Source organism: Coffea eugenioides, chromosome 5 (assembly GCF_003713205.1).
Source record: "Coffea eugenioides isolate CCC68of chromosome 5, Ceug_1.0, whole genome shotgun sequence".
Lineage (NCBI taxonomy): Eukaryota > Viridiplantae > Streptophyta > Magnoliopsida > Gentianales > Rubiaceae > Coffea > Coffea eugenioides.
This window is the reverse complement of record NC_040039.1, coordinates 35,230,130-35,302,218: the sequence shown is the minus strand read 5'-3', so window position 1 is coordinate 35,302,218 and position 72,089 is coordinate 35,230,130. Positions and strand designations below refer to the sequence as shown.

Genomic DNA, 72,089 nt, shown 5'->3' with positions numbered 1-72,089 from the left:
AACATTATATTTTTCTACAAAAATTCCAGAAAATTGCAATCCAGATAGGACAACTAGGGACGACTAGACGGTTGAACACACTATGAAAGCATCCGTACTTAGCACATATTGCAAAAGTTTACTTCTACATTCTTACAACTTTCATTAAATACTTTTGCATATTCTAGAAATTAAATGGGAAAATAAAAAAAATTCGCAATTAGAGGGACTGATCCTAAAAGGCCCAATGAATTCCAAATAGCAATTATTCAAAGCACTTCTTTTTTATACTATTTCAAAAAATTAAGTACTCAATAGAATGAATATAGAAAATGTACGATTTCCAATCCTACGAAAAAGGGGTACTCAATATAAAATGATTAAATAGAATTCTGTATTCAATCTTATAGACACACATAGAATTAATTTTTTGGGAAGTTGTATTCGATTAAAGTTGTGTGTATGGTTTGAAGGGGGATCTTTCATATCTTTCAAGATCCGCTCTACAAAATGAGGTAAAAAGACAAAATAAGTTATTTTGGCCCTTATAAAAAGAAAACTGAGTTTTAAACCCCTCATGCCACATCAAGTGCTACAGAGGAAAAAACAACCAAATCCAATCTAATTATCGTAATCAATTAATTAACATAGTGGTCAACCATATTCTATTACACGACCGAAAAAAAAATCCTTGGCATATAAAATTATACATCGAGCTCCATGTATGCTATTCGGGTCAAAGTGAAAGTTGCTTCATCTAGCATTGTGACACTTGTATTGCTCTTCTAGTCTACCAAAATCCCTAGAAACTAGGTGCATTGGTGTTCTCCTGCACAAGCCCGGAAACGAGAAAAATGAGATGACAACGAGTCATGGACGACTACATCGTTCTCAGCACGAGGAATCAAATGGCCATAATGTTGCAACTCAACATTGAATGCGATAATGGGAAAAATGCACTTTTCATGACCATTGATTAGGGTGTTGAACAATTTCATTCCTGATGTTTTAGTTAAAATACATTTCATTCTCATCATTTTATAGTTTTGATCAATTTCATCCCTAAAGTTTCATGCAAACAGATTTCATTCTCATAATTTTATAAATTGGACTAATTAAAAACAATTGATGGATTGTCAAACAATTTGAATAGAATATCATCATATGACCATAGGATGCCCGTCAGTAAAACACAAAAAATATTGGATCAATAAAAACCTCAAAAATTATTTTTTAATTCACTTTCTTATTTTTTTTAAAAGAAATTTTCAGCCATCGTTACTTTGGTTTTAATCACAAATTGAACAAAAAAATTGAGAGGAAACGAAGTCGTGGAGAAGAAACAATCCCATTATAGCCAATTGGAAAAAATTTTCAAACAATTCCATTGCAATCAATTGGAAAAAAAATAATAACGTGAAAAAAGAATTGTCCAGTATTCTTCTCTATTCCGGATATTGTTCAGTTGCGGTTATGAAAGGAACCATCATAGTAAAGTTAACCATTCAAATTAGATTGACCTGATTGGACTTGATCTGGACCACAACCCTTTACTTGGCAACCGGATACCTTTATGGTGGGAACCTGCCTATGGTAGGAATGGTGGCAGGGAGCGACACGTGTTGGGGGCAAAACGGTCCAAACGGAGACGTTAAAGTGATGGTGAGCGCGTGGAGAGGAAATGAAGCAGACAGCGTGCGGAATGAAGCAAACAAAGCACACAGAGTTCCGTACTATCGTCCTGGGTTGGGACAGGATGTCTTATTGCAGGTTAGAAGGAGAGGCATTTATTGTATTTGCAAATGTACCCATTACCGCAGCAAAAATGCTGCAAATGCCTTGGACAAAAAATGTGCGTAAAGAAGGTTCAGAAATTTGAAGAAAGAAAAAATGATTAGCGCACAGCAGTTATGAAAAAAAACTTATGCGAAGCAGTTTTTTTTTGTTATTTGAAATAGCAGAAAAGTGTTGTATTCATGATTAAAATTGAGTACGTTACTTAGTGTGGAGTTTTAATATACTTGGATAAATACTCGATCGTATGTGAATAAATTAGTTTTTTTACACAAAAAATTTATGCATATATAAATTTTTTGTGTAAAAGTTTTATAGGAAAGTAACCGAAGAATTTTGTCCGCGCCGCAGAAAAAATGGACAAGTCAAAAAACTTGGTCTGAAAGGGAAAGATACAGGTTAATAGCATTATTGTTTAAAGTTCTGAACAAAGAGATATATTTATGCTGGTTAAATGGCGGTACTTTGACATTTAGTAAAGGAAAATCATAGAAAGCAGTCCATTTACGGAAAAAAAGTGTCGGTAATAAAAATACCAGCTCTCAACGGCTTTGTTATCAGACCTCCAAAGAATCAGCAAAGTCCCAATAGTTGAGATACTAATTTTTTGCAATTTATGCGGAATTAAATTGTTTGTTGCAATGTAAACATATTAATGAAAATTAGTGATTGGAAAGCACTTAAGTCAAAAGGATTTGTGTAAAAGGGAAAGGAAATGCCGAAATGTACAGGGCTTGTATTTCACGATCGAAGGACTAGAGTGCTGTTTTTGAAAAGTACCCAGAAAAGTATGTAAGCCAAGCGGAACCGAATGTTTGTTAATTAAAATACCAAACCTTTGATTGTGTTTGAAATGTTATCCATTGGCATGGTAAAGTACCAAGTTTGCATGAAACACCTCATCTCTAAAACCGCTTTTGGACGTTTAAAAAATGTAAATGGTGGATTAAGCAAAATAAACCGGTTTTACAATAAAACACTTGCTCTTTATGGCTTTCCCGCATTATAGGAACAAAGTACCCAATTTTTGCATAAAAAAAAGTAGGTTTTGGATAAAATGAAAAAAAAAACCCGTTTGCAATAACACAGCAGCTATTGACGGCTTTCTTCCGTAATACGAACAAAGTACCCGTATTTGCATAACCCGCTTTATTTAGGAAATTAAATGAAATTATTCCATTTTGTCGTAAAACACCATCTCTTTATGGCTTTGCACTAGTATAAGAACAGAGTACGCTTTGTTTGCATAACGGCTGGTTATTTATCCGGAAAAAAAAACCAGCCTGTTTTTCAATAAAACAGTAGCTGTTGATGGCTTTCGTCCGTTAATGGAACACAGTGTCCGTGTTTCGACATACCATATTGTTTTTGGGATAAAAATATAATAAATCCATTTTGTCGTAAAACACTAGCTTTTTATGGCTTATCCAGCATTATAAGAATAGAGTAGCCTTTTAATTTTTTTTGCATAACACAATTTATTTATCGGATAAAAAAAAATTAACACCGGTGTTCAGTCGAACACTAGCTTTTTACGACTTTGCTCCATTATAAGAACAGAGAACCCCGTTTTCCATTTGAAAATGTATGTGGCGGAGAAAGTAAAATAAACCGATTTCGAATAAAACAGTAACTGTTTATAGCTTATAAGAACTGAGTACCCGTTGTAGGGGTGGAAAATTTTGTTGACGGGAACAAAATTTTAATCAGGTTTGCAATAAAACACCCTGTATTTACGGCATTCGTGCAATAAATTTTGTGAATTGTAGTAAGTATATTTCAATTTCTAAATTTGAATTATGTATTTTAATATGTATATTTGAATTATATTTTAATATATTTCAATTTGTATATTTCAATGATGTATTTGAATAGGTATATTTCAATTATGTATATTATATATATTATATCAATGTGAATATATTTAGTTCAATTATGTATAATATTATATATATTATATGAATTGAAATAAATAATATATATTTATATAAATACATTTATTTATATATAAATTAATAAATATATTTACTAAATTTTGTTTCATAATATATATTAATATGTATATTATGCATAAATTAAATTCAATATTAATGTGTATTATATATTTTATACATTTGTAATATTATATATTTATACATACAGATTACAAATTTTTTATTTTATTTGTAGTATATTTTTATATATTTATAATATATTTGCATAAATATTAGATAATATAATATATAATATATTACACATTTATATAAATGTACATTTATACATAATATATAAATATTTATGTATATTTATAATAGACATTTATATTATGTATAATATCTAATATAATACATTTATACATTTACATTAATATACAAAAAATTAATTTTACCTTTATACATAATATTAATGCATGTATACATTTATATTAATTATATTAATACATTTGTACATAATATTAATATATATTTATAATATATTAATTTATACATTTTTATAATATTGATTTATAATTTATATGTTTTTAATAATATACACTTATACATGTAAATGTACATTTATATTATGTATTATATACATTTATACATTTATATTAATATACATAATATTAATTGTACATTTATACATAATATTAACACGAATATAACACCTCTTTATGGCTTTATCTATTACAACAACATACTATCCATTTTCCCATAAATAAATTTATTTATTGGATAAAATAGAAATAAAACCGTTTTCCAATAATACACTGGGTATTTCTTTGAAATACCCATTTATTGGAAAATGGGTATAGTTTTATTTTATGTAATCAATAAATTTGTTTATGGAAAAAATGGGTGTTAAGGTGCTGGTATTTCGTGGGATAACGATGCCTTAGCATATCAATGGATATCAGTTAAAACACATTCACATATTGGGTATTTTAAATAATCAAAATTGGTTCCATTTTAATTACATGTTTTTTACGGTGTTTTTCACAAACATCACTGCAGTATTTTGAACGTCAAATACAGGTACATTACATATCTGATATTCTTTCCCCTAACACACCAATCAAATTGACTTTTGTGCTTTGTCTTACAAAATGGGTTTTTTTTATTTCATCCATTAAATAACTTTTTTTATGTAAAAAAAAAGTACTCTGTTCTTGTAATAGATAAAAGCCATAAAAAGCTGCTGTTTTATGGGAAAATGGGTACTCTGTTCTTGTAATACATAAAAACCATAAAGAACTGGTGTTTTATTGGATGACGGATTTTTTTATTCCGATACATTATTTTGTTTGTGGCAAAAGAGCTGTTCAAGAACTGCTATTTCACCAAAAATATTATTTTACGAAACCATTGGATAACAGTTCAAATACTTTCCCAAATTTGGTATTTTAAATAATGAATATTGTGATTTGAAATACCAAGTCTGTGAATGTGTTTCAACTGTTATTCATTGATATCGTAAAGTATCATTTTTTCATCAAATTTCATCTCTTTAAAACCCATTATTCCGAATACAACTTCTTTAACCCGATTAAATTTTAATGTACTTGTTTTCGAATACAACCCCACCTCTTTATGGCTTTATCTATTACAACAACATACTATCCATTTTCCCATAAACAAATTTATTTATTGGATAAAATAGAAATAAAACCGTTTTCCAATAATACACTGGGTATTTCAAAGAAATACCCATTTATTGGAAAATGGGTATAGTTTTATTTTATGTCATCAATAAATTTGTTTATGGAAAAAATGGGTGTTAAGGTGCTGGTATTTCGTGGGATAACGATGCTTTAGCATATCAATGGATATCAGTTAAAACACATTCACATATTGGGTATTTTAAATAATCAAAATTGGTTCCATTTTAATTACATGTTTTTTACGGTGTTTTTCACAAACATCACTGCAGTATTTTGAACGTCAAATACAGGTACATTACATATCTGCTATTCTTTCCCCTAACACACCAATCAAATTGACTTTTGTGCTTTGTCTTACACATTTTTCATTTCTTTTTTTGTCGAAATTCAAAAAGAATTTTAAAACTTATATAAACCGAATAAATTACCACATTAATTATTGCCACTTTCCTCATACATCGGACGCCTGATAACAAAGCGGTGAAGAGCTGGCATTTTTATTAATGAAAACTTTGCCTTCAAATTTATGACTTTGCTTCATTATATGATTAAAGTACCCTGCTTTTTGGTATTGCCCACCAATTCATGTTTTGTGACGGTGAATTCAAAATTTTTTAACATCGTATTTTCATTAATCAGTCTTTTTTCCGTACTGTCTTCAAATTTAATGAAAAATTTAGTTCCACGGTGTTTGGGAGCAAATTCTAAACTACATGTGCATAATCATAAATATTTTTGTAATTGCTTAGTATATTTATGTCATGGGTATTTGTTGTTGGTATGTTATTATTAATTTTATTACAAAACTATAGTTTCACAATTTTTAAAAATGTATTAAAGCAGTGGGGAAACACTGCACATTAAACGCAGCAATTGGAGGGGAAAAAGGCCTGCATCCGCATACGTCTTGTTTTGTTTATCTGCACGGGTGTTACCACTGCAAGATAACAGACCGTCAACTCCTCATTTTACAAATACACCTGTTACGGGTCTGCCTACGTTACGATTGCTCAAAGGTTTCCTACCATAAAGGTAGTGTTTGGAGCCGTTGTCTCGAAACTACACCCTCCGTCCCACATTTACTGTTCAAATTTGTTTTTCGCACGGTCTAAGAAAAAGCAGTTAATTTTGTTCGAACAATCAATTTAAGTAACTTTTTTCCTAAAATACCATCACATTAATTACATTACAACTTTATGGAAACTTCAATTAATGGTAAAAAAAGAATCAACTCTCATTATATAAAGTGGGTATATAGTAACAACAACTTACATTTAATAAGGCTATTTTACGAAAATTTAAATACAACTAAAATTTTCAATTCAATTGAAAAATGTACTAGAATTTGGGACAGACGCAAGAGCAAAATTGGACTATCAAAGTACGATGGAGGGAGTAGTACGGATACCTCTCCTCTGCTTTTCCTTCTTCCAAGTTATTATCCCGCTCGCATGCGTGGTTTACATTTATTATTTGTTCAAACTTCGGTTCGTTCTTTACGCATAATTTTTTGCCCAAGGCCTTGGCAGCATTTTCCCCTTGCTAACGGGTAGATTTGCAAATGTATAAATGAGCAGTGGTTCTGAGTTGCAATTACACTGCCCCGGCCCACCAAACTGCGTTGGAAAACGCAAACGGCTGTACGAACCTCTGCTGTTAACTTGCAGCAGCGGACAACATGTTAACGTTGCATCTCCACGCGCGATTCCACGGCTAAACGTCTCCGTCTGCAATCCATCCACCTGCAACACGTGTCGGCCTCTGGAGGCCTTCCTACCATAGGCACGGTCAACCCGTTCCCACCATAAAGGTATCCCTTGGCAACCACAGAAGGCCCAGATCCACTTGTAGAGAGAGACTAGTACATAACAAGGTTTGAAACCTCTGCAGTTGCCAATACCAATTGGACCATACATAGGTACCAACACAAACAGATATTATAAAAATAAATGTAAGCACTAAGATAATAAAGTGTCAAAGTATACCATCTGAACCATCAAAACTTATGAAATCTGAACCAACACTTATACAAAAGTTGTAGGAAGGCACTAAGTTTGTTAGGTTACTTGAAGGCACTAAGTTGTAGGAAGGCGCAAAGGAAACTAGTTTATTTCATATAAAAAAAGAAACTTATATAAAAGAAATTAAGCCTATTTTCTAATAAATAATTTCTCCCTAGAGCATTTGTTAGGTTCATGATCAAAGAACTATTTTCCACATTAATTTGAGAGATGGAGAAAGAGCCGTTAATATGTAAGTAAAGGGTCAAAACCTAACAGTTTAAGTTTTTTTTTATCAACATTGGATTTATGATTTACATATTGAATCTCTTTGGTGGGTTAATTACTTGAAGTAGTAGTTAAAGAATTTTCTATTTATATGAATTTAGGAATTAAGAGTTATTTCTTATTCTATATAAGATTAGGAATTAGCAATTATTTCCTGTTATTACTTGGATATTGGTTAAAAGATGCAACTTATAAATATGTGAGGTCTCTGTCTAGCATACTACAAAGTAGCATACAAGGGGTGTCTTATACATGGGGTGAGAGACAATACTTAGGAGATGAGAAATAGTATGGAAGGATTGGAATTGAGTTCAAGTTATATTCTTGTATATAATTTTTCTCTCAAAATAAAGGGTTGATAGTAGATTCAAATTATATTCTTGTATAGAATTTTCTTCTCATAATAAAGAATGACTTGTTTTTCTAGACATAGATTCAATGATGGAGGCAAACAATGTTAAATCTTATGTGTCGTTTATCTTTATAAGGATAGGTTACAATACAATTTACGTAGGCATCTATCTCTTGCATGCATTATAGAAGGACGGATTGCAATACAATTTATGTACGCATTTCCTTGCTAGAGAGAACCAAAGTTACTCTTTTCTTGTTATCCGTTCAAACCATCTCGGTTTACATATTCAACTCTAGTTTTTTCTAAGTTTTCATTTGCATCAATTCTACTACAGATCGCAGGCACACCAAGGCGCAGAAATCCTCATGTACGGTATCGTTTAGTACATGAATATGTTTACACAAACGTAATTATTATATGTATAAAAAATCATACGAAGAGGTTTGTGTTGTACCAGAAACTCTTTCAATTCAAGGTTTTTGTTTTTTTTTTTAAAGTGCACATTGTTTCAGAAAGTTCAGGTTTTGAGTTCTTTGAAGTCAGTATTTGCAGCATTTTTATGCGATACAAAATTGATTGGTTCAAAACCTCTTACGGTGGCTGCTGTGGTACTCATTAAGCAGTTTGTTGTAGTGGCTACTGTGGTACTAATCTGCGGTTTTGTTTGATTGTCGTACTTTATTGTATGACTTGGCTTTACACTAGTAGAATTTTGTTTTCCACTAAATTTTATCCATGAAAATTAATACATGTGTGTGTCTATATATATATATATGTATAGAGTAAATCTTATACATATATCGTCAGGGACGGAGCCAGAAATTTATTTTTGGGGGGCTGAAGTGTATTAAAAATTTTTTTTTGTGACGAAATAAATATATTTAATAAGTAAAATTTAGAATCAATAATTATAAAAATAATAAAAACATATAATTATACATACCCAAAAATTTGTTATTGATTAACACTTGAAGTATTGGTAGTTGTTGCACTCGAATCACGGGAATCATATTCAACTCACAAAAATTGTTGACTTCATCTAAAATTATTTGCCATCCCTCTTCCCTAAAGTCTTGCAATTGAGATTTCATAGTATCAATCAAACTCATGGCTTGGACAATATTTTGATCCCTTCGTTGCATGTCAATTTCATTGTCAAAGTGGCCAATGTTGCAAACAATAGCATTGTTCTTCATCTTCTTCATGTGGCTAACCATGATGATGTCTTTGTTACCGGTGGTGGTGACAAAAATATCAGCTTCGGAGACAACATCTTCCAGGGTCAAAACTTGGAAGCCTTCCATGAGGGCCTGAAGAGCACAAATTGGATCAATCTCAGTCACGATGACACGAGCACCAGCTTGCTTCAAGGCAGCAGCACAGCCCTTTCCAACATCTCCGTAACCACAAACAACTCCAACCTTTCCGGCAATCATCACATCAGTGGCTCTCAGTATAGGGGGTTTTCCGGCGGCTTGGGGGGGGGCTTAAGCCCCCACCAGCCCCCCCTTAAATCCGTGGCTGTATATCGTGATAGTATATTTACTATCACGATTGAATATATGACACATGTAAAATTTGAGTTTCAAATTTAAATTCGTATTATATGTCATGTATCTAATGGTAAAAGTATATACACTGTCAGTGAATAGAAAATTAATTCATATACATATATGAAAGCAATAACTTATATAAATCTGTACCAAGTCCTGTACAAAATACAACAATCAGACACGGCTGAACCAACATTTTTCTTAATCGTACCGTCTCAATCCGACAATCCCGCCAATGAGTTGAATTATAGGTCTTTATAAGTTGCATGTATTTGTTTTCCCTTGCGTTGTTTCTCTGTCATCCAATTTGACCTTTATTGCTTTCAGTTTCTTTTTTTTTTTTTTTTTTTTACATGGTGAATGTTTGATATCTGCTCTTTTCTTTCATGTTTTTGTAAAACAATTATTTCTTTGCTATTTGCAACGAAGATATTCAAAAGTTTTTGCATTTTTGGTCAGCCAGTCATCCATATGTAAACTTTAATTATATATATATGTATATATATATACATATATCCATATGTAAACTTTAATTATATATATATACATATATCAGAGCCTATACTACTGATAACTTTGTCTGGAAATATAGTCGTCATGCATAGTTAATCTTTCTCAAAAGATTAGACCTATTCTTATAACATCCTTACTATCTTTATTATAATCAGTTTAGAAACATAGTTATCCTCCATGGATCCCGAAGGATTCCATGCCAAAGGGAAGAGGATTATAAGGATATTTTTTTAATTATTTATTTGTCTAATTATTTATTTACTTGTCTTTGCTTATGGCTTCTTTTTACAAAACAAATTCTAACTTTCTCAAATCCTTCTTAAACACCAAACCAGTAGACGACCTTCAAATTCGAATTGCTCGGATTGAACAATCAATTCTCATTCAAAAAAAAAAAACTAGAAAACAAACCTCCTGAATTCCAGATCGACAAACAAAAACTTATATCTGAATTCTTTGCAAATCACAATCAGTTTAAAAGAAAACAATTTTTTGAAAAATATCATGGAGAAGCCAAAAAAAAACATACAAGAAGGCTTTTATGACTTCTTGAGAAAAACAAAGCAACACATCCAATTCTTTGACTGGTATGAATCCAAATAATCCAGAGATCTATATCAGAATCTGTAGATCTAAACCAAACTATATAACCTGTATCTTCTATGTCAAAAACTATAAACACTCAAGCTTCCACACCAAAATTCATAGATCCATTCGCAAGTCTATCTCAAACAACTCATATACTAGAATTCTCTTATAAATCCTCAACAGAATCCGTAGATCCACCAAAATCAACCCATATATCAGAATCCCTAGATCTTTTGATTATAAAACCATATCAGAATCCCTAGATCCAATAAAATCAATCCATGCATCCACACGAAAATTTATAAACCTACCAAATCCTCAAGAATCCTTGAAAAGCAAACTAATAGATCTACCAGATTCACTTGTAGATCTATCAAACCCAGTAGAACTATCAAATCAAGAGTATATCGATACTTCAAAAACACCTCTGCATAAACCCTTCCAAGAACACCTCCGCATCAAACCCACTTTTCAAACCTCATGAAATACCAACCAAATTCCATAAAGATCCCCAAATCAAACCTTTAATCCAACTAGAAAAGCGAATAGCCAAAATAGAACAATCCTTTTCTACCCCAACATCCAAACAAGGATCAAACAACCAAGGATCCGCAAGTGTTATATATGTATCTATCAGGGAAAGAATGGAACTTAAAAAGTAAAAAGGAAAGCAGAATTTGAACTCAAGATCTTTAATTCTTATGAAAGCTCAAAACTCTTCTTCTACAACTCTTTGATTCTGTTTGTAGCTCTTTCACCCTTTTGTTTTCACACATATAAGGCCATAGAATTGTCCATCCTTTGCAACTTTCTCGTCGTGTTTATTTGCTATTGCACTATAAGCACGAAATTAAATATTCACTAAATCTGTTCTATGCTAAGTTTTCTAGTGGCTTTATGCCACGAGTTTATTTCCTTTGTTGTCTCTTCTCATTGCTTTTTATTACTCTTTAAGACCTTAAGCAAATTCTTTCACCCTTAACAACATCACATTTGGTTTAGGTGACAACATTTAAATGCCGTGGTATAGCCGTTGGAGTGGTACTCAATCATGTTCTGATTGATGGAACATCCTTCATACATTTCATGAACTCTTGGGCTGAAGTTGCAAGAGGCATGCCTTTGTCAGTTCTGCCTCATCTGGATCGATCTATATTATCTCCAAGGCTGCCTCCAATCGTCAATATTACTCATGATGAATACATAAAACAAGAAAAGAAGAGGCTTGCTTTTCCACCTTCTCTGAATGGAAAAGTCATGCACAAGTCCTTTTGCTTTTATAAAAACACCCTCTGCAGGCTAAGACTTTTAGCTATGGAAGTTAAAGATATCAGTACAACTCCAACGAATTTTGAACTAATCTCAGCATTATTGTGGATCAATTGGACTAAGGCCTTTAAAATCAAACCAGAAGCGACAACTCGAATTCTCACTGCTGTTGACGGTAGACCTAAGTCCAAGCCACCATTACCAAACTGCTATTTTGGAAATGGCATTGCTTGGTCATGTGCCCATTCCAAGGCAGGAGAATTAGCTCAAAAACCATTTTCATTTGCAGTAAAATTTGTACACGATGCCACAAAAGCAGTGACAGAAGACTACATCAAATCAGCCATAGACCATTATGAAGTGGCAAGACAACAACTTGAGTTTCAAGACACATTTTGGATCTCTAAATGGAGTAGGCTCCCTTTTAACGAAATTAAATTTGGGTGGGGAGATCCACAAGAAGTTGCTCCTGCTTCACTTGTGGACAACCTAGTTGTGTGCGTATCCCAAGGAAAGGATATTGAAAACATAGTTGTCTCATTGAGCTTACCATCAGTTGTAATGGAAAGGTTTGAAGGGTTTATGAAAGAAGAGCTGGAGTAAGTACATTGGCATTGCTGTTTGCTACCAGAATAAGGTCATTATATTCTTGAATTGAGATGGCCATGAAGAAGTTACTTAGACAGCATGTGCTGTAAATTAGTAGAACTATCAAGTGTGCTACATTATAGCCCAGAAGACATGGTATTAGAGTATTAATTTTCAGTTTTTTGTGTTTGATAGTATTGGATTGGATTTTCAAATATGTACTAGCTATTCTATTCTATTTGTTTCCTTGGTCTTTTGATGGACTTTCTCCTCCTGTTTTCTAATAGGTAATTCTTGGGTAAATGATAATATTAGTCCTTTCCCCAATTTTAGTCCCCTCTACTTTTGATGTGACCACCTAATCCTTTTCCTATGAAAATTTTTCAGGAAACAGGGTTTATCTAAGTTTATCCTTCGTGCACTTCATGTAAATCTAACTAATTTATGCACCTTAATGAATAACTAAAAAAATTTCTTTAAATGTAATAATTTACATAATACAAACAACTTCTTCCTACTTTGTACTCGTCATTAAAATCACGTACACCATTTTTTGCAATTTGTAAACAAATTCTAATTTTTCCTTATCCAAACAACAGGGAACAACACACACACACACACACTACCTAAGGGAAATTCTAATGACATTTTCTCCATGTGGTACTAGATCTCTAAGGGTAACCGTGTAATGGTCTATCATCAAGGCATATAAAAAACTTTTCTTTTTTCTTCCAAACGATTGTTCAAGGCCAGGTGAGTTTCAAGTCCATTAATGAGTTGGAACTTGACAGTCAAATTATCAATCAGGCTTAGTTAACAAATTGTCAATACAGAACTATTTTGGCTAAATCACAAATTGATGAACCAAATAGGAATGAGATCCAAAGTCAGGGAACAGAACTTCAAATTGCAACTTACATTAGTCAATGTAAACGAGCTCAAATCAAGGTAGGATAATTATCAAAAACAGAAACCATTTTCCTTTGTAATAGATGAGTATTAACTTGAGTTGCAGATCAACACACTTTGAGAATACTCAAAGATGGAGAAGGTTTCTCCTTCCAGAAATCAACTTTAAGTGGGACGAGCCACGAAAAGTAAAAACCTAATGGTGTCCCTATACCAAGAAATGGTGGTGAGAATTAAAATAGCAGCATCATTGTACCTATTACCTACCACCCTAGCAATGAAAAGCTTTCAAGAGATAATGCAAATGGAGCTGAACAAACCTCACTGTATATTTATACAAACTTTTGAATGCATTGTCCTCATATGTCCTGTTAATTTGTAATTTTTCCAACCACAAGGTAACATTCTCTTGCACACTAGAAGGAATACCATACATGTTAATTTCAAGCTCATACCGCCATGCGAAATTATATATGTTAAGGTACAGGGCAACGTCTCTAAGTTATAGTTCAACAGTATACTTGAACATTCGTTACAGATATTCAGCTGAACAGCTTATTTCTCTTCCTCGAAGGGATCTTACAGCACAAATGTGAAGAAACATGAAGCAAAAGAACAATAAACAACAAAATAACATTAAAACTAGCATGCTTTTCCTGGTCAGCTCTCCCAGTATACTACTTTCAATTCCCATTCTAGCTATTTCATTAATGAGACAATGAGTAGAAGCATGAATAGAATCAGGTCATATTGTTACCCAATTGACAGCTTGTAATCCCTTTACATCCGCAATGAATGGGCTAAAACTAAGAAGGGAATGTAGCTGAACAAAAATGAAGATTATGACAATGTTTACTAGGTGTGTCTGAGAAACATCCCACTGTGGCTAATTATCTGATATCTCTGCAAAACTGAATCAATAATTTCCATCATCAAGCGTGTCTGTCCAAAAATTTCTCTATCAAGACTGAAAATGCAGCAAAGCCAGCACAACCAGCACAGGCCGCTTTTGGACCACCTAAACAATATAGAATGGCTCATTCAGTTTACACAAGTGAAAAAACAAAGAACACCATAGTAATAGCATATTCAGCGAAATTTCAACAGAAAAGAATTTTTTTTTGGTTTAATTCAATTTAGCACTAAATTAAGCATTTAGATTAAGCTAAAGAATGACTACCAATATTGAACTGTCTTGCCAGACTGCAGGCAATATGTATAGAAATCCTTGCAACATATTTCTTTTCCTCAGTGGTACTACAAGCATAGCACAATGGAATGCATAGGCTGCAATAATCGCAGCCAATTCTTTTGATCCATATAGCCATTGGGATAACATTCAGAAATCCCATTGCATCTTAATTTTCTTAACTACATACTAAAAGCATGACAATAAGCACTGAATTCTTTATCACAAGAAGGATAAGAGCCATCCACAAATCAATAGACATGAATTTTGGACGTATGCTTAACTTCTACAGGAAATACATATTATAGATGAACTCAAAGGCTTATCCTCAAAGAAGAATATAAACATTGGTAGAATAACCAGCTATTTCATCTGATCTAATATCTCCTTAGCAGATGGTGTCCTAATCTATGGTCTGAGCAAAACAATGGAAAAGCTTATTGAGGGAATAAAAAGTGGCATATACTATTATAATAAAAAGTGGCATAGACTATTATAATACTTCCTCATAAGCAATTCAAATTTGGGGGTCATTAATCAAGAATCATGGTCAAAGTCCTTAAAACAGAAAACAGATTCTTTAAACAAAACTGGAGATCCAAAACTTTTGTTTTAACCTATTGAATTGAAAAACAAAGATATGCACTATTAACAAGGTATTCAGTGGCCCAAATTAACTTGATTCACAACTCTTTCAAGTCACTACTTCACATGGTTTAAATCAAATACTTTCAGCTCAGGCCCACCAAGGGAACCTCAGAGAACCAAAGCAAAAGAAAATGAAGATGAAAAATGTAAGAAACATGTTGCCAAATATGAATGCTCTGGTAGTCTCAGTGGAAGTCAGAAAAAGTCGTTGATGAATGCCCTTTCTGCCAGCCAATCAACGTTGCATCATCATATAAAAAATTTAAACATTCTGGTCACACTAGTTTCTCTGATCAACTCTACTAGATGATCATGTGTGATGCCCCACACTTAGTATCCGATTGAGAGATAAACATGTTAGGTCACATACACTCTTCAATGGGAGCAACTTAAGCCACCGCAAATGTTACTTTATCAGATCATAACACCATGTTCCATTAAAGATCAATAAACATAATATCGGCCATTTTAACCCACACACAGTAAGCTAGTAACCAGATAAAGACCTTCCATTTAACTATTTCTTCCCTAATAAATAAGAGTGAAACTGATGTAAAGATCCTAAGGTTCGCAGAAAAACTTATCAAGCAACTCAAAATTTAATTTGATGCATTTCAATCTTTAAGCTTTATTCACATACTGCATTAGCTCTATTAAGAAACTTACTTATTAATCTAGAAACAAAACTACAAACTAATTATTCATAGGAACTCCTACAAAGGGAAAAATTAGACCCTCAACTACTATTACCCACAGAAACAAATTACATGCATTACAACCATCAGCTAGCAGCAACATGTCTCCGGGATATGCAAGCGCTGCCTAATTATACTGATCAATTACTTATATATGGTTAACAAGAACAAGTTCTTCTCATTTTCCACAGACAAAAGGTTGGTTAGCCCTAAGACTAATTTGAAACATCTACAAAAGTTTGAGGAAAAGTTCACTACATCAAACGTTAAGGAGTAAAACAAGTTATCTAAGTTAGCGAGCACTGGAGTCATTCTCCTAATGATGTCTTCACAAACAAAAAAGAGTCCAAGTTTAGGAGATCAGCATCAGCTATTACCTCGGGCAGATATCGTGCCACCAGTTACACAGCCTGCAACAACTGTATTAGTAGTGTCATGCTTTGCACGGGCCTTCAAAGAAGCACAAAGTTTCCATTAGCCTCAAATGAAGAATTTCACGAGCAGAATGAATTCACATGAAGTTTCAAGAATAGCAAAAGAAGTTCCAAAGGAAAATCTAACAAACTTGGAATGAGGTCCCAAACAGCTAGAGAATAGCAAAAGAAGTTCAACAGCAAAATTTAATCAGCTTGGAATGAGACACCAAACAGATAGAAGCACAGAAGATCCCAAGCATTGAGGTTTTAGTTACATGTTATGCCCAAAGCGTCTAATACAGTAAAAATGCACCAAAGGCAAATGGAAAAACACAAAAATTAAAAAAAAAAAAAATCAAAACTAACATTACTTTGCAACCTTTATACATGACTGTCACTGTGCCTCTTTCCATCTGTATCTGCCTATATAAAGTCCCTTTCAATCACCACAGCTGACTGTCACCATACCCTACCCCCACCAAAATAACAATAATAATAATTGTAAGGACATAAAAATCTTAAAAAGGTCTGACAACTCTATTAAATGTTAGTAATCCAATTATCTTTAAGAAATAGGACATGATTGTGTAGTTAGTGGTTATTGTAGGTGAAAACCTACAATTTCTTTTAACGTCTGAAGAGCTTTGACAGCTAATTACGAAAGCTCATCTGCATAAACTTTGCGTGTATGTCTGTCCAGTAAGTTGTTGTAGCAATTTGCACATCAATAGCTCTCCTTCCACCCTCCCCCCCCCCTCTCTGGCAGCAGCCCCCCAAAAGAAAAGAAAGGAAAACCATATACCAAAAAGATTAATCCATTTCTTGGTACTTGACTTCAATGTCAGAGAACAAGATGTTGACTAAAATTAAAAAATTCACAGCCTTGTCAGCTATTGATACAAATTCAAATGCAGAAACTTGCTTCATTAATGAATTTTGACTTTGAATTCTCTATGTGAATTGTCAATCTATTTAGAATGATCTCAAGTGCATATCTCTTTGGGCCACATTGCTGTACAAGACTTTTTGGGTGATTGCAAATGTGATTATCACTACATTGCGCATGATTTCATTAAAAACATTTGGTGCCTGTAAATTATGCTCAGTCACCCCAGACAATTGTCATAAGAATAATTAAATTCACTAGTAGAGAAGAAAGAATTCCCTTGCACTCTACCTTCTCAACAACGCACTCAGCAGCTGAGAAAACCAAACCCATAAGAGCAAAGGCCTTGCATGAACTCCAGCTCCTTCTACCCATCTGCTTTGCTTGGTATATAAACATCTGCCTACCAGTCATTTCTTCTTGCATCAAAGGATTATCAAGTGCCCCAAGAAATAGACCCATGAACAACCCGAGCCCTCCTCCTAAAGAAACATCCCAACAACAAAAGAATAACGAAAGACAATTATTCCTTGAATAGATTTCCAATAGTGAGACTCATGCAACAAAGTAAAAGAGTTTAACAATTATAGCCCATATACTAGCACATTATCTAACAAAATGCTCAAAAGGGACAATGCCTTGGCAATCGTATGGAAACACTAACAGTCAAGCTTGTTACAGGTTGAAGAATTCATTTTTACTCTACCTAACCAAATACACCAAAATTTTAAGCCCAGCCTAGCTTATCCATAAGTCAAACAATAAACAACCACCCTCAAACACCAAATACAATTCACACACAACGAGAAAAACCACAAAATGATACAGAACTGAATAATACCCATCACTCCGCTGACAACGCTACGAACAGCACAGTTATTCCATATATCTTGGCCGCGCATTTCCTCAACAGTAGGCAACCGAATGGGCTCAATCTGAGGCGGCTTTTGCTGCTCCTGTGAGCTTCCGGTTGAGCTTGCAGAGTCCTTGTTTTGTGAACTCATGGTAACAACTCCAAAATGAGAAATCCCTTGTCAACTTATTGAATATAACTGGCCAAAAATATCCCCAAATGCACATCAATCAAGCCATTGACAAAGCAATTGAGGACTAACATCAGAATAAAAAATAGTACCACTTACTAAAACTGTAGTGTAAATTTCTAAAATTCGAATTAAGCAATAAAAATCCAGAGTTGCATGAGAATCTAAAAGTCCATATCCAACATAAAAGTACCCAATAACACTAGCCAAAATATTAATGATTTCTAAACCAAAAAAAAAAAAAATGGGGCAACTGTAATATAACTCCTAGAATTAGGTCGAACAAAAAATAAGGGGTTTTTATAACTTGAAAGAAATTGGGGAAAATGACTTACCAGGATCAAATTGGTGATGGAACCTTTCAACATCTGCAGAAAAGACAAGGTTACTGATTCCCTCTCTTCCCAATTTTAGTAATTTCTTGCGTTATAGAGGAACTGATTAATTAGGGTTTTTGGTAAGTTGGATTTCTTGGATAGCAAGTCCAATATGTATTTGATTATAATTTATACAAAGATAAGTTTTTAAGGCGAAATGGCATATTTGCTATATCTTAAGAGAGGACAGAGGAAACGGCGGGAAGAGGAGAAAATGAGAAATGAGAACAAAGAGAGGGTTTTTAGGGGAATTTTGGGGAAATTTACGGATTTAGTCCCTACAATTTGCTTGGAAGAGGGGTAATATTTTTTAATTATTTCAATTGTGTTGTAAAACTAATAAAATAAGCTACTATAATAGGAATTGAGATATTAGAGAAAGAAGTAGAGAAATGGAGAATGATATTCTTATTATCATTCAGGGCGTTTAAAGAAATTGGCCATGTGAAAATGCTATTATAATTTTGATTCGTCAAATGTACTTCGAGATATTTATCTTTAGGATCCTTACTTTCTTGGCCTTATCATTATTATCCCACTTCAAGGGGTAACTTTTTCTCTTGTCATGGTAAAATATATATTTACCAAAATCATAGTCATGACAGCAACCATAACTAATAAATTGAAATTTAGTCGCATTCACTTCTGGGAATGGACTAGAACTAGCATGCAATAAGTACAAAATATTTCTCAAATTTTCTCTTAATATTGCTACTACAAGAGCATATTTGAGAATATTATTTTCAACTAAGAAATAATTCTAAACATAGCAGAATTATGTACTTGTAACCATAAGTAAATTTATCATACCATATTTTAAAATAATGACCATCTTCTGGTGGTCAAATTTTTTCGTTAAAGAATGACCATCTTCAGGTGGTCGAATCTTTTTCTTTAAGTATTTCAAAGAACAAGTGGATCCTCAAGCATAATTGATTTTCTATTATAGCATCTCTAAAACTCAATGCATCAGAATATAAGTATTTATAACAAATAATTATAAAGATAAATAAGTAGAATTAAAAGGAGAAATATTACCTCAAAAATGTCAAACAATATATGTTTGTGTTTAGTGGTTGCTCAACAGTAGGTACTTGTATTTTGCGATAATTCAAATATTAACCATAAGAAATTGAAATAAGTTTGTGGGTCAGAAATTTACCTTAGAAGCTACTTGAAGAAATGCAGGCAGAATTTTGGCAAAATCTCCTGTTTCACTTTTGTTCAAGGTAGAGCTTCCGTTTTCACCTTTTGCTCAAAAGTAGAGACTCGTGCTGATAACGTGTTGTAAAACTAATAAAATAAGCTACTAGAATAGGAATTGAGATATTAGAGAAAGAAGTAGAGAAATGGAGAATGATATTCTTATTATTCCAACCAATACAAAAGGTCCTCACAAAGGGTGTCAATGTACCTCTATATATAGGTACTACAAGATTAAAGGAACATCAATCCTAGTAAACACCGACTATTACAAGAATATGAAAAAACTTATGAAACGGTTTCTCCACTACATGAATAGATTTATGGATTGTAACTTCTATACATAATATAGCCATAAATCATGAATTAATCCTCTTAGGAATACAAAGGACATCCACCTTTTAGTTGTGTCATAACAAATTGTTTTATTAAGGTCAAAAATCAAAAGTGGTCTTTTGAATGTGATGATTGATATTACTAGTATTTACGGATTTGGTCCCTACAATTTGCTTGGCAAAGGGGTAGTTCCTAGTTGTTCTTCTAATTAATATTTTTAAAATTATTTCGAAAAGCTATGTTCCTTATCTTTAGGGATAATTTCAAAAACCTTCGTAAGGTTTGTAACAATATTACTTAGCCCCTTGAACATTAGAAAAAAAGTGTGAAGGTGTAAGTCTGATAGAGCAAACATCTTAACTGCAATAATTAGCGATATACTTTTTTGAAAGTGTAAATGAATAACTAGAATTCAATGTTGTTAAGTGATATCATATGAGCATTTTCAAAAATCAGATTTTGTCCCCAAAAAAGTTGTAAGACCCTAATCAAAAGAAAGACGAATCGACTGCATATCTGTAGTATGATCACAACAAACCAAGCATCATATGAATTAGTATTATCTTTGCACCCCAAAAAAACCAAGCCTTAATTAGCCTTATCTTCAGTGGCGGAGTCAAAAAAATCTTTTAGTGAGGCACAACTCAAATAAATTCTTTAATTTTCTAACTAATATTGGGTATCAAAATGTCGCAACGATAGATATTGTATAACCTACTCTAGCCTAGTCTAGAAGAAGGGGCGGGGGGATGGTCAACTAAGACCAGCCACATATTGTGGCCAAATTGTGGGAGACAGGGGTTGATCCCCTGACCTCCAACATCACCTTTATGGTGATGACCACTGGACCAAATGGCCAGTGGCTGACAGCCCAATATTCAAATGTATATTTTTCATTGATCAGTAGGGGCACAATCATATATTACTGTGAAGAAAATCAAAATATTATAAACATTTAATGGCTACAAATGAAAGTCCCCTTTAGTCAATGCGTAGCATGTACAATTAAAACTTAGGAGAAACAACCATTTTGGTCCTTTATCTTTGGACTATTGACCCATTTTTTTCTTTACGTTTTATCATCTTTTTTTGGTTTTATATAAATGTTTTGGATTCAATTTTTTTTTTTTTTTTTGGTGATATGGAAGGTGGAGAGTATGGAGACCCATTACGCTTGAACTAGCTTTGGCGTGGTGACGCTAATAAAATCATAGGCTAATAGATTTCTAATCGAAAATGAAGGTCTATCATGATAAATTTCTTCTCCCAGTCCATGCATTAGATTGCACTTAGCTAAGTGATCTGCATATTTGTTGCTCTCTCTCCATTGATGTTGCAGTTTACAATCCCATTGTTTCTTGAATTGATTCTTAATTTGCAAAATGAGATTGAAGTGTGTGCTCTCTTGTGTACTTCTTCGTCTCAACTCCATGCATAGGTTTAGAGTTTGTTTCAATCACAAGCTTGCGTATCCCTTTATTCCATGCCAACTTTAATCCTATTAGAATACCCCAAAGTTCTGCTACTACATTAGTTGTATAACCTAGATTAACCGAGAAAGCGCCTTGCCAGCAGCCTGTTGCATCTCTGATTATCCCTCCACATCCAGCTACTCTCCGATTTCCACTCGCAGCCCCATCTACATTCATGCCAATTTGGATTCCAAATTAATCCTAAATCTCTCATCTTCTTTTCCCTTTTCCTGGTAAGGTTTCTCAATTCTCATATAAAATGTTTTCTTTATGTTTTATCATTTTTTTTGGTTTTATGTAAATGTTGTGGGTTCCAAATCAACCCTAAATTTCCCTCTTCTTTTCTCTTTAACTTGTAAGGCTTCTCAGTTCTCATATGAACACACAAAAAAGAAGGAAAAAAATGCCCAAATTTGTTAGACCAAATAAATCCTCCGAAATTCCATACACGCCACACGTATAACGGGTTCTCTCCCGAGTTGGACCACCGCGCCCTTTTAAGCCAACCAAAATAGACCCATCCACAACCCGAAAAGCCCAGATCCTTCTCGAACAAGTAGTACTGAACCCAAAACCATTTTAAGGAAGCTCCATTTGTCTGATTCGCAACAAAAACCAAACCAACGAACAACCAAACAGGCAAAATCAAATCAAAATTCCATCAAGAATTGGATCGTTCTCTTGTTCTTCAACTCAAAGAAATCCTCTAAATCCTCAATAAACCCATCTCGAATTTTCCTCCGGTGAGAGAATTTTTGTGGGGATTTATCGCAGAGATGGATTTCGAGCTGAGAAGAGCCCGAGAGAAGCTTGAGAGAGAGCAAAAGGAAAGGAAAGAAAGAGCGAAATTGAAAATCGAGAGAGAAAAGAAAGCCAAGCAAGAAGCCCTTCGTCAACGTGAAGCGCTTGAAGCCGCCCAGCGCGCCCGCCGGCTCGATGCTGCAGAAGCCGAAGCAAAGGTTCGTCAGTTAGTTTGTTTTTATTTTCGTTTTTTATATTTATTTTAATTTAAGTCTAAAGCTAAACTGCTTGAATTGCTTTTGATCTTTTGCTGTCTAATAGCACAAATTAAGGATTTAGGGAATTTTTTTAGTACGTTTTTAAGTGGGATTTATAGGTCTTAATGAGAATTTGTTACTTGGGATTAGATATCATTGCATTCCTTAAAAGAATTATTACTAACTTTTGGACTTCTTAGTGAAGTTTAATTTGTGGAAAATGGAGAGAGATAGCAGGATTGGATAATGAAAGAACATTAATGAGTCGATAAATCATTAAAAGTTCAAGGAAACTTTCTCTCCAGTTGAATGGAGTATATTAATGGTTTTAGTGGAAGAGAAAAATGGAGAAAAAGAAATTAGAGAAAATATATGTTGAGTGGTGATTGGAATTGTTATTAATCATGTAGTTAAAGGTGGGTTAAGTTGTTCGTGTAAATGTTAATGACTTGGAGGTTCCAATGATCTACTGGTTTGTGACTGATCATTGAACCCTGTTGTGATGAGGATTACAATTGTGTGCTTTAAGATTTGTTGAAGAAATCTGGAAAGTTAAGTAGCAGTATGAAGGAATGAAGAATCAATGTACTACGATGTGAAATTTGGAGCATTTAGTAAACAAAGAAATGTATCGTTCACTTCTAAATGGCAAATGAATGAAGTGTATGATAGAGCAGCTATAGAATGACAGCAAACGAATCACTGTTGAGGTACTTTTGATCACAATGGATATCTCCTGTAGACTAAACGGAATTGTTGATTGTGAGGGGATCAATGGGCTTTGGTATTGGCTTAAAAAAATGTTGTTTCTGCACAATTGAATGGCGACCCATGTGTACTGCATCATGAGTTTCTTCACCTGCAACCGTCTAAATTTGGTTGTCGGAGCATTTGTGAAGTTCACTGATTGTTTTGTCACTTAATTCTTGCGAGAACTGCAATGTGGTTTGCACTGTTAGTCTCATGTCACGTCATCTTTGCACTTACTTAGCATACGGGAACTTTAGCTGATCATACCCCTAGTTGAATACTCTGTAATATTGACTCAACTGTCTTTGAGAATATGGTGCAAAATTTTTGGTAATTCAATATTAGGCTAGTTTTTCGTAATTCAAAATTTAATAGGAAGAATTAATTAAAGTTTAAATTGTGGTGCATGCGACAAAAATGAACAGTTTCTTAGTCAACTCCTCAACTTACTTATTTTTTTATCTGCTACAAAAAAAATGATGGAAGCACTCTATGTAATTACTGCCTCATGATTCAGTTTTGGAATCTAACATGGATTCAATTGCTTTTTTACAGGCTAATCAGCAAATGGAAGAGGATAGGCTTGTGGGACGAGGAGTTATTTTTTCTCGTATGCTAGAAGCTATGCCTTACCAGGGAAATGGAGATAAAATAAAGTTGCCACCATCCTGCTTCTCAGAGTTGTCGGAGCAGGGTGCTTTTGATAAGGGGCCATTGCACTTTTCCTTGTCTGTGATTGTAAAAGATGACCTTTCAGAAACTATGAATTCTGGAAGTCAAAATCGTAGGACAACACATGCTGGTGTTCTGGAGTTTACTGCTGATGAAGGTTCTGTAGGAGTACCGCCTCATGTATGGAGTAACCTGTTCCCAGCGGAGACTTCTATGTTACCAATGGTTGAGGTCCGTTATGTATGGTTGCCAAAAGGGACATTTGCAAAACTTCAGCCCGATGAATATGGCTTTTCTGACATTCCAAATCACAAGGCTGTCCTTGAAACAAGTCTTCGCCAGCATGCAACTCTGTCAGAAGGTGACATGCTGAGGGTTAATCATGGTGTCCTAACATACAATTTACGTGTTCTTGAGTTGAAGCCCTCTTCAAGTGTGTCTGTTCTAGAAACTGATATTGAAGTTGATATTATTGGCTCCGATTCGAATCCGGAGAAAGCCAATCATCAAGTATTGAGACCTCTCACATTTGGGAAATCAGAATCTGGAGCTGTTGAGGAAGGGAATTACATGTATTATAAATTTGTGATAGATGATGGGACTTGGAATAGAATTTCCCCTGGGGATGCCAAAATTGAAATAAGGATAGAACCACAGACACAAGATGGAGACTGTGATATTTACGTGTCCAAGCATCCACTCTTATTTCCCACACAACACCAGCATGGATGGTCTTCTCATGACGTTGGTTCAAAAGTATTGATACTTAGCTCCAAGGACCTGAGCTTGGGCCCAGGAACTTATAGTATTGGTATATATGGCTTCAAGGGGAAAACAAAGTATCAGGCATCTGTAAATATTCAAGACAACTTGAAGCCTAAGGTGGGTCAGCAAGCTGTGTCTTCCTCGTCAACGATTGATGCAGATACTGTGGAGTGCAGTAACTGCAAGCATTACATTCCTTCGAGGACGATAGCCCTACATGAGGCTTATTGTCGCAGACACAACATTGTCTGTCAGCATGCTGGTTGTGGTGTTGTTCTCAGGATTGAGGAGGCCAAAAACCATGTCCACTGCAAGAAATGTGGGAATGCTTTTCAACAAGGAGAGATTGAAAAGCACATGAAAGTTTTTCATGAGCCACTCCAATGCCCTTGTGGAATTGTCCTTGAGAAAGAACAGATGGTAAGCAACACGCACTTTGAACTATTGTTTGTTACCTTTCCACTCTGAATATCAGCTACACGATACTTTTGTGTATTATTTTGTTGCTTCGCTGATCCTGCTAACATTTCACTGTTTTATGCTTCAGGTGCAACACCAGTCCTCTGAGTGTCCACTGCGGTTAGTTATATGCCGGTTTTGTGGAGACATGGTTCAAGCTGGGACATCTGCTGCAGATATACGAGATAGATTACGAGGACTTTCAGAGCATGAAAGTCTGTGTGGGTCTAGGACAGCTCCCTGTGATTCGTGTGGCCGTTCAGTCATGTTGAAGGATATGGACATACACCATGTTGCTGTTCATCAGAAGAGTTAAATCTCGAAGAATATTTATGCTAGGGTTGCAAACTCGAGCAATTGCTCCAAATTTGTTACTAATGTATCTATCTTATTTTTTGGCTGCTTGCTTGCAGGCTGCAGAAATTGTAATATTTGCGAATTTCTTTTGTACCTTTTACATCTGCCATTGCAATGGAAAATAATGAAATGACGTTGTGTACTGGTATGTTTTTTTCCTCTAGTCTGGTTGAGATGTCCTACAGAAGAGAAGTGAACGAAAGAAGTTCACGAATATACAGTCGCTCGCATTCATCGTGTCATTCTCACGGGTTGCAAAAACTTTTTGTATTAGCATTTGTTACATCCTGTGTAACAAGGTGCATAAAATGAAAAGAAATACAGGATAAGAAAAAGAGAAAGAATTGCAAAACTTGTTTGAATACAGGTTCTTGTTTCCATTTTTTATTGCTCTTATATAATGTTGTGATTATGCAAGTTAATTTTATTGAGTAAAGACCTAGAAAATCAAGCAAACAATTCACTGAAAACCTGTGAACATAATTATTAAACGCCATTCGGAGCTCAACCCGGAGAGGAGACTGGATCATCGGATCATTGGTTTAATTGCGGGTTAAGCAGTTTAACTGCAGGTTGCACAATAGTTATCTTACATAATGTAATAATATATTTTAAATTATAAAAGCAGTAAAATTTTTAAGTTAGTGGTTCAACCTGCGATTCAATTGACGATTTTTTTTATTTACCGATTGAATCACTAGATTGTTAACAGGTCAATGGATTTGTTGTTTAGCTGATTTAATTAACAACTCATCCCAGTCTTATGGCCGGTTCACCTAATTAACTGGTTTGACCGTCGAATCGGGTCGAGTTTTATAACTATGCCTGTGGACAGTCCAGTATTACATCATCTTGTGTTTTAAGTTTTCGTAAACTTTATTCTAAAAATTGGATTTCCCCAACGGGTGACTAATGGGCATTTGTAACTACACCTAAATTACACCTAACTTACCACTTTTTAATACACTAAAATCATACATAATTTATCATATGAATGCACAAATTAATAATTATTATCTTTCCTTACATTTATACACTTTCCCCGCATTTCGTTTCCAAAATATGAACACCTAAAGTCTATATTGCACATTTGTTAGACAAACCCTTAAAAATTGAAGTTTTTAACCAAAATAATCTTCTATTCATAAAATATTCCCAAACTAATACAACTAATAACTTTATTCCATGTCTAGTGTATATATTGCAATGTACACGCCCAGAAAGGAAAACTAATCCCACGAAATGTTATATTTTCCATTTTTTTCATTATGATCCCTCCTCATTACATTAATCATTCTTTTTATTTTTAATGAATGAACAAGAAAGACAGTTCACTTTTTCTCAAAACACAATGCTTGTTTTCCAAAGATCAGTGGTTAACAATCCTTGACTACTCTTATATTATGTTATTCTTGATATTGTCAAGGCTAAATTCATATGCTAGTAATCATGGTTTTCGAATGCAAGAGATTTTTCTTCACTTCCTTTTGCTTTTGACATGGAATTCTTTTATGTCAAATTAAATTTTGATCATTTTTTTGTCCAGAATTTATGTGCATGTGTTCTAATATAAAATACTACAAAATAGTACTAAAATGAATAGAATTAGAACTTTATCATAGATATAATTACAAATTGCAAGAAAAAAAAGAAAAGAATTGCAATATAGTAGTTAAGCACAATTCTAAGAGATACAATGGTGGTAGTAGAAAACAAGAGTACAATTTTTAGTAGATTGGATATATCGAATAAATTTTTGCGCATGGTCATTTTCCTTTAATTTGGGAATTTATGTGGAAATAAATAGATTAACTTGAGAATAAAATTTGAAACATTTCCTTTCCTATTATTCTGCGTAGCAGTCAGGATAATTAGGTGGCAATAACAACATCATTATCGAAATAAAATTTGAAAGTGAATTACATTGAGAATATTTTTTAGAAAGATAGTAGTTATTTTGGCAAAAAATTCTAAAAATTGTTTAGTGTGAATTATGATAAATTTATTCTTATTGTAACAAAAAATATTAAACAATAATATTAAAACCCATTCTTCAATGAGATAATTTTCCAATATTACTACCCTATTGCAACTTTTGAAAACATTTATATGATAAACATAAAAAAGAGGAAAAACTTCGCCTGATTGAGCTACTGGCTCCACAGACAATATAGTTATTACACAACTATATTATCTGCATCCAAACAAAAAATAAAAGAACTTGTATGGTTTCAGATAAGAAACGCTATTGTCACCTGTTTTTTGAATTTTAAGGTGAAATATAAGCTCATGATATGTTATCGGATCCCAAGTCATGAATAGTATAATGCTGCCTATGAATGGGGCTAATCAAAGAGGAAGGCTGATTCCAAGACAACCAAGTCTACTATCATTTGAACTTAATCCATAAAAAGAACCCATGAAAACTTATGAACCAATTTCTACTTTAAGTCCTAATAAGTTTACCACAAGACAATCTCAAATTGTCAATTAACAGCATCAACCATCAAAAAATTCAAATTGTGACCAAATTATCCCATACAACTAAGTTCAATAAAATAAAAGTTGAACCAAAATCCAAAGTAATTGGATCGAATTAGTCACAAACTTTTCCACTTATGCTGGTGAAAATTGAAGCTCACCAGGCAACAGTAATGTTGAATTGGATTGGTAGATATTATGTCTAAAGCATGAATCAGTAGATGGTACATGCAGTCCAGACCTAATAAAAATGAGCTCTTTGAGGGACTCCCTTTCTTCTGCGCTTTGGCCTTTCAACAATTGTACACTCTAGTGATGAACCCTCCATCTCTTTTCTCTTCCTTGAAAATGCTTCCACCTATAGATATTCAAGTGAAAAGAAATAAGAATGCATAATCACGATGAGTCTTTAAATTCCGACTAAATAAGAAAAGGATGGTACAATGTAAAGCAACAACATATGGAGTAAAGAGTCATTAATTGCCATGTATTCTTTGAACTTTCACTCATTTCCAAGTAACACCAACAACTTTGAATCATGGCTTTACACTACCTTGGAATATTAATATGATAAAATTTGCTTAGACTAAACCAAAAAAAAAAAAATTTTTTTGCCCATTAATATTTAAAAAGTACATCTAATCCAATTGATATTTCATTGATTTTCTTATGTACTCTAACTTAAACACATTTTTCATCCTTTTAAACTCCTCTATTCAACAATGCCATATCACAAGTTGTCTTTCATACTCCTACCTCTTATATCTTTCATTACAATCATCCTTAGATTCTAATCTACATCTATTTCCCACTCTCTCAAAAGCCCTTTCTCGATGCCAAATCACATAAGTTACCTTTTCAACGACTAACTCTTGAATCTTGAGTCTAAATCAACCTTATATGGTGACGATACTGAAAGTCCCCTTATGAAAACATCCTCTTTATGTTACTTACTAGAATGTCAGCACCTATTTGTAGCCAACATAGATAGATTAGCCTATTCCTATATTGTTCTATTTTTATATTTTGCAAGCCCACTCCTAAAGTCTCAATATCTCATCCATGTCTCTACTTCACCATTCTTCTTTTCTAAAACCCTCATTTTAGCATGTTTTATAGTAATATAACCTGATAAATATGATGATCCTAAAGTAATATTATAAAGATAGTTTATGATAGAACAAGGAGAAAATGTATGCTTATAAGTAGAGAATTACTATAGTCTTTCCTTTATTTTTTTAAAATTATCTCTTATGGTCCAAAATGACTATAAGGCCACGGTAGTGATAGTGGATGGAGCGAGTATGTAGTAAGGGAAGTCAATTTCTCATACTTGCAAAATATTCTACATATGAAAGAGATGCATTGCACTTATATACCAATCCCTAGAATTAAATCCACCTATTTATCTAAGTACTCCAAGAGTTAGTTTAGCATAATTGAGAGATGGGCGAATTGAAGTTTTGAATTTGTCCAACAAGTTATTTTGTAAGCACCAAAAAAAATCTTAAAAATACCAAAATACGTATATCACTTGCTACTTTTTTGTATAGAACATAATTTAAATCATTTTACTATTTATGTTAGTTTCATTTTGTAGAATAGTAATGCCATTAGACATGCAAAAGTAAAAAGTATACCTATGGTTTTGAACTTTTTAATTTTTTTTTATACTTGCAAATGAAATTGATTGGAAAATTTGAACTATAGAAATCTCCCTACCACTCTCCCATTTAGCAGCACATTGCAGGATTCAAAATCATGTATTCACATAATAGAATTTTTTATCCTTTAACAAAAGGAACTAAGAGATGTGTTACCATAATGATGCAACCTTAAAAAAAATACAAAACAATGTGAAAACTTACAGAAGAATTGATTTCTAGTCTATTCTACCTTACAGGCAATACAACAATAGCGATACTGATCAGGGTCATTCAATCTTCTCTTACACACATCACATGATACATCTCCCTCAATTTGTGCACCTGAACCACAGTGCGGAAGAGGATTCAAAGCAACAACCCATTTTTTGTTGCATTTGTATGGCTGAATTGGAAAAATCAAAAATCAAAAAAATTTCATCAGCATAAGAGAAAAAGTAAGATAAGGGCGCCTTGTTTGGCAGCCAAGGTTTTTGCCAAGTCTGCTACAAGTTTTTTAAAAACTTTAGCTACAGTAACCTCAAAAAATTTTTCAAAATTTTTAAACTATATATTTCAAAATATTCAAAAAAAAGCACACTTCGAAAATTTTTTAAAAAACTTCTTCAGTAAACTACAGTAAAATTTTAGACAAACACCCAAAAAACTCACTTGCCAAAGCGTGAATGTGAATTATTGCTACAAAACAAGCTATCCTTAGAACTCATTACTATAAGTATGATATATCATTGTAAATATGATAGTGGATGTATATTAGTTTTATTTATTGCCATCACAATGCAAAGATATGTAATCATTTGTACATATTTTCTTGATAGCTACTAGAGAGTTTTGTCTTTCTTCTACTAATGATTTTTTAGATTGCTAGTACCCTAAGTTGAGTTCAACATGAGGCTACAACAAGATTATTTTAGATTTGATAAAAATAACTTGAATTTGCTGTTAAAGGTATTTCGCTTAGTCGACCAAAAACTCAAAAAATCCAGGTCCATAGATTTTGACCTAATATATTTGTTCTACACCTTGATCTGACTTGAAAAGATAATAATTTCATTTGGGGTGACAAAATTAATTCATATTCACACCACATTCACAGAATTTTCACCTTTTTAGTATTAAAATGATTAAGAAGTCCAAAATTGTGAATATAAGGGCATTAAATTTTAAACAAACTGTCCGGATATAGGTTGTGAACAAGACGAAGATAGGTACTTCATTTAATTTTTCACAATATACCTCTTAATGGATTTCATATATACATTGAAGACATCATGTTTATAATTTTAAAAAGACATGGTGTCTTGGCCACTTAAGATTTTATCCTAAACTGATATAGTACTTATTTAAAAATAATTTTGATGTAAAACTTTTATATGCATTAAAAGTAAATATAGAATAGTGGAATTGTATTTTACTTTCAAAATTTTCAAAACTAACTGAGAAAAGTTCTTTGTTTGACAAACAAAGAAACTCCACAAATCCTACTGACGAGACATATATGTATAGGTTACTTGTTAAGTTTCACAAAAGTGTATTTGTAGAATACCTTTTTCTTAATTAAAATTATGGGTATGCCATCATTATTTTTCTTTTTCTAAAAACATTTTTGTCATATAACAACTAGTTTAAAATGCAAAGAAATATTTTAAATAATGTCATATTAATGAAAACTCAAACTAATCTTTGCCATGAATATTGATTTAATATCTTCAAGAATAGAAAAGAAAGTTTCATAATGCAATTTTATCTCTTTGACTCATTATCATCCTACTATGATACCTTTTAAGCAATAGCAAAAAAACAAAACAAATTTTCACATTGTCTTGATTTTATATCAGAAAATTGAACACCCAAACAGATAATAAAAATAAAGTATAATTCAGTCCTTTTGAACAACTAAGAATTTTCTAGGTGAGTGATGACCTCAAATTGAATTCTCTCTAGAGCTAAAAAATAATAATAATTGAAGTACTTTTTCAAGTGAAGGCAAATGAAAGTAAACCAAACAATTTTAAAAGATTGGGATAGATATAAGTTTTCTTATAAAAAATTTTTAACAAACTTTGTAGAAGAAAACTAACAAGAGAGAGGTCTCCCTATGAATAGGCCAAGAGCATGAATGTTGCATCAAAATCAAGGCCAAATGATATAAGTTAAAAAAACTAGGCTCGAAGTCAAAGTTATAAATCTACAAATGATTGTACTAGGAATTTTGGAATACAATTTCCCTTATGAAATCATACAATGCCTATAGAGATATTTAAAGTTAGGTGAAAGCCAGTAAATTAGAGCTAATTCAATACCATCAGTAAAATCATGGCAATTTCAAAAAAATATTAGGATACTTAAAATAAGTAGCTAAACTTGTGTTTCAAAGGTTGTTATACAGTGGAGTAGGCACCATTCCAACCAAATTGTTATGGTACATTAACCGTATGTTTGTTTAGATGGAGTACCTTATGTTAATTTAGACCAGATGAAGTTTCCAAAATGAAGAACAAACATAAATGAATCTATCTTGAGCAACTTCTGAGAACCTTGAGAAATTTACCAACTATAGTATTTTTTATTTTGAGTATAATTAGAAACAAATTAGACATTTGATTAAAAGTATGCAGTTTGAAACAAGCAGTTTGAATCAAACTAGACATTAAGCAAAATTTTAGAGAGTATTTCTACTTAAAACGAATTGAATTGGAGATTTTGAGGCATTCAAAATCCAATCTTTTGATACTTACTTAGATACTAATATAAATTTAACATGTTTGATGTCATGTGACTATGTGAGGCTAAATATATTCAAACATGCCCCCTTACTTAGTAGTCAGTAGTGTCAAAAATACAAGATTTGGTCAAAACAACTACTAAAAGACTAGAGTGGTGTAAAACCATAGTTCTTGGATAAATAATTGCAAGAAATAAAAAATTGGACAATAAATCTAAATGGCTCTCAAATTATATAGTTAGTTGACTTTTAGCCCTTCAACTATGAAGTGCATATTATTACCCCCTCGAACTTATAAAAGGATATAATTTTCACTCTTTTGGCTAGAGATAATTTCAGAAACCTCCCCCGAGATTTATGACAATATCTCTTAACACCTTTGAAGTTTCAAGAATATCACTCAACTACCATATCAATGAGATGGGATTATTAATCACTATCATAGCACGAGAATTCACAAAACTATCTTCACTACTTTAACAATTTTTAGGCAAAATATTACAGAAAAGAAAATTTTTAGGCAAAACATCTGATATTATAATCAATTTGGTAGAAAATTCGGCATAAGACAATACAGAAAGGTAGAATTGGGAGGAAAATACATCTCTCTTATTAATGATACAAGGTGAGATTGTTACAAAAGGTACAGTTTTAGGTGAGATTAGTGATATTTTTGAAACTCTAAATGTGCCAAGTAATATTAACATAAATCTTGAGGAAATTTTCAAAATTGTCTCTAGCCAAAAGGGTGGGGAATATAACATTTTACTAGTTCGAGGGTAAAAATATATACTTAATTGTTGAAGGGTTAAAAGTTGATCAACTTAATAGTTTGAATGCAATTCAGATTTTTTGCCCTAAAAAGTTCTAGGACTAAATTCTTTATAACGAAAAGAAATTAGTTGTCTTTCAAAATAAAAATTGTATATCTTATAGATCATCCAACTTTTGGATATGAGGGTAGAGCAATTTATATAAGTAGAATGAAGGTCTTTCTAAATACAAGAGAAAAATAAGGCAAGATCAAAAGCATAGATGAGATATAAATTTTCCATAGACCTATTGGCCCGAAAAGCTACTTGGACAAGGTTGAAAATTGAAAGCCTTATAATTCACATTTTTCATGGAACCAAAAATGAAAACTAATATAGTTCATATGTCTATTACTTTTAAAATTAATTCAAACTACCTGGATCTTGGTGCAATCCATATGAGTCTCCATCTCATCCAAGGGGACAACATCTTTGTAGACATGCCGATGTATTTTGAGTAGCGTGTGTTCGTTATGTAGACCAGATGAGATACAATACCTGCAAGCATCTAGATCACAAGTGATGCAGTACCTATTCAATTCATTCTTTTGCAGCTCATGGTTCAAGCAAGATCCAAAAAAGGTCCTTTGCAAGAAGGAGTCGAGCCATTTTGGGAAATTTTCAAATTGCACATCCATTTCTTCCTAGAAAGCAATATATGGCCAAAGTAGAATAGGTAAGTTTTTGCTGAGATTATAAATTTCAAGTTTTAAGGTATTATACAATATTCTGTTAAATTTAGAAAGAAATCCAAGAAAAAATATGTAGCATGAATGTTGTTGACATTTTTATCTTAAAGATGTTCTGACAAACATTTGATAAGTAACAACAATAACAATACTAAATTAACTCCTAGTTTTTCAACTAAATTAAGAGAGAATAAAACTTCCTCAAGAACTAAATATAACACCTATTTCTTTTAAGGAATCAATCAATGTATGATACCAATTTGATTTTAGGAATAATTTACCATATAAAATTAACAATCAAAACAGGAAGATATTAAATATGATTGGTTTCTTAAGCCTATGTAGACCTAGTTTAGAATACATCATATAGTTGTAGATGCATGCATATATACAAAAACAATTAATCATAGCTATATGCCTTGAATTTGTTATCTCAGTTTCTAAAATTGTAATGACCTCTATCAGATACTTCAATTTACTTTTCACATTGAGAAACCTTGATGAAGGTTGTTATAATTTTGCAATTATTTGGCTGTCTTTTAGTACAAACAATTCAATGACAAAATACAAATCCTCAAGTACAAATTTAGAAGACTATGAAATTAAAATTTTTAAGATAAATGAAGGTCCTTATTTCCTCATGCAATTGATAGAAAGTAATTTAAGAGAAAAATATCATACTAAAATGAGTAAAGAACTTCTAAACATCTAGTGCTTATAAGTTGTTTTCATATTTTCTACAATTATTTCTTTCTTTTTAGAACTTCACCCACTTTTAGATGTTGATGAAGAAAAGTAGTCTTACTAGTGGATTACTTCTTCTTCTAGTTCTATTTAGATAAAGTTATTAGCGAAGTTGTATAAGTGCTTCTTTTTATACCTTTATATTAATACTTGTCATTAAATAAAAAATCAAATATTTGTTATTCAAAATATCATGCTTTATGGCTAACATGTTTGAAAAATTATCTACATAAGTGCCAATATCAATTTAATTTTTGTGTTAAACTTTATTAATTGGCTATTAGGTTCAGGGTTTGAATCCTAGATCTCGTAGTTGGGCATGGAAAAAGAGTGGGGAGCGTTGGGAGGTAAAAAAAAAAAATCCATTGATTTGTATCTTCACCAATTTGGCAAATAAAACACATATTGACTCCTAAGTAGTACTTCTCTGAAATTATTATTTCTACCATGGAAATAATTGATAATTTTTTTGTGAAGTTGAAATCAGAAATATGTGTCAATGCCTCACGAAATTCAAAATTTACAGTTAATAGATAGTAAAATATCTAATGAATAATTAGTTATCTAAAACTTGCTCTTCTCTTAAATTTTTGATTGAACAATCAAGAGGATAGGTAAAAACCTACTTTAATTGTCCAGGAAAAAGTGCCTTATAAAATATTTTATGACCAATAAGTTCTACTTCATAAAAATAATACGAAGAAATATCATGTAGATTTAACAAAAAATCTCATCCATATTTTGACTTCTCAATGAAATTATAAGGATAATGTAGTCATGCAAAAAAATATAGATAATAATATATCATATTATTCATATACATACAAATTTGTATGCACATATTTATGTAATGTGTTGATGGTAACTATCTACAAAGTTAGGTAATTAATATCATTCTAAAGTCTAAAGATACCAAGGTTCACATTAACGGACACTAATATTAAGATTGTAATTCGAGACCGGAGTCGAGAACGAAGGCCAGAATATTCCATTAAGAATTTCCCAATGCCCTCCTTGTTGCTTTAGCAGGATGCTTTTCAAAATACTTTCTTCGCTTGTCCAAGTAGCTTTAGTTGTTTCGTCTAATGTTTTTTTTTTTTTAACTTTAACAAAGCCTCTTCAGGTTAGACGGATCAAAGCAAAGTTTAGCCCTTGTTCTCGTTCTAATAGTCTTAAGAAAGTTAAGAGAGTTTAAGAGAGTTGGGTATGTAATCAACGAACAAAAATCATCAGGAAAATATAGCTAAAAAGTTACCAAATAAAATCCTAATGGTGAAAAAATGATACCCTAACGAAGAACTATAAGAAGAACAAAAACAAAAAAAAAAGCCTTATAAGCAACTATAACTTGCAAAAATAGTGGCCCGAAAAGAGAGGTCATAACTCGCAGCATAGCTTCCTAACTCAAAAATCAAGCATTCGTGGTTGGTATGTTAATCCATTTAATTCCCGAGAAGAAATGGAGTTCCTTTATTAGTTGTAAGAAAGATAAGGACTCTTGTTTCATGTATCATGCACATAAACTCTTTCAGTTTCCTATAGCTGTTAAAAAACAAGAAAAGGAATTCTCATTCAAATTCTAATCTATATTATATGTATAGATGACTATAGAAAATATATACTTTGACTATTAAGCTATTGTAGGGATTAAAAAGTAAAGCCTATATGATACAACAATACAAATATGATATTCTTTAAGTGTATGTATGTTCATAGTTTATGGATAGGTTATTGCTCATCATCTCCCATATTCAAGTGTAATTTATATTTTTGGCTATTTGCACTTTTGTCGATTACTTTTAAGTAATAACCATTTAAGCTAATAATACATATTTTGAGAAAGTTAGGCATGGGTGTTAGTACAGACACTTACCCTAAAGGAGCACTTACCCTAAAGAGGCTAGGAGTTCAACTTCCAAATTTTCAAGTAGGAGAATTTTGAAAGGGATTCTCCTAATAACTAGAAAAAATTATAATTGGGTAAAAAAAAGGCTTTAATAGTCTTCTATATGATTATCAAATAATTATTGTTCTTAGAGAGTTCTAATAGCATATAAGTTTCTTATTTCTAAGTTCAAACATCTCTAGAATCATTAGCAATACATATTAATATAATATGTGTCCAATAAATTTGTGATAAAAATTAAATTAATTACAAGAAAAAATTTAATAGAGTTATGCCAATTGCACAATTATATATGATGAGATCTTGAATTATTTATAGTACACTTTTCAAGTCCTCTGTGTGTTCATCTCACATCAAGAAGATGAAGACACATTTATAGCTCTTGTATCAACCAATCTAGAAGTTAGGATAGGCTATACATCAAAAACTACACATCAGACTATATTCCATGAAACAATAGGTTAAATTTAGACTGTCAGACAATTTTACCGTGCATAAGAAATGTTGATTTTGATGAATTTACATAAAAAAAAATGTTGATTTTGATAAAATTACATATCACCAATATAGTACTTGAAATCATCATGTTGATTACCAAATATTGAACAATGGCCACTTCAATTCATTGCAGATATTGAAATTAAAAAATTAATCAATACAATTTGGTTGGATAAGAACTATTTGAAGGTTTACGTACCTGTTGGTTGAATTGAATGGAAAATCTAGCCCTTATTTTCTTCTTTCTTTTATCGAATTCTTTACTAAAATGAAATGGGAAAGTGTAAACATAGAATAGACAACAAAACTCAAATTATTTTGAGTAAAATTTATAGTAAAAAATCCTAACATGTGATAATGTTGAGATAAAAATCATAAAAAAGAGGACAAGAAAATAAGGGCCCACCTTGTATAGTACTACCTGGCATCCGTTACAAGTCATAAAACAATGGGCTCCGTATGAATTTTCCTATTTTTGAAATAAGCGTTTTTGTTTTTGGAGTCTACAATAATACAATCTAAAAACAACCTCAAAAACACCCCAAAACCACTTCAAAATTTTTACTTACGCCTAATAGGAATACATACATACATACATACATGCATACATATATATATATATGTGTGTGTGTGTATGTATGCATGTATATATGTATGTATATATGTGTATATACATAGACACACACCAAATCCTACCTCTTCTTTTTCTCTTATTCATCACCCATCACCACTACCTACCACCACCCACCACTACCACCACCGCCACTTCCCCTCCTCTCTTCTCCCTCTTTTCCCCCTCTTCTCCTTCTCATTCCTCCTTCCTCTTCCCTCCTCTTCCCCCTCCTTCTTCTTTCTCTCTCTTCCCCTCCTCTATTCTCTCCTTCCCTCCTTTCCCTGTTCCAGCAACCAAGTTTAGTTGCGAGAATGGGAAGGGGGGATGGGGGAAGGGAAGGGAAAGTGGTGTGAGAGAGGAAAGGGAAGGAAAAGGAAGAGGAGAGAGGAAGAAGGAGGAGAAGGAAGATAAGAAAAAGAGGGAGGAGAGAGGGGTGGCTAGATGGTTGCAGTGGTGGGTAGAGGTGATGGCGGGTGGTAATGGTGGGTGATGATGGGTGGTTGTGGTAAAGAGAGTTAAATAATTGTTAAAAATATCTCAATAAAATTTTAAATTTTAAAAAACACCCCGACAAATAACTATTGTGACAAGTTTTTCACATATAATACTATAGTGTAAGTTTTGGAAAACACCCACAAAAATACTGAATTCATACAATTCTTCCACTTAAAATAGAAAATATCAAAGGTAAAGAATATTATATTTATGCATATCTTTAAAAACTTTCCATATGTATAGACACATATCACATTAGAGACCAAACTTCATTTCTTTTGTATATTTAATCAATATTATCTCAAATTTTAAAGTTTTTATGCTTTTGTTAAATTACTTATTTGTCCTTCAAAATTTTAAAAACATAAAATGTCTTGAACATGACTTGTCATTTTTAAAGAACTCAAGTACCACATATTCCTAGTTTGTTAGTTTGATTGCTTATAAGACTCCAACTCTAAATAACATGCCAGTGCCAACATTATGAAACTTCCCACTATTTGTTTCAAAGTTTGCGGTACAATTTGCATAATCATTTAAAACATTGCAAACAACAAAATGAAAAGGAATTAAAGGGTAAATGTGATAGTTAATGTATATATAATTCAAACCCCCATATTTAGCTAACTGTGCATTTGTAAATTTTCTTTAGAAAACTAATTCAAATCGTTATAGGATTTTTATAGGTGAATCAAGATCAAATGATTCGAGTAAAAGTTGTTGTTGTGACAACCCCATTTTTCAAAAATTTATATGTTATGAGTTTGCCTACGTTGGATTACTTTTAAACTAATCTTGGGTTAGAAAAAAAAAAGAGTTAAGAACTATAGTGTTCTTTAATTTGAATTATTTGCATGTTTGGACCAACTCGTGAGGTCAATTCATAAATTTAGATTTTATTGAGGACTTCATCATGACCTGCCTCAAAATTTGGGGACCAAAATGTAGAAAGAACAAGTGGCAATAAGCAAGCATGAGCTATTGCCCTTTAAACCCTTCCACGGAGACAAACAAACAACAAGGAATTGGTGATTTCACATTAGACTGAATAGCAAGACTTCCAAAGTTTTGTTGAAAATATAACAAACAATGTCGGCAAAAGGGGAAATGAAAGCTAGACTGGTATTGGAAAAGAGCAGAAGAAAAACAAAAGCAAGGAGTGGCTTAGGTAAAGAATAGAAATAGCATAAGTTTGGCTGCTAGAAAAGAGGAAGGAAAAATAGAATATAGTAGCTAGAGTTTTGAAGAAGAATAGCATGGTTTGAAGCTGATTGCTCTAGGCTTGCTAAGGTGAGGAGTTTCTGATCAAATTCATTCATTTTCTTAAACTGGTTTAAAATGTTTCCAAAATGAGGACTTTCATTCTAATTTATTATATACTCAGTATACTTTTGTTTAGAATGGATTATAAATGAGTTCTATATGTATCCCGGAAGACCTTGAATTGAATTTGCATTGAGCAATTCGTATGCAAAAGCTTGTAAAGAAATCCGAACCAGTAGAAGTTACAGTTTTCCTTGCACAGCTTTAGCAAATTGGCCATAACTTGGTATAGAAAGGTAAAAATCAAGTGTTGTCAATTGCGTTTGAAACGAGACTTGAAGAGCTTTCTAACAGGATAAAATTATAGTACTAGTCCATTGTCAATAAACGCCAGAAAATCCGACAACTTGGCTGAAAAACGGAACTCTGCATCGGTTATGACTGGAAACTATTGAATTTTGACCCATTTATGGTCCCCGTCGCAGAACAATGTCTTCTGGAGATTTGTAGTACCCTGAATCTAGTTTCTAATGGAATTAATTTTACAGTTTTTGGACAAATATAGTTTGGGTAATGTTAGTTTATTTAAGTACTGTAATAGCTGCAGAGGTTACAATCATCCCTGAGTAGCCTTGGGTAATAGGCCATAACTTGGTGTAGAAAAGTTAGAAGTGATCATCGTTGTTGCGTTGTAAACTAGATGTATAGAATTTTTCATTAAGCAAGTAAAAGAATCCAGTAATGTTCCGGGGAAACTTCACTTTCAAACTCAACCAAAATCTGCCTCTGCGATACTGGATTAAGTCCTGTAAGATCACGCATAAGTTCATATGGAAACCTCAGAATTAGGTGCCGTCTATTTAATTTCATTTGGAAATCTTCATATGGATCATGCATAACTTCATATGGAAATCTTTCCCATAGTTCGTGCGTGTATATATACTTAATAAATGGAATTTTTCTTTTTAATACATGGAGTTTGTAAGATATTATATTTATTGAACTCATTTCACCATGCACCCTTATTTTTTATTTGTACCCTAGAATCTAGTATCATACATTTTATGCTCCAAACTTTCATTTCACTCTCACTTTGTTTTTTTTTTTTTTGGTGCACAACAAAAAACAAATGGCTTTTATGCATATGGGCGTCACAAATATGCAATTGACAAGTCAATTTTCACTTGGCATTTAACTTGTTTCTCATCTAGTTTGTACTCTTAAAAGTACATTTTGCACACATTGCACATTCTAATTTGGTTCAACTTATTGTCCTAAATTCTTTAAACTTGCAAATAGACATGCATTGTATTAAATATAACCACTTTCAAACTTTTAAGATTACTTTTGTAAGCTTTATATTTCTATAGTTTTAATAACTATATATTAATTAAACCATAAAAGATTGGAGTGCAAATGCCTAGGTGAGCAGTAAGACGTGCATATAATATAGGCGTTGCTGAAATTAAAGGGCAATAAAATTATTCAAGAATGATTTCAATATTAACAACTAAACTTATTTGACTTATTGTTAATTTTGTGATAAAGTATATCATTGTAACAGTATTACAATCAGTTTAAACTAGTATGTAGCATAACTCATACTAATGTTAATTACACACTCAATGAGCGTGCTTACTTAAAAATGCATATTTTTTCTTGAAAATTATATATATTCTTTAGTATAATAGAATAAGTGATTAAATTAAAAATATCATGAAAGAGGAAGAAATGGAACTTTGAAATTTTGACACTAAAAAATGTCATGGAAAAAATGACGGAAAATTGTGAAGTTCTAAAATTTAAGTGGAATCAGAGTAATTATGGAACGGCATAAGGTGGCAAAAATTTTTAATACCATAAGCATGCTCTACCTTTATATTATAGTCTAGAAGTTGTTAAACCACAAAATGACTGGGATGTTTAGGTGCTGTTTGGATTGCTATTTTTAGGAATTTTTATAAAATAATATACCATAATGATTTGATGTATGTGAAGTAAAAAAGTGATTGCAAAATGTATTCACGAAAAACATAAAAATTTTTCTGTAGAAACTAACAATAACAATATACAAGTAGCTGTTGATTATCTTGTTCATAGATGTCTTCTTGTTCTGCCTATCAATATTTGACTATCTCATCTTATAGTCAAATACTAAGTAAAAATCTATATCCCAGTAGTGGAGCTTAAATAGGTCTGTTAATTGGGTTATAAGAATTGGGCTTTGGTGGGCTCAAGCTCAATTGATTTACAATTGCACTCTTTTAGCACATTCAACTAGGCTCACAAAAATAGGATCAGGCCCAATTTGAATTAGTCCAAATTCATATCATGTATGAGGTTTTCAAGCTAATGAAATTTCTTACTCCTGTTTTCTCAAGCACATAAATCAATTCCAATAATCATAAAGAAAAGCTAACTAAGCACATAAATCATTCATATCTAATAATATGATACAATGGGTCCACCCAAAAAGTTAACATCTAATTCTAAACTAAGGTGTAAGATTAACACAAATTTGCTTTTCATGGCCCAAAACAAGTATTTCATACTGACAACATTCATAAGCCTTTTTTTTTTATTATTAATCTTGTATACACTGACAGTGTATATATTTTCATCATTGGATGCACGATATATAATCCAATTTGAATTTGAAATCCAAATTTTGCATGTATGTTGTGCATTCAACCGTGATAGTATATATACTGTCAGTGTATATAAGATTTACTCTTTTTTTTTTACCCCTCTCTATCACTTTCTTATCTTCAGCTATCAAGTACAAGATTCGACTTCTAAACTTGATAGTGAAAAAGACTTAAAAGCCTTTTTGACTACTAGATTGACTCCAGTGATTAACATCCTTAAGCTTAATAACTAAAGCTAGAAAAAAGGTTATTATCACTTTACCCCCTTAAACTATATCACTACTATCAGTTTACCCCCTAACGTTATCTTTTAGTTACTTTACCCCCATAAATAATTTAACTCAACATGTTAAGAAATTTTGGACAAAAATACCCTTTTATTTTATAGCATTACTACATTGTTATTATCACTTTATTCGTTTAGATTATAGTGATACAATCACGTTAGTTCCTAACATTATTTTCTAGGCATGTTACCTCATCATTAATCTAACTAGTATGGTCAAAATATTTTAAATATATTTACCCTTCTTTATATATAATTAAAAATAAAAAAATTGGAATTGTTATTCTTCCTTTTTTTCACTTTAAGAGACTGAAAAACATAAAAATAAAAGGATTTTCTCAAATTTCATTTTTTCACATTTATTAATACTAGGAAAAGAAAAAAAGATGGGAAAGAAGGAGACAAAAAAGAATAGATTTTGCAAAAAAAGAAAATAAAGAAAAGTCTAACATTATTGTATTACTTTAAGGTTGTCGAGATTAGGATTGGAATTTGATGGTAAATAAAAAAGTGAAATAATTTTAAAATAATAAAAGTACTTAATTCTTTTTTATTTGTAATTTTTAAAAAAAGAATCGAGCTCTCTCTCTCCCTTTCTCCCTCCCCCTCCCCTTCTCCATCTTTTTATTTTTTTTTCAATATTAATAAGATTGCCAAGAAAAGAGAAATTAATACTTTGACTTTTTTTTTTATACTAAAAATGAGAAGAGTCACTCTAAATTTTTTATTATTTTTATTATGCAAAGAGGAGGGTATTTTCTTCTAAAATTTTTTAACTTATTAAGTGGGTTTAATGGTAGGATAAATTGTCTAAAAAATAACTCTAGGGGGTAAATTGATAATGAGACTATATTTTATTTGGGTAAAGTAATAAAAATTTTAAGGGTTAAATATGTCTTTTCACTTTAATTAACAAACTCCGTTAAGTTTGACCATTAGTTTTGGGGGTAAAGTGGCTAAAATATAACATTAAGGGGGAAATTGATAGTAGCACCAAACGTTAAGGGGGTAAAGTGATAATAATATTAAGCCATGAATTAGCCATATAACATTTAATCTATTGGTTGAATCCAGATAAACAAATCGTTTCAATTCTCATGTAAACCTTCATAATACAAGATAAGAGTAATTTTAGGTGAAAAAATTATAAGATATAATTACCTTAATAATTTATCTATTGTGCATGTACAGTAAAACCTCTATAAATTAATAACCTTGAGACCACACAAATATAATTTATTTAAAGAGATATTCATTAATCAATAAATCAATAATTTATTAATTTATAGATTAATCTTTTCTACACTAACAGTATATACACTATCAATGTTGGATGAATGACAACTATGCAAAATTTGAATTTAAAATTCAACTTTTGCACACATGTCATGAATCTAACGATGATAGTATATACACCGTCAGTGTAGGAAAGATTTACTCTTAATTTATTTAGTGTATTTACAGTTTTGAAAACACTCATTTAATTAACTGAAGTTTTATTTTATTTTTTAAGAATATGAATTATTCAATTAATAAAAGGAGGCTAAAAGTATAAGGAATATAAATCAATCTATATCTACTTGATTATCTACTTGATTTGCAAGTATAATTTAATTCTGTGCATGTCTTCAAGTTTATAAGCAATTGTTACTAACATCACTGAAAATCCTGTTAATGATGAAGTTGTTAAGGATGATACAGTAGGTCTGGAGCCTATTAGGTGAAAGAAACACTCAAAGCATTAATAACTCTTCATAATTTTTTCATATTGCAATATGAGAATTCAAGTCCAAAACTTTTAGATGCAATAAGAAAAATTAGGGATGACATTCAAGTAGATTTAAATTAAAAAATAATAATAGACTCATACTTTAGAAAAATATGATATGTAATCTTAGTGAATTATTAATTTAACTTGTTATTCCAAGTTTGAACCAGGAAAAATTATTACTTAATAGAGATTATTAATTTATCGAGCATTAATTTATAGATACTGTATAACTATATATATATATATATATATATATATATATATATACACACATATAATGTAGTAATCAGAAAAAGCTTTAAATGAGTTGAGCTTTGGGCGATCCAAACCCAGGTCACATTTCATGAGGCTTAGCCCAATATACAATACGCAGGGCCTAGTTAACTAAGTTCAAGCTATCTCAGGACAGACATAGCTTTTTACTTGAGTGGTCGGCTGGAAAGAAAAAAGGAAATTTTTTTTTAAAAAAAAGGAATTTTTTTTTTATATTGAAATCTATTTTAAATATTTTTACCAAACACTCATGTATTTTGATGAAAACCCATTCTTATTAACCAACTCATCACAACCACAGTAACTAGTGAGAAAAACACACTCTATGTTTGTGCAAATCTAAAAGAAAAAATTTTGGAGAAAAAAGTTATTAAATTTTTTATAGTTTTTGGAGCCTTTTTTTTAAATACGAATGAAAGAATTAGAATTATATGTTTTTCTTTCTTGCCGTCCTTTTTTCTAGATAGGAAATTGTTGACAGCTATTAAGCTAGAAAAATGATGATGCGTGTTTATTTTAGGGAGAAGATGGTATCATCTTGCCCTTTATTTGGAGTGTAAAATAGAAATTATAAAAAGTGACACAAACAGTTTATACAATCCCTCCTCTTTCTCTTTATATATAGTACAAATATCCCTTCTCACTTCCTTTATATATAGGCTTTGTTCTCAGTTGTTTTAGATTTTACAAAATCTGATTATAGAAATTGGTTATAGAAAATAATCAAAATCAACAAAAGTTACCTTTTGGGTGATTATAGATTTTAACTTTTTTTGTCATTAAAAAATCTATAATTAGAATACAAAACTAATTGAGAATATTACAAAAATTGATTTTCCAAAATCAGAATTTAAAATCAGTTAAAATAATCAACCGAAGACAATCCCATAGCATAGATAGTGATTATGGAAATTAAATGAAACGGGTCCTAAAGTATGCAAAGTAGGAACATTTCATAAGCTCGAGGGGCCAAAATGCAATTACTCCTGTTTCTAAGCAAGTGAACTTAAATGGTAAGAAAAAGACAAAGTTTGTCCACCAGTTTCATGAGAAGGTGCGAGCTAATATCGAGAAGTGGACAATGCAATATGCTACATAGGTGAACAAGGGGGCGCAAGTGCGTAGTGTTCGAACTAGGAGACTAGATTTGGCTTCACCTCAGAAAGGAATGTTTCCCGATCTAGCGTCAAAGCAAGCTGTTATCACGTAGAAATGGACCATTCCAAGTATTCGAACGCATCAACAATAATGCCTACAAACTTGAGTTACTAGGCGAGTACAAAGTTAGTGCCACATTCATTGTGTCTGACTTAACTCTGTTCCTTGTAGGCGATATGGTCGATTTGAGAGCAAATCCTTTTCAAGAGGAGAGAACTGATGGAGTTATTCAAGCTTCTCAAGTTGATCCCATGGTGGTGCCAGTGGAACTAATGACTCAAGTTCGAGCCAAGAGATTTAACGGGTCTTTACAAGCCATGGTTCAAGTCGTTCAAGATTCGATTGGATCGCCAAATATGGATAAAGCCGAACCTTGCAGTGTAGTTAGCTTGCTCCAAGTCCAGGATGAAGAAAAGGAGTGAAGGCCGAATGTCTTTAGCCCATGTTCTCGTTACTTATGACATTAGATAGTCTTTAGTTTAGTTGTTTTGGATTCGGTTTAGTGGTTAATTAAACGGATCAACTCTTAAAGCTTGGATCTGTCCCTTTAGTTAGGGTTATGGGCCGGGTTACAAGGTTCAATTAGTTGTGTTTTTGTTTGGCCTAGTTTGTTAGGAGTTTGTGTCGAGAAACATAAAGGCATCATTTTTCTCTTTCAATAATACATATGACAGATTTCAGAAATTATTCTTGAGAGATTGCTCTCTTGGCTCTACGAGTTTTTCTTGAACATTTAAAATTGTTTTTGTATTCGTTTGGGTTATCAATTAAGTTCATTATCTTTGATTGTGGCGCCTACTATCAATTCCTAGAGTTTGCTAGTTAGTTTGATCGTGGTTCAAGAAGGTTTATAATCACGAGAATTACAGAAGTCCAAATAGGATTTTCCACCATTCAAACTTGTGTCAATCACCATCGATCTGGGTTTTTGGTTGTTCGTGAATTTCGTCATCAACTGGGTTCATATAGCTGGTAGCTTATCAATCAAGTTCACCATCCTTGATTGTGGCGCCTACTATCAATTCCTAAGGTTTGCCAGTTCGTTTGATTATCGGTCAAGAAGGTTCGTAATCACGGGGATTAGAGGGTTTCAAATAGGATTTTCCGTCATTCAAACTTGTGTCAATCACCATCAATCCGGAGTTTGGTTGTTCGTGAATTTCCTCATCAACAAAGTTCATATCAGTTGGTTTCAACAACATTTTTTTTCCCAAACTTGTACTTGATGACATATGGAAGGAACGTTTCCCATTTGCAATTACTCCTATGTTTACTTTTAAATTTAATTTAATCTCTCTTTTTTTACCTTTCAGCCAAATCCTACGTTTACTTGGTCGATGGTTTACTAGTAGTTCAAATTTTGGGTAAATCCGATTTTCAAAAATTCAATGATTCAGATTATGCCACACTACTTGGTAAGATAGTGTGATATAATCTGAACTATTGGTTATTTGAAAATCGGATTTACCTAAGTCTGCCTTACTGAATAAACCCCACGGCACACACACAGACTTTTGCTTTATATTCTGTACGCGGCTAAGATGTTTCTCCAACCTTGTAAGAAATATTACATAATCTCGTAAACTTTACCGCCCCATTTGTTGACTCTTTATTCAAATCCCCATCAATCCCTATTTATATGCATTCAAGGAAACCCAATCCCTCAACCTTTCCCAACAAGCCACGACTCTTTTCCTTTCCTTTTCTTCTCTCTGATCAGGCCATGGAACCCCACCAAAACCATCCTTCAGCAGATAACCCTGAATCCCACAACCAAGAAGATGAAGCAAAAAACAAAACCCTACAAGAAGAAGAAGAATTGATGATGGATGAGTCTTCACAAGAAGAAATTGAGGAGATAATAGGCTACAAATTCCATGACCCAAGTTTATTACAAGAAGCCTTCACCGACTCATCCTTTAAAGAAAACTGTTTATCCTATGAAAGACTTGAATATATTGGTGATTCAGTACTGAATTTGCTGATGGCAAAGGAACATTATTTTTTGTATCCTGAACTTTTACCAGGAAATCTCACTAAGCTTCGTGCGGCCAATGTTAATACTGAGAAACTTGCACGTGTGGCTGTGAAGTGCAATTTGCATAAGTTTTTACGTCATAAGAAGCCTCTTCTTAGTCGACAGGTATAAGAAAGACAAGGTTTCTTGTTTTGTTTTGTTTTTTGTTACAATTTTCATGTACCCTCTAATTAGTTTCTTGTTTTTTTTTCTTCTTTTTGGAGGGTTGGGAGGATGGGGCTTTGGATTGCGTCTAGTAGTTATCATGATCAAGTCAAATGTCGATCTGCACTATTTCAAGTTATGTGGAAAAAATATATATAAAGTTACGTGAAAATATCTTCTCCTCTTTGACTAGATTTTTGGTTCATTATGAGTTAATTGAGTTAGCAAATGGAATAAGAGTTTTGCAAACGTTTGATTTTCTGATTTTGGATTGCGTCTAGTAGTTATCATGATCAAGTCAAATGTCGATCTGCACTATTTCAAGTTATGTGGAAAAAATATATTTAAAGTTACGTGAAAATATCTTCTCCTCTTTGACTAGATTTTTGGTTCATTATAAGTTAATTGAGTTAGAAAATGGAATAAGAGTTTTGCAAACGTTTGATTTTCTGATTTTGGGTTAAAAATTTTTCTACATAACAGTTTGGTGATATTCAAATAGAATGTTATTTAAATCAATGGACATGTTAGAATATGCTGGTTTTGCCACTACCCTACTCGTATCTTTGGTTTGCTTTTTAATCCATTCTGTCAGAAAAAAGAACATTTTACTGAATTACTAATGAACTTATTTGTTTTTGGCTGATAGATTCAAGAATTTTCAGAGGCAATTTCAGCCTACCCTTTGCACTCCACAGGGTTAGTTGCTGCTCCGAAAGTGCTTGCAGACATTGTTGAGTCCTTAATTGGTGCCATATTTCTTGACAGCAACTCTTCATTGGACACAACATGGCAGGTAATTAAATTAATCTTTCTCTACAGATATTCCTCTATGATTAGATCAGTTGATCCAAATGCCATAAACGACAAGCGTTTTGGGCACATTAATTATAAAGAGCTGCTAAGAACAAAATAAGCGCAAAAACAAAGAACACAAATGGGTAGCTTTCTTGGTCCTTCAAATCTTGATGCAATAGTAGAGTATCGATTTAGTACTTAATCCTTTTCTTGGATGCATACAGAATATCTAAGATTTGGGTAGACAAATTGTGTAGTCAAGTTAAATTGTGGTAGACTGATGGCTGCTGCAGTATTTTTCGTGTCCAAGAATAATTCCTTTCTCTTACGTCCAAGTTCACTAAGCAAACTGCAACTTGCAAGTTGCAACTGAAGAAGATGCATTACTTCGCTATATAAAAATACCAACTTGGTTATAACATATTTAGTCAATAGAACTAGCATTGACTTTGAAATTGTTTTTGAAATAGACTTTTTTGGTAGAATTGAACTTAAAATATAAAACAAAAAATTGATGGTTGTCGAATAAGCATCGATTTTTTTTTAAATTTTGTTTAACCTATAAGTTGTTGATTAGGTGCAGTGTTTGTTGAGATATTACTTGTCCGTATTGATCCCACCATTAATGTGAATTACTTGTGATCAATGGCAGAAAAGAAACATGTTGTCATTTTTTGCCTACGTAAGACAGCCAAAGTATTCGAAAGAAAAGACAACACTTCTGTTTCACCACAAAAGAGAACAAAATATTTATGTGACATGTTTGTTTCCAAGGGTTTGACAGATATTATTAATCATGCTTTTGGTAGCACAAAAGCACCTCATAGGATCTTGTTTTTGGTGGTTTGACAGGTAGTGAAGAACTTATTGCAACCGATGATCACTCTCACAACTATTAAAACGCATCCGGTAACAAAACTTCATGAAATATGCCAGAAGAATGGACTAAAAGTTGAATTTGTTGACATGTGGAAAGAAACGGGAGAGATTGAAGTTTATGTCGACCATAAATATGCTGGAACAGGAAAATATTGTTCCAAGAGGTTGATTGCACTGAATAGGGCAGCAGCTAATGCCTATAACCACATTCTGAAGAAGTTGAGCACTGATGGTTTGATCCAATTGTAACAAGCAATTATGCAATTGTAATAAATTATAAGGATTGATGTTTCATGCACTGTCAATGTATATACTGATAGGTTTAGATGCATGTCACGTTGTCTCAATTTGAATTTAGGACAAATTACATTTTAGCCCCCTGTGGTTTTCGAAAAAACCACATAACCCCCCCATCGTTCAAAAAGCTATACATAAACCCCCTGTGGTTTGGGTTGAACTGGCAAATAGACGGAAAGCACCCACCGTAACGATTCGTGGGCAAAACGCGCCTGTTCTTCTGGTAGCAGTAGGAAACATACCCATATTACCCCTGACCAATTTGACGTACCCAATAAAGCCTAGATGGGTGCTCCTCATCTCTTTCCATCTTCCGAAATACTTTGTTGCTGACTTTGCACTGAAAGTTGGTGAAGGAACCCAAGATAGAGAACGAAAGAAAAATAAGAAGAAATGCCGTGAAGATAGAAGCTGAACAAACCTGCAATTTTCGTTCAACTGGTGAGGCAGTGATGATAAGGTTTTAGAAATGACTATTTTATAAATGACTGTTAAGGTTTTATAAATGACTGTTTTAGTTCTTGGATTGCACCTTACCTCCAAAATTTGGGAATTTACCCAAATTTTCCATTTTCTAATATTCCTACAAATATGCAAAATTATGCATATCCCTCAAATCTACCCAATATTAATGTTTTGTTAAACTCTAAATAACAAAAATATGAAATATATTATTTAAATATATTTTAGTTACACACAAGTTGGACGGGTAACTAGTGTGTCAGAGAGTTGCCATAATCTCCTTAAACCCGCATGCGGGTTTAAAGAGTATTCGGATATTCTCATATGCACCTATGCAAATCGAACCAACCGGATATCTTATCCGTATCCCATTTTTTTAAATAAAAATCTTATAAATTTGAAAAATAAAATCAAATTTAGATGTATTAGGGTTTTAAAAATATTATATAAGTGATAAAAATTTTATAAATTGTAAAAATAAAATAAAATTTAAATAATTAAATGTTATATTTGCATAAGAAATAATACAATAATCATAATAATGATAATACAATAATATTGGTGTAATAAAACTGCCATTAATTTAAATATTTACTTATAATGCCCAAAGAGCCTAATTACCAATTTTTTCTTCTCGCGCTCAAATATAACATTAACCCGCATGCGAGCTAACCTTGAAATAGAAAAAACACAGAATCCCGCTTGCGGGTTTCAACGTTATTATGCAGGCGGGATTTTCTTTACTCCCGAATGGAATTTTCTTTACCCTAATCTTAATGCATAAATTCAATTCTAGTCGATAAAATATTCTATGCTTAAATATGATAATACAGATTGTCCCAAAGCAGCAAAATTTTAAATTAATCAACGCTTAAGCAAAATAATCACTGATTTATTAACTTTCCAATGCCTGATAGTTTCTGTTCAAAAACCATGCAAGTGCATCTTATATGCTAAAATGATGTCAAAAAACTTACCAGATGCAACAACAGCTTTCGTGATGCTCTTTCACAGCTACTTTTTGGTCTTCAATGGTAGATCTTTGTGGGTTAAATTTCTCTCCTTCATTCGGTGGTCATGTTTTTCTCTCCTTTTCTCACGACAAAGACAGAACAAGGAAGAATCTGACTCATCTGCTTCCTTTTTGTATTTATATTAGGGTAATTTGGACATTTTGCCCACGAATCGTTACGGTGGGTGCTTTCCGTCTATTTGCCAGTTCAACCCAAACCACAGGGGGTTTATGTATAGCTTTTTGAACGATGGGGGGGTTATGTGGTTTTTGCGAAAACCACAAGGGGCTAAAATGTAATTTGCCCTTGAATTTAAACACCAAATCTTATATATGTAACATACATCTAGAATCGCTAGTGTATATATTGTCAGTACACAAAAGATTTACCTGAATTATAAATGTGTATGTATCTACCCATAATTCTCATGTGACCTGAACCAAATTGCACAAGATCTTAGTAGCTACATTCATTATGTAATACCCTTTTGGTTTTCGTTTCGGGGGTTCGTGAAAATTTGTGCACAAATAATGGATCATTAGTTGGGATTGTTAAGGGGGAATTGCTCAGTATGGTTGTCCTGAAAAGCTTGGTAATACAGCCTTATTTCTTCTTTTCGGTCGGCCCTTTGCACCTCTAAAAAGAATATCCCATACTAAACAGCAAAGGGTCTCTCGAGGAGACACTCAAGCGCTTGTCTTCCTTGGCGCCCTAAAAAGAGAGAGCCAAAAGAAGACAAAAAAGCAGCGAAAATTTGTCTCGAAGATTTCAGTCTTCGTCCCTTTAACAATCCTTGTTTTCCCCAGTATGGCGTCGCGTCTTCACCCCTGATGCCTGCTTCCTTGCATTCTTTTATTGCAGAATCTGCAACTAACCTGACAAGGGGAGACTACCCTCAGAGTCTTATGGTTATCTTTGTTGCCATGAGTAACCGTTGAAGTGCACATTGTAACACAGCTTTAGTTCCCTGTCTCCAGTTTCCTCTTTTCCATTTTTGATGTTACACTCACATTACATCGTCTTTAGGATGACAGTTGTCCAAATGAATGACCAAATATGATATTGGTTTTTAAGTGTTTTGTTTGGTCTAATGAGTGCAAAATTGGTTTGTTAAGCTTTCTATATGTAACATCACTATGCTTTTTTTGAGTAGGATTATTGGGAATTACCATTTGGATAAATTAGAGGTGTGCAGTTTTGATTAAACATGAATTAGCATTTAATGTTCGCATAGGAATATGAACTACCAAAATTAGTTAAAAGAAAATCTTTAAATGAGTCCAATGCTCAGCCAAACTGGTCTACTACATTGGATGGAAGTATCATAAACATTTGGGAGGCACTAATTCCATGCCCTTACATCCTAAATCTAGACCCCAAATACCAATATGGCATTAAAGCTTTTGACATTAGTGTGTTTCCTTCTAACTTTTCTTCATTCCAAATTTATGCTTTCACACAATAGAAATAATTTGCTTTGTAGTATTTTTTTAACTATTTATTCTAATAGTTTATCTTTCAAATTTTATGCTCTCTAAATTTATAAAAGCTTTTTAATGATGGTAAACTTCATGGAAAAGTTTCATGTGTTTAGAGATTTATTTTGAGCCTATCTTATGTGTGGTATATGAGATTTTAATTTTCCATTATGTAATAATCAGCATTTTTTTTACAAACTAAGAATATTTCTTCGAAAAGTCTAATGTTTTGATATCTGTGTAAAATCCTACTCAAGTCTTGATTATTGTATGATCATCTGATGTAGTAGTGCTACTTTTATGATTTGCTGGATGATAGTTTTTTAATTTTTGAGATTTTTGTAGTTAATTCATGTGAAAAAGTTGTTTCATACTATGATCATCTTGTAGAAGATGCTCTATATGGCATAAGTGTTAGGAAAAACATGAAATTTATTTTAGAGATGAAAAAAAGTAGGATATAATTAAAAGAATAGTAATATAAAGGCAATTATTGCTGTTGTGTGAAAGGATAACTTCAAAATACACTAATTGACTTAGTGATATTAGGGATTTAGTGTCTCATTGGTGCTTAGGGTGCGAATTTAGTATGAGAGGGTGTGGATTTAGCTCGTCCCTAAACATTTTTGACAATTATTGGACAATTTAGTTAGGACACATAATTACTATCAAATTATTTTATGTTGACAATCTTCTTGTGTTGACAATACCAGTAATTCAATATTAATAAGACTAAAATTGGCAAGCTTCATGCCAAATTCCAACTACTTCAAAACTAGTAATTCAATATTAGTAAGACTAAAGCTCTATTTGATAATCCAGTTCAACACTTAAATTTAATGGATTCAGATCTTAATATGCTCAGAGGCGTTTGATAACAAAAAATAAAACATCTTAATTAATTAACTAGCACTAAATTTTCTAAACAAAACTTGCTCCAGGAAATAAGTAATAAATTATTCACTTATCACTTGTTATAATATACATTGAACAGTATCGGATTGTTATATTTAACAATTCAATAACTTAATAGTATTCAGATTTCAGATTTAAAATTTAAAATTTCAGTTTTTAAACTTTAGTTGTATCAAACGCAAGTTAAAATTAGCAAGTTTCATGCCAAATTCCCACTACTTCAAAGTTGTCTACTCAAAATTAGCAAGTTTCATGCCAAATTCCCACTACTTCAAAGTTGATTTTCTACCGTGCACGCACACACGCACACATGCCCCTTGGATTTGATTTAATTACTTCCTACTCAGCAGTCAACTTTCATTAATGTTTTTGGACAGGATATGCAAAAGCAAAAGTACCCCATTATCATTTATCACTTGCTGTTGCAGAAAAGGGTAAGGAAACACCAAATCATGTTCAACTATATATGCAAACAAATCTTGCAAACAAAGTTTCCTTCCAAAATTTTTTTTAAAAAAAATTTTTTCTTGCAGACAAAGAAACAAATTGCGGCCTAGATGATTTATGGTGCTTTTCCCATTTGTTAGACCCAACGCAAAAGAGCCACCATCCCACGTGTTTAACAAACTCAAATAAGAAGAAGAACAAGAATCGACTAAAGAGAGGAAAAGTCAGCGTTCTCATGTCTACCCACAGGCATGAAAAATCCGTGGAAACTTCTTAATTGATAGCTGACTAGAAATACAGCTTGGAAACATTCCAACATTAAATACTTATCATTTGTTTCAGTCATAAGTCACTTTTGTTGACCTTTAATTTGTCGAACATGTTTACTTATTCAACATGAACCGTAAGGATTTCCTTTTCTTGACATAAGAAAATAAGAGAAATGCAGATTTTAATCTTGATAATGGAAAGATTTTACATACTGAAAATCTGGTTTTACTTGGGCAGGATTTATCCAGTGCACACTCTCGAATAGCGGTTACGGATTCTCTTGTCAACAAAAAATAAATTGGAGCCAAAGCCATCCTAGTGAAAAATTAGGCCAAGAAAAAAAAAACAGTAGTGATATCAAGGGAGAGTCCGTTTTTTTATGCACAGAACATTTCAAGAACATACGAATCCAAGTGGAATGCAGTTTCACTGAATATTCAAGAATATCTCAAGAGCATCTATTTCTCTTTTTCTAAAAATAAGCACTAACTGTTATTGAAATGAAAACTGGTTTCTTGGCATATAAAATTGAAGGTTAATCAGTTAAACCAATTTTTTTGTTTTATTTATTTTTTATTATGAGGAATGAGCAAACCCTTGAGATGGTATGTGAAAAAAAAAAAAATTTCCAGTCAAAGCACTTAATATGTAATGCTGACCATACCATTATGTAAAAGTCTTTCATTAACAGGTTTCCGTCGTCCAAATCTACCTATATTAATTCTTGAATTATGCCATTAGCCAAGTAATGAGAATTCTATAATATACAGTACGCAATAAAATAAGAAAGTGACGTATTAGAAGCAGTAAATTACAGCATGAATCTGCCCTGGAATGTCTTTTTCTTTGACTTGAAGATTTAGCACGGCATTGGGACTGGTTTTCTTTTGGAAAGTACGGAAGATTTCAGAGAATTCATCCAGCAAAGCACACCATGACTTTTGTGTACTTTGGACCTGTCCAAGACCAATAGGTCCCACCAACGGTAAAATAAAAATTCTCAGCTACAGTTGATGTACTTAACAAACTTGCCGACCAAGAAGAATCAAATCTTGGGGCATTTCTGTTCTTCTCTGTGGGCTAGTTTAATAACTTTTTATTTTCTTCCAATTCTGTTTGGATTCATTAGTTTTTCAAAAATTAATTTTTTAAATACTATTAAAATTTTTAAAAAATATTCTAAAGGTACTCTAAAAAGTAATCTAAATTTTTTTAAATTAAAAAAATATCTCAAAATATATTCTAAAAACTCTTCTACTCTTAAATATCCCAAAATATTTTCTAAAAATATTCTAAAATATACTATAAAAACTCTATTACAGTAAAGTTTTTCAAAAAACATCCCAAAATAGAGCTAATCCAAACGCACATAAGCTCAAAAAAGAAAAAACTTCAAGCCGGTTTGAATTGCTATTTTCAGAAGTTTTTATTGAAAAATATACTATAATGATTTTAATGTATGTAAGGTAAAATAGTGATTAAGAAATATGTTTATAAAAAATGTAAAAAATTTTCTGTTGAAAGCAGCAACCCTATCGGGGCCTATTTTCTTGTTGGAATTTTCACATTTCCATGACAAGACACGAGTAGTTAATATCTTTAAATTTGGATTGGATATGCCGGTTCAACTAGTGAACCGAAAGCAAAGAGATTATTTGATCCGAGTTAATAGAAATCTAGGGAGTTATCGACCCAATCAAATTTGGTGAAAAATTAAATTTGCTAAGAAAAAATTGTAATTTTTTTGCGTACTTTTTTTTTGGATTATTTTATGTTATTTTATTATTTTAAACTTTATGCTCTTATGAAATTATCCAGTTAGCGGTCAAACCACCCTTAAATTGGTCAAGTCGTTGTGTTTAAAATATTAATTCTAGTCACTTTTTTTATCTTCAAAACCCGATCACTTATACTGAGCTGTAAATATGGAACCTGAATTAATGCTTCATGTTTTGGCTGACCCTTGACAAATCTTTCATTACTCTGTTGGATTGTATAAACCACTTATTTGCCTTTCTGAAAGAACAAAGGATGACTTAGTCGGGGATGATTGAATTGGACAATAAAATGGAGGGACTTAATCAAAGCCTAATGAAAAGAGACTGTGTTATGTCAGTGTTTGGATTGAGATGATTTGAGATTAAATAATTTGCTTCACAAATTTCAATCACCTTTTTTATTTCACACACATTACACCACAAAAAGTGTTATAGTAATTATCTCAAATAAATCATCCAAATAAACTCCTATCCAAACAAATAGATTCAATTAAACCGTACGTGTTAGCCAATCAAGTTAACAACTAGATATCCGAAATCAAGGAATAACTATCATGAACCATTTATGAATGTGAATATTGTGTTATTGGCTATGTACTTGAATTGTTTTGATGACCACACTTTTATTAAATCATATACATGCATCAATGAATAATGTTTGAAATATATTATGTACGCTATCATGCTCAACCCAATCAAGAAGTACACGTGCTACTTATTGGATGAGTGACTCTCATTTCACTATTCTTATTGTCCAGTTGATGATAGATTCATTAAGAAAGACTTTGATAGCTTGCAAGGGTGTTAGGTAGAGATGGAGACAATCTTTTGATTAGTGAATAACTTAATAAATATTTTAGTGTAATACACTCCGTTATAAGACTTGAATATTGTAGCGTATTTTAGAAGGTTCAATGTTGGTTATAATTTAAAGATGTAAACTATTATTATGGCTATCGAATTTTGTTGCCTTGTGCCTTTGGTTTTACCTAGAGCATGACAGTGCTACGTTTCTGATACAGGGCGTGACATTAATTTATATTCCATCCTTTCTAATCTGAAGTCGTATGTTGGTAAGTTCTACGTTTGCAAGACTCTTCGTTTACCAAGTCAGTAATCTGAAGTCGTATGTTGGTAAGTTCTACGTTTGCAAGGCTCTTCGTTTACCAAGTCAGTTTAGTTATATAAAAACACATACATAAAGTCACATCAAAGCCAAAGGCATCTTTACCAAAACAAGTATGAAAGACAGTCGCCTATCACCCCTAATTCTCCAGCTACATAAATTCTGATGTTGATTACTACAACCGAGTCCTACCATGGAAATGAGGTAGGGACGGTCATCAGAAGGACCGTCCCTAAGCAGTTAACGGCCAAAATTTAGCAAAAAAATTTTGTACAGTCCAAATTTCATCTTGTATCTGAATTTTAATAACATGTGTGGGATTCACAAAATTTTATTTTAAAGTTACACGTTATTTAAAGTAAATTACACCATGTGCAAGCAAAACTACGCGTTGTGCAAAATGCACATATCCGCCAGGAGCGGGGTGCAGCCGTTCTTGCCCGTGGTCCGTCCTACCATTCATATTTCTCAATCAACTTCCCCATGCATAGCTGTTCGGCCATCAAACAATCTAGCAAAGGAAAAATTTTGGTTGCAACAATTAATATGGAGATAACTTTGGATTAATCTTTCCTACACCGACAGTGTATACACTGTCAGCATTGGATGAATGACAACTATGCAAAATTTGAATTTGAAATTCAACTTTTATACACATATCATGAATCCAATGATAATAGTGTATACACTGTCAGTGTATATAAAATTTACTCGATAACTTTTAGTACAAACTGACTAAAAGGAGAATGAGAAGTTTTACAACCAGATTTTGTGAGCATCTACCTAGCTGCTACCACCCCTGTTAATCCCTTTTGTGCCGAAGATGATGGAGAAGTTTTTATGCACAGATTTTTTGAGAATCTACCTACCTGCTACACCGTGTTAATATCTTCTACCCTCAAGATTCTAAGGACCTCATTATATGCAGCATTTGCTGCTCTGTTCAATGCAATTTCCTTCTTTGCATGGCAATGACCTCTTCCTCTGAGATGGTTGTTAACAAAAACCTCAAAGGCTCCTTCTTTAGACCAAAGATCCACAAGTCGAACAGTAAGTTTATACTTCTGGCACAGCTCATACAGTTTCTTCACAGGGTTAATCTGGAGCATCTCTGGTGTGATTATTGGGTCCAGTAAAATGCTGGTTACCTGAACGAAAGAATCAGAAGCAACGGATAAAACATGCAAGAAACAGCCCAAATGTAGAATTTCAAGTGTGTGCTGCAGTTGTAGAAATGCTAAAATCTAATTATTTATTTAGACTTTGATCCATTTTTCATGCATGATGAGAATGTAATGAATGAAACTGCATAAGATTATGTTTACACAAAGCATTACACAGAAGTTATGCAGAAACTAAGTAATTTTAGATCCAAGAGGTTGCAAAGGATAGAGACATTGTACATCGTATTCTTGTGCTCATGGCTAGATGTGAGTGTGCAAATTCTTTGTTTATGCGTATTTGTTTTTCTATTTTTCAAATAGTTGATAAACAACTAAAGCAGGCAATTAATTTTTTGGAAGCCTTCCACACAATCAATGAAAAGTAGGGGATGGAAACTACAAAACCTGGACTATCCATTCTATCACCATGACTAATTTCTTAATATGACAGATTAGATGTACAGAAACCTAATTTAAAAAATTGTCAATCATTTATGCAAATAAGAAGCATTAGTGCTATATTTAGCTAAACAAGAAAAATAGTCCCCTTACACTGAGGCGTAAAACTTCTTCTTCTTGAACTTTAATTCTCTCAGCAATTTCCTCTCTCATCCTCCCTTTCTTTCAGTCAATTGAGAGTATAGCAGCCACCACTATATATGGTTAATGAACTATGCCAATTTTATCAACATAAAAGTTGAAAACAAATAGGAATCAGATTTAAAATGACAAAAAAATATCCCCATGGGAGTCTATATACATCAGAAGCATTTGTCAAGTTTATGTACACACTTAGAGCAAGTATGAGAGACAGCAAATTTGATACTGGTAATTTGATTAAAATTAGATGCCAACAGTCCTCATACAACAAGTTACAAATTTGAGTGATAAAGTGGATGTGCAAACCTCCCATGTAGTGTCTATACAAGTATTGCTATCAATGAACACAGCTCCTATTGTCGATTCAACAACATCAGCTAGCACTTTTGGAGCATCAATCAACCCATGGGAATGCAAAGGATATTTCGGAAGCACCTCCATAAATCTTTGAATCTGTCAACCCAATTCAATTACTTAGCCAAGAAGGAAAAAGGAAAAGACAAAACAAAAACAGCTAGCTCCATTAACATGGACCTAAAAATTGGTTCCATATGCTCTGATGGAATGACAACGCTCACTCAGCTGTTGTTTTAATGCTCACTCAGCTGTGACCAATACAAGACAACCATTTGATGGTTGGGTGAGATTTGAAGAGTTTTTTCTGTAAGCAGTAGATAGCCACATGAAAATTCTTCTTGAAACAATGTCACATAATGATCTCAGTTCGAAAATGACACCTACATTAAACCAATCAAAATAGGGACAACAAAATGCTTACTAGCCTCTTCCACTTAAATGCTTGTGTCTGACCACTTCAATACAACAGCAATAAGCACTGTTTTAGTGTCTAAATTGTATGCATATATAAGCAAGTTTGTCTGTGTGATACCAAATTTACTTTTTCTCCAAGTTATATCTCCAATCTCCGCTATTTTAAACACATCCTCAGATTTTATCTATATTTTGTTTATGAAAGTTCCTCCATTAACTCTAACCACGAGAACAAGAGATCTGACATGAATAGAATTTCATGCACCAACCACAGTTCTTGGAGAATCCAACTTTCATTAGTTAGCAGCCTAAACCAACTTCTCTACCCTAACAGTGGCAAAAGTCCAACATCCTTCCAATTTGTTTCGGCCACAAGAAACAATCTATTTTACTCTAAATCAACATCAAAAACTACACTACTCAAAGTAAATAGTAATCTTATTTAAAAACAAGTACAAAAGCTATCTCGAACAGAGAAATTATTACACTAGCTTCTATGCATTTAGATGTCTTAGAAGATTCACAGATTATTGGTACAGGAAGCATACACAATAAATGGACGGGAAACCTGAAGACACATCAATCTCTATGTTGTCAATAATTGCTAGAAGAATACAGCAGAATTAGAGTAACTGTGAAAACTAGGATATTCAACCATCACTTACTCGTCTCTCAAGAGCCGGCTTCCCATGACGTAAATATTTATGTAAATTATGCTTGACAGCCACACGTGCAAGCTTCTCTGTGTCAACATTTGCAGCACGAAGTGGGGTCAAACATCCAGGTGGAAGATCAGGATAAAGAGAAAATTGCTGTTTTGCTATTAATAGATTAAGCACTGAATCACCCACGTACTCAAGCCGCTCATACGATGCACAACCCTTGTTATATGATGGATGTGTAAAGGCCTGATTAAGTAAGGTCTTATTGATAAATTTGTATCCTATGATCTTCTCAACATCATCAAGATCTGTCAAACACTTCATTCTTACTCCATCTTCATTCGCTTGAAATGAGTCTTTGACTGACTTCTGGCCAGTTTTAGCTCCTGTCAGGAAATCACTTAAGGCAAACCCTGGCGGAAAGGACAGATAAGTGCATAAGAAAGTTAGTGGCAAAGACAGTGAATGTAAAAAAAATCAATGACTTCAGATTGACTGGGATAAAGTACATTGAAAAGTCTGGAGCTTTAAAACTTCAGGAAAAAAAAGAATCGCACATTCTACACTGAGTGAACATTATTTGCAGGTTGCTAAATGCTAATTCCAATAGCAACAGTAGCCATGAAATTTATGTCTTGATATTTCTTCTCCTTTTTGAGGACTAACTTTGAACCTTTTATTGATAATAGAATGAAGTACAGACTAGAATGGAGAAGTATCATATTGAAAAGAATAACTAGAAAACACCACAAGCCTGTTATGCAAGCAAAGAATAGGCACCAAAACAAATATACATATTCTCCAACAATGAAATACTTAACGATTTCTTCAGAAAAGTCCACTCATAAAGCAGTTGTATTGAGTTTTTAGGATTATTTTACACATTGAAACTACAGGTGTGCCATTCTTGATCATTCTGGATAAGACCAAACTCCATCGGATTAATGACAGAGTCAAAGTCCATCACTTTTGAGGTAACGTGATATCATTAAAGACAACACTCCTACAGCAATTTTATTGAGTTTTCAGGATATTTCCCCACCACTGATACTACAGGTTTGACATTATCAATCATTCTGGATAAGACCAAACCCTGTCAGATTCATGACAGAGTTAAACTCCATCTCTCTTGGGGATAACAAAATACCAGCAAAGGTGACAGCAAAGGATAGTTACCTTATCAAACCCACAAAATCCTTCCTTTCATCAGGCATGAAAACATGTCCAATAGATTTTGCAGAGATAAAAATGAGGTATATCCAATTCAAGGTTACCTATATCGCATTTCCTTCCTGGACTCAGAACAAGATGGGAAATGTAGAATGCTACCTAACAAGAAACATTGATGTTCAGGGGTAGTCTTCATATGATCATCTAGAAGAAATAGAAGATCACCCAGAAGGCAGCATAATTTGTCACAAAAGAGAGTTCTTTAAACCAAAACGCAGAGATACTCTTCAAATATGAGGAGCAAATAGACAGAGCTTTCTCAGAACAACAGTCCATGTGCAACCTTTCACTTGAACTGTAAAAGAAGAAAATGATTTTTAGATACACAAATTAGTTTAAGCATGGAACACCAACACTGGTGTTCCACATTTCAGTTAGTGCAACAATTCTGGTAGCATAGGTCCAAATGATAGGTGAACATGACGATGACCGTAGAAGTCAATCTAATGGCAAATTTTCTGGGGACAACTGATACATCTTACCAATTAACCTTCCTAAATTTTCTCTAAAAATGCCTTTCACACATGATTAAAATTTATCGCGGACAAACATCTTGGATGAAGTCCAGTAAAAGAATTCCTGAGTGAACAATGCCAAGTACATAAATAAAACTAATTTCACAATAAAAACTCCAACTCCACAACCAATTACGAAAAAATAAAAGCAAATAAACAAAGAAACAAAGAAACAGAAAATGCGCAGAAAAAAAATCTGCAATCTTGATTGCTGCAAAAGTTTTATACATGTTTCCTTTTAGATAAACTAATATACAGGCTAAATGTGACTACAAAGATAACCTTTCGTTTCATTAACAACTATTAAAACATTAAAAAGAACAGAAATAAATCAATATTCCAAAAGAAATATCTTTTGCAATTAACAAGCCACTACAAGAAACAGATGAATATAGATCAATATTACAAAAAGTTCCAATTTTTCTGCGTTGCTTTCAGATTAATTTTCCAGAAACACAAAATCAGATTTAAAAGAAGTAGACCCACGATTTCCCATCTATAGTTCAACCAGAATCATCATCTAACTCATGAGCATAAGCAAAATCATAACAGATGAATATATATATATATATATAAGAACTAGCACAAAATAGAAGAGAAAAGAGAGATGGCAAAAAGGGCTAACCATATTTTCGAAGGCGTTGAGAGGAAAATAAGAGCTTGGATTGAGACAACAGTGACTGTAACCATGAGGATGCTGCCACCATTTGGATTTGGGCTTGCAGGAAACAGTTCAAAAAACCACGATTTCATTTGTTCATCTATGGATTGTTACTCTAGTGACTGGCCTGATGAGGCAGCAATTTTTGTTGTTTAACCTATTTTATTTGCAACTGAACCCCTACGTGTCCCTTCAATCTTTTTTTTTCTGACACATTTTCTTAATCTTTCTCGCAACATAATATAACTTTGGCATTTACTTATTATAAGGCCAGTGTAATAATCCAATTCAGTACTTAAATTTAATGAATCAGATCTTAATGTGTTCAGAAACGTTTAATAATGAAAAATTAAACATCTAAATTAATTAAATGATATTAAATTTCCTAGACAAAACTTGCTTCCAAAAATAAGTGATAAGTTATTCAATTATCATTGAACGTGATATAAATTCAAATACATTTGATTTAAAAATTAAGAATTTAATAGATTCAGATTTCATATTTAAGTTTTCAGATTTTAGATTTTTAATGCACCCAAAGGCGCACGTATGTTGGTTGCGTCTCGGTTGAATCAATTTGATTTACAGTGAGATTTATTGAACTTTTTAGTATCTAGATTTGAACACAAACTCTCATAAATCATGAAAGAAAAACTCAAATTCAAAGCATCATGGGTTTGGACGCCCAAAGAGCATTTAGAGGTATTTTTAAATATGTAACTAAAAATTAATTTTAGAAACAATAAAACATATAAATTTCAAACATAATAGAAATGCAATCCAATTACCATTTTCAAAAAGTAGAATCAATATTCAAGAATGTCACGTGCAAAAAATCATGAACTGAAACCATGAAGTGTTATTAAACAATCCTTTTGTTTGAAAACTTTTATTTGCATTGGGTCTTGGGTTTTGAATATGGATCACACAAATCAAACCCATTCAAACCATGATTCTTTCACAAGGTCTGAATTTGACTTGGTTCCATCTAAACCATTGATTTTAAATCCAACTATATACTTTGCTGAAAAATAAGTTTGAACAGTCCAAATTGGGTCACATTAACTGTGACTCAATTCAGGCCACTAATTAGCCTCAATTTATCATGACTCAATTTAGGCCATTGATTGGCATCAATTTTAATAGCCTCATGTGTTTCCTATCCCAGTATTGTTCAATTACAATTCAACCAATTTTCAAAGACCATATCCAATTAGTATAGTATATTAGTAATACCCCACATAATTCAAAACTAGGAAATTCCCAAGGACTAGCATATTCATATGCAAACTACAACTCTCAATGACAAACTTGTACAATTAAGCAATTAAACGACTATCCTGAATTTCCATAGATAGTGAACATTTTGGTGCAATTTCCTTTCCAATTACGTATAGTCATTAAACCTGGTCCAGAGAGGAATCTCTGTGAAGGAGGTGGGTTAATAGGTTACCGGTTCAACCAATAGATGAATGATTGAACCGACGGGTCATTAAATATATTTAAATATTATATCGTATAATTTTTAATATAGGGTATATAGTATAGAAATTAATTAAATATCCCATGGCAAATGCTCATTTAATTTAACCAGTTATAAAATAAATAATTCTTACTAGAATTAGCAATGCCTAAATTTAATTAGTAATCTACCAACCTTCAAGTGCAAAATTTTATCTATATTTGGTGTAATTACGTAACTTATTTACAAATTTTAAGTGCAAAAGATTATTAGGAACAATATTTGTCTTTAAAATGAATTCTGTAATATGTCATTTTTTAAATCCATTTCATAATTTATAGAGTTTGGGAGTAATAAGTTTTATTTAAAGATTCCAAGAAAATTTGTTTTAGAGAAATTAAAAAAAAAGGAAAGAATTGATTGAAAAAGTTCATATGATATACAAAGGCATTTTGTCCAATGTGTGAGCTAGGCTTAGAGGCAAATGCTCTTTATTGACATGCACAACGTCCTTAGTTCGAACCACTGCAACACCTCACAAAAATAATAGTTTGATGACAACCATATTATTAGTTTGCCTATTTATTTATTTATTTTTACTTAAACTTAACCCCTGTTTATAATTGAATCGAAGAGAATAAAAATTTTAGATATCCGATCTATATAAAATCAGATGGGGTTTTGGTTTAAACTAGTTGACCATGTTTTCCACAAAAATAATAGCTTGGTGACAAGTCAACAATCCATATTATAGTTTGCCTATTTATTTATTTATTTATACTTAAATGTAACCCCTCTTTATAATTGAATCGAAGAGAATAAAAGTTTTAGATACCCGATCTATATAAAATCGGATGGGTTTTCGGTTCAATCTAGTTGAACCTATCATACCCTAAATCCACCCCTCTCTCAAAGTTCCATTGGCGGTGGACTACTTAACTCTCGCAGAACTCACTCAATCAATAATTTAAAAATTAGTATAACTTTCAATAATTGAAGAGGCATTTTTACAATTCATAATCTATGCCTTGAAGGCATTACACCATTGTGCAGCAAAAATTAAGTTCTACTCAAATTCACTAGATTTTGCATATTTTCAATATGCACAAGTACCATTGCTGAGTTGGGACAATCTCTTGTTGTGTCTACCTTAAACTTCACCTTGGAAAAAAGGTTCATATTTTGGTGTGAGCTGATAGCGCCCTTCGTTCGAACCACCCAACATCTTACAAAAATGTTTTCCACAAAAATAATAGTTTGTTGACAAGTCAACAGTCCATATTATAGTTTGCCTATTTATTTATTTATTTTTACTTAAACTTAACCCCTCCTTATAATTGAATCGAAGAGAATAAAAGTTTTAGATACTCAATCTATATAAAATCGGATGGATTTTTTGGTTTAATCTGGTTGAACTTGTCATACCCTAACTCCACCCCTTCCCTCAAAGTTCCATTGGCGGTGGACTGCTTAGCTCTTGCAGAACTCACTTAATTACTAATTTAAAAATTAGTATAACTTTCATTAATTGAAGAAGCATTTTTTACAATTCATAATCTATGCCTTCAAGGCATTACATCATTTTGCTGCGGAAATTAAGCTCTACTCAAATTCACTAGATTTTGTATATTTTCTATATGCACAAGTACCATTGCTAAGTTGGGACAATCTCTTGTTGTGTCTATCTTGAACTTCGTTCTTGGAAAAAATGTTCATATTTGGTGTGAGCTCAACAGCCTAGTGAGATCCAACTGTGCAAGTGTGGTTAAGTTTTCGAGAATATATACTCAAGCATATGGGAAACACAAAAAACAGATAAATCATAACACAATGGAAGGAAACAGCATTGAATGTCCATGACGACCCGATTCCACCTTATATCACCATCACGAATTGAGCCTCCTACTTCAAAAATTAAACGCCTTTCACTCTTGACTCATTAAATGGACAATCTCCTGCACAAGTAGTGGCTTGCAGGTCAGTATGTGAAATGATGTTCGACATAGTTCTTTACTTGCTTGACAGATCAAAACACACTATTGGCATAACACCAGTACTAGTGCAAAAATATACACAACTAGTATGGTCAAGCACAAGCAATCACGATACATTTCTTTGGCAAAACAAGTCACAAACACTTTCCAATGCGATAAAGTACACAATCGGCAAATGGTTCATTATACTTGCAATATAATTCAATCAATCATTTTTTGGTGTGATAAAGTACATATCCGGATTCACAAGGACAATAGCAAGCAAGACAAGCAAATAAAATTTTTGTTGTGATAAAGTACACTACTAGATGCACAAAATAATAGCATGGTTGATAAGCAAATATTCACATATGCAATATAGCAAAGTGAAAAATATGTTCACCTTAAATAAGAAATTCTCATTTAAGCGAGATAAAATCATGCATCATAGTTGTTTTTAAACTCTCAAAAGTAGCAGCCATTGGTTTCACTTTATTTGATTTTTGCATGGAGCTAACATAACTATTGCTATGGATGCAGATATGTAACTATATATTTAATATGTAACAAGAATGCTATCATATAATAACTATATGAATCTAATGTTATCGCTAAATGCAGTGGACACTATCTTAAAGTTTCTTATTCTAGGTTGGCTTGTCACTGCCTCGACACCATCCCTTTGTCATTTTTCTTTTTCACACTCTCTTGCTTCCCTTTTTCATGCTGTTAATCGCTCACCTCGCATTTGATTACAATTTTATGTGGGGTGGTTCTTTGATTTTGATATTGAAAATAGAGAAAAAAGAACCTATTTATAGGATTTAAAAAAATGGTGAGTCAGCATGAGGAGGAACGAGGTTGAGACACGTGTCACCATAGTGTGACACTTTATGACACATGTTGAGTGTTGGTGACATGTGTTAAGCCATGGACACATGTCATGTGACGTGTCATTACAAGGAGAAGGGTGGCAAAAGTTTTGTTATTTATGAATTGGTCCCTCAATTTATGGAGAATAGCATTTAGGCCATAGGAAGTTCAGGACTTGTTTCTGTGTAATATCATTTAAGTAAATGTCCCGACCTTTTACATGTCCATTTACTTAAAATATTACACATAAATAAGGAAGTACCTCCCTTCCTACCCTGAATTTGGATTCCATAAAAATAGTTTTAGGGCTAAATTCTTAGTGGGTAAAAAGTCAACTCTCTCTGAAGATCAAATTCTGAGTTTTCAGCTTAGGGTTTAATTTTAGGAGTCTTAGTTAGTATGGTTATATGATTAGAAAAATTCTAGAAAAATAATGTTTTCCTAATTTAAGCATAGGGAACAATTATCATGATTGTTTATTCTAATTTTCTAAGTATTTTTAAAACCTAACTTTTTATGGTACCTAGTTACTATAGATTGGTCAAATTTCGATGCGTATGACATCAAACCCTTTTATGCATTGTGTAACTATAATTATCCTAGCGATACCAATTCCATTTATTAAGTGCTTTATTATATCAAGAAATCTTCTTTTATGATCCAATTGTGAGGTCTAATATCAGGTTTACTTTTCGGATAATTATAATTTGTTAATAGTATATTTAGGAGTTTAGGATATCATGAACCCTTCTTGGGTGGTAAGACTACATGGTCTAAGTGTAGGGTATTACAGAACCACTAGTTCATTAACAAGTCGATAGGTCTAGTGCAACACCTTAAAAAATTTTCACATAAAAATAACAGTTTGTTGACAAGTCAACGGTTCCTTTGCTCGTCCAATTAGATTAAAGATTCAGCTCGACTAAGTGGCTGATATATTATAGTTTGCCTATCTTCTTTTTTTTTTCCAAGAGTAATATTATTATATTGCTCAACAAACGAAAGAAAAATACAGAGAGTTCATGGAAGCGGCCCCCAAATCTACCGAAACCAGACAGTAGGAGTACTGCTCCTATACAACCTACAATGCAAAAAAGAAAACTCCCTAGAATCAAGCCAAATAGCAGCTTTAACGCCTCCAAGCAGCTGCTGAAGAGAAGTACAAAATAGATCTGAAAAGGATTGTATCGCCGCCAACTTATGCGAGGAGCTATTAGCTTCTTTAAATATGTGAGTGACCGATGAGGAAAGATCCTGTAACAAAGCACGACTTCTTCATCTGAGAATTTTTCAGCTATTAGTTTGTAGATAAAGAAATTTTATTTAATCAAGATTTATTTAAATTAAATTGATCTTGATTAAATTAAATTAAATCATAGAAGCCCATTATGTTTTGGACTGACAAATTGGGCCAATGTTTTTGGGCTATTAAATCAAATTAAATTTATAATGCCCATTTAAGTTAGAGTGAATTAATTGATCTATTAACTCACAATGGATTGTTTGGATTGGCCCACTATTTAGTCTCAAGTTAAATGGGTTTCTTGAGTAACAAGTGACCCAAAATGCAAGAAGGTTCTAAGGGTTTTTTTGAACATTTAGCCTACATATTTTGGCTATAAATAGAGGTCTTCCTCAAGGCAAAAAGACAAAAAAAAATTCCTAACTTCTGGAGAAACTCTGTCAAATTTTCTCAAGAGCTTTCTTCTTCAAATCCAAGTCCAAATCAAGCGAAACAAATCCTCCTGCCATTGATGTTAAAGACTTAAAGTTTCAAGTGTTTACCGCCATCATCAAATCATATGTTTTCTGCGCCAAAATCGTAGGAAACAATCTTTCGATCGGTAAACAAGCCTTTTCGGCCCTTCGGTTAAAATTGCTTGAAGAGAAGAATCAGGGGATTAACTTCTTTGGTTCAAGAATTTTCAAAAATTGTAACCCACTTATAATTTGATTTAATAAATTTGATATTTGTGTAAGTTTTCTTGTCTTTTATTTTAGACGACGAAATTTGTGCTTACAAATTTCTGGCATGCCCAGTAGGACCATCTTTGCCTCTCATCTATTTTCTTTCAACAACTTACCTGTTTCAAAAATTAATGGAGTCCAAGAAGGTGAACTTTGCTCTTGAAAGCGTGGTTGCCGGTATCCCAACAACTCAAGAGATGAGATACGCTGCCCATGACCAGGAGTAAGGCTAAGAAGTTAGCAGAGAAAACTAAGACGAATGCTATCGCTGAAGAAACAAATCTGGAGACACTTCCCAATAAGAAAGGAGTTCATGATGAATCTATTGATAGCTCAAGTGATTCGACTGACTCTGTGATGATGCCCGTCATGATGACTAATACCACAACTATGGAAGATCAAATTTCAAATCTAGCCAAAATGTCAAAGGACTAGTAGTGCATGCACAAGGCCAAGATGGCAAGATAGTCAAACTAATGACTATGGTGGAAAATATAGGTGAAAATAGCCTTAGCATGTCCAAACAGAAATCCAAAGTGCAAGATGAATGTGACTCATCATCAAGGGAGAAGGAGAAAGAGGATGCCAAGTCACAAACAATGAAGGAGTTTTCAATCTCCCCCGATGGCACCATTCATGTCGATAATCTAAAGGAATTTATCGAAAGTACAATCAAGGACAAGATTTGTGGAAGTACCAAATCGTATAGCGGTTATACCAAACCTTACATCACAAGAGTGAAAATTTTGAAAATGCCTGTGAGATATCAACCTCCAAAATTTCAACAATTTGATGGCAAGGGTAATCCTAATCCTAAACAATATATTGCACACTTTGTGGAAACCTGTAATAATGTTGGCACTGATGGTGACTTATTTGTTAAGCAATTTGTTCGCTCATTAAAGGGTATGCCTTTGATTGGTACACAGATCTGCAGTCTAGTACCATTGACAGTTAAGAGTAGTTAGAGTATGAATTTCTTAATCGCTTCTATAGCACAAAGAGAACTATCAGCATGACTGAGCTCTCTAATACAGGTCAATGGAAGAATGAACCTGTCATTGATTTTATCGATCATTGGAAGAATTTGAGTATAAATTGTAAGGATCGAATTTCTAAATGTTCCACGATCGAGATGTGTATGCATTGGGGACTCAGATACATCTTGCAAGGTGTGCAACCAGAAACATTTGATGAATTATCCACAAAAGCCCACAAGGTGGAACCGTCAGTTCCTGACCCTCGCAAGGCTAAGAAGAGACAAGATGTGAGAAAATGGGGCAAACCACCAGTCAAAAATGAAAAGAAAAAGGCCATGGCTATGAGTATAACACCTTTTAAGATTATTCCCAAAACTATCAAGAGAGAAGACAAGAAAATCAATGTGCGTCAAGAGCAAGGAAAGAGAAAACCAACTCTCAAGGAGATGCAAGACAAGGAGTACCCTTTCTTTGATTCTAATATCCCTGGTATGTTTGATGATCTGTTAACCATGAACTTGATTATGCTTCTGGAGATGAAGCGACTTGACGAGGTGAGGAATACTGATGATCTAAATTATTGCAAGTATCACCGCTTGATTGGGCATCTCATCCAAAAATACTTTGTCTTTAAAGATAAAGTGATGGATTTGGCAAGATAAGGAAAAATCTTTCTCAAAGAAGATAAGGTGAGTGTAAATCAAACCTCTATTGATCTGCTATGGTCCATGGAGGTTGAAAAGCTTGAAAAGCTTACAATACCTGTGCTGCCAACTATTCAATTTAGATCGTTTATGGAAGTTGAACAAGAAATCATCCCTTCCAATTTTCAAGGACATGAATATGAAGATTTGAAATCGTCAACCTGATGTGGATGATGAAGGATGATAGGTCATAATTTGTTGCTAATTTATAATTATTTTCTCCTTGATTTTAGTCAAATATTATTTTAATTGATTGATTCTACTTATATTTGGTATATGGTGCAAATTGTAGGAAAATGAGCAAAATGTGATAAAAGTGGTAATTTTCCAAGAATTACTGTCAAGTCTGGAGATGACGGGATTCGCGCATGGCAGTTTCCTAATTCAAGTCGAAAACTTATGAAGCATGTTTCCAAATACAGTTGGAAAACATCATGGATTATTAGGAAATATTTTCTTTTTAGAAAAATCAGGAAGTTCAATGTATTTTGGAAACTAGAAAATAGGAAAAGAAAAGGCTGGCTCCCGTTTGATTACTACTTCTTAAGGAAGAAAAGAGTCTGCGGCTTCATCCATATATATTAGGAGCTCTTGGGTGGGGCTGAGGGATTTTGGCCCTTTTCCATAGCACCGCGTTAGCGATTTTCTCAATAATGAAGAACTAAGTTCTTATTTTCTAGTCGAAAGTCAATTTGAGGATTCTGTTCTAAATATCTGTGAGATCGAATTATTTTACTTATTTCTTTTATTCATTGGTATTTGTATATTTTCTGATTTAATTTCTTATGCTTGTTATGTTATTTGAATGTTAAGGGTCTGATATTCGAATTAACTTAATAATCTACTGCCAGATTAATTGATTGAATCCGTAATTGTTCAATTGATTAATACCAGTGGCGACTAGCGTGATTGATTTCATGTTAGGAAAACGTATGATCTAACTTAAACGAACCCTCGTAGCGTGTTTGTTAGTTATGGTTAGATTTTTCTAATTCTTATTGCAATTGAGAAATTAAATCTTATGGTCGTACTTAGGAAAATTTCTTGGTTAGGAAAATAGTTAATGGTCGTACCTTGACTATCGAAAAAGTAAGGAAAGACTGGTTGTTTATCGCATGTATGACAACTATAACCA

General features: G+C 32.8%; 5 protein-coding genes across 10 annotated transcripts; 3 read left to right on the top strand and 2 right to left on the bottom strand.

The window, feature by feature from the left end:
* The first annotated feature begins 11,775 nt into the window (after positions 1-11,775).
* LOC113771456 (omega-hydroxypalmitate O-feruloyl transferase-like) lies at positions 11,776-12,561 on the top strand. Its single transcript, XM_027316033.1, has one exon. It carries the CDS (start codon positions 11,776-11,778, stop codon positions 12,559-12,561), a length of 786 nt encoding a protein of 261 aa, XP_027171834.1.
* Positions 12,562-13,890: 1,329 nt separating this feature from the next.
* Positions 13,891-18,903, bottom strand: LOC113770894 (mitochondrial import inner membrane translocase subunit TIM22-4-like). Of its 2 annotated transcripts, none has more exons than XM_027315514.1 (5): positions 18,668-18,903; positions 18,131-18,341; positions 17,581-17,771; positions 16,365-16,437; positions 13,891-14,473 (listed from the first exon to the last, which is right to left on the bottom strand). In XM_027315514.1, exons 2-5 carry the CDS (start codon positions 18,291-18,293, stop codon positions 14,388-14,390), a joined length of 513 nt encoding a protein of 170 aa, XP_027171315.1. In that variant the 5' UTR covers positions 18,294-18,341; positions 18,668-18,903; the 3' UTR covers positions 13,891-14,387. The 2 variants fall into 2 exon arrangements, with proteins under 2 accessions (XP_027171315.1, XP_027171316.1); XM_027315515.1 differs by having other exon boundaries at positions 18,131-18,301.
* A 3,415-nt stretch (positions 18,904-22,318) lies between these two features.
* LOC113772111 lies at positions 22,319-25,863 on the top strand. Its single transcript, XM_027316662.1, has 3 exons — positions 22,319-22,679; positions 24,024-25,325; positions 25,453-25,863. Exons 1-3 carry the CDS (start codon positions 22,497-22,499, stop codon positions 25,678-25,680), a joined length of 1,713 nt encoding a protein of 570 aa, XP_027172463.1. The 5' UTR covers positions 22,319-22,496; the 3' UTR covers positions 25,681-25,863.
* A 21,607-nt stretch (positions 25,864-47,470) lies between these two features.
* On the top strand, positions 47,471-49,889 carry LOC113771455 (ribonuclease 3-like protein 3). Its single transcript, XM_027316032.1, has 3 exons — positions 47,471-47,890; positions 48,579-48,725; positions 49,580-49,889. Exons 1-3 carry the CDS (start codon positions 47,471-47,473, stop codon positions 49,853-49,855), a joined length of 843 nt encoding a protein of 280 aa, XP_027171833.1. The 3' UTR covers positions 49,856-49,889.
* Positions 49,890-57,586: 7,697 nt separating this feature from the next.
* On the bottom strand, positions 57,587-63,104 carry LOC113770036 (ribonuclease 3-like protein 3). Of its 5 annotated transcripts, none has more exons than XR_003468385.1 (5): positions 62,959-63,104; positions 60,592-61,001; positions 59,462-59,608; positions 58,156-58,540; positions 57,587-57,903 (listed from the first exon to the last, which is right to left on the bottom strand). XR_003468385.1 is itself a non-coding variant. In XM_027314381.1 (5 exons), exons 1-4 carry the CDS (start codon positions 63,038-63,040, stop codon positions 58,265-58,267), a joined length of 915 nt encoding a protein of 304 aa, XP_027170182.1. In that variant the 5' UTR covers positions 63,041-63,104; the 3' UTR covers positions 57,587-57,903; positions 58,262-58,264. The 5 variants fall into 5 exon arrangements, 4 of the variants coding, with proteins under 4 accessions (XP_027170182.1, XP_027170183.1, XP_027170184.1 ...); XM_027314381.1 differs by having other exon boundaries at positions 58,262-58,540; XM_027314382.1 differs by lacking the exon at positions 57,587-57,903 and adding an exon at positions 61,765-62,113 and having other exon boundaries at positions 58,055-58,540; positions 62,959-63,042.
* Between the last annotated feature and the right edge of the window lie 8,985 nt (positions 63,105-72,089).

Coding starts and splice junctions, on each gene's coding strand:
- LOC113772111 (XM_027316662.1), top strand. CDS start 22,497: ATGGATTTCGAGCTGAGAAGAGCCCGAGAGAAGCTTGAGAGAGAGCAA. Junction 22,680..24,023: donor CTGCAGAAGCCGAAGCAAAG/GTTCGTCAGTTA, acceptor GCTTTTTTACAG/GCTAATCAGCAAATGGAAGA. Junction 25,326..25,452: donor TCCTTGAGAAAGAACAGATG/GTAAGCAACACG, acceptor TTTATGCTTCAG/GTGCAACACCAGTCCTCTGA.
- LOC113770894 (XM_027315514.1), bottom strand. CDS start 18,293: ATGAGTTCACAAAACAAGGACTCTGCAAGCTCAACCGGAAGCTCACAG. Junction 17,772..18,130: donor CGTTGTCAGCGGAGTGATGG/GTATTATTCAGT, acceptor ATGTTTCTTTAG/GAGGAGGGCTCGGGTTGTTC. Junction 16,438..17,580: donor CTGAGTGCGTTGTTGAGAAG/GTAGAGTGCAAG, acceptor GCTTCTTTGAAG/GCCCGTGCAAAGCATGACAC.
- LOC113770036 (XM_027314381.1), bottom strand. CDS start 63,040: ATGGTGGCAGCATCCTCATGGTTACAGTCACTGTTGTCTCAATCCAAG. Junction 59,609..60,591: donor AGCCGGCTCTTGAGAGACGA/GTAAGTGATGGT, acceptor TTGGGTTGACAG/ATTCAAAGATTTATGGAGGT. Junction 58,541..59,461: donor GTATAGACACTACATGGGAG/GTTTGCACATCC, acceptor TCTTTCGTTCAG/GTAACCAGCATTTTACTGGA.
- LOC113771456 (XM_027316033.1), top strand. CDS start 11,776: ATGAACTCTTGGGCTGAAGTTGCAAGAGGCATGCCTTTGTCAGTTCTG.
- LOC113771455 (XM_027316032.1), top strand. CDS start 47,471: ATGGAACCCCACCAAAACCATCCTTCAGCAGATAACCCTGAATCCCAC. Junction 47,891..48,578: donor AGCCTCTTCTTAGTCGACAG/GTATAAGAAAGA, acceptor TTTGGCTGATAG/ATTCAAGAATTTTCAGAGGC. Junction 48,726..49,579: donor CATTGGACACAACATGGCAG/GTAATTAAATTA, acceptor GTGGTTTGACAG/GTAGTGAAGAACTTATTGCA.